The 53,686-nt window shown below is 34.9% G+C and overlaps 6 protein-coding genes and 1 pseudogene across 16 annotated transcripts; 3 read left to right on the forward strand and 4 right to left on the reverse strand.

Moving 5' to 3' along the window:
• The first annotated feature begins 2,151 nt into the window (after positions 1 to 2,151).
• Positions 2,152 to 3,614, forward strand: LOC145601979 (histone H1-like). The gene is made up of 2 exons (XM_081658077.1): positions 2,152 to 2,883; positions 2,977 to 3,614. The coding sequence occupies exons 1-2, from the start codon at positions 2,767 to 2,769 to the stop codon at positions 3,424 to 3,426; spliced, it is 567 nt and encodes a 188-aa protein (XP_081514203.1). The 5' UTR covers positions 2,152 to 2,766; the 3' UTR covers positions 3,427 to 3,614.
• Positions 3,615 to 7,529: 3,915 nt separating this feature from the next.
• Positions 7,530 to 11,699, reverse strand: LOC145601568 (NAC domain-containing protein 37-like). Of its 2 annotated transcripts, none has more exons than XM_081657608.1 (4): positions 11,406 to 11,699; positions 9,233 to 9,311; positions 8,679 to 8,950; positions 7,530 to 8,299 (listed from the first exon to the last, which is right to left on the reverse strand). In XM_081657608.1, exons 1-4 carry the CDS (start codon positions 11,436 to 11,438, stop codon positions 7,655 to 7,657), a joined length of 1,029 nt encoding a protein of 342 aa, XP_081513734.1. In that variant the 5' UTR covers positions 11,439 to 11,699; the 3' UTR covers positions 7,530 to 7,654. The 2 variants fall into 2 exon arrangements, with proteins under 2 accessions (XP_081513734.1, XP_081513733.1); XM_081657607.1 differs by having other exon boundaries at positions 9,233 to 9,472.
• Positions 11,700 to 21,347: 9,648 nt separating this feature from the next.
• On the reverse strand, positions 21,348 to 29,112 carry LOC145601770 (kinesin-like protein KIN-7E; annotated as a pseudogene). The gene is made up of 14 exons (XR_014104436.1): positions 28,838 to 29,112; positions 28,114 to 28,325; positions 27,765 to 27,854; positions 27,580 to 27,680; positions 27,391 to 27,504; positions 27,184 to 27,265; positions 27,036 to 27,103; positions 26,814 to 26,879; positions 26,582 to 26,706; positions 25,717 to 26,050; positions 24,583 to 24,678; positions 23,115 to 24,485; positions 22,623 to 22,942; positions 21,348 to 21,807 (listed from the first exon to the last, which is right to left on the reverse strand). The product of XR_014104436.1 is annotated as a kinesin-like protein KIN-7E (transcript).
• A 1,437-nt stretch (positions 29,113 to 30,549) lies between these two features.
• On the forward strand, positions 30,550 to 35,117 carry LOC145601769 (putative serine protease EDA2). Its single transcript, XM_081657837.1, has 12 exons — positions 30,550 to 30,851; positions 30,925 to 31,050; positions 31,146 to 31,301; positions 31,464 to 31,646; positions 31,776 to 31,892; positions 32,032 to 32,085; positions 32,169 to 32,240; positions 32,441 to 32,628; positions 33,051 to 33,145; positions 33,409 to 33,483; positions 33,834 to 33,917; positions 34,655 to 35,117. Exons 1-12 carry the CDS (start codon positions 30,669 to 30,671, stop codon positions 34,774 to 34,776), a joined length of 1,455 nt encoding a protein of 484 aa, XP_081513963.1. The 5' UTR covers positions 30,550 to 30,668; the 3' UTR covers positions 34,777 to 35,117.
• A 2,968-nt stretch (positions 35,118 to 38,085) lies between these two features.
• On the reverse strand, positions 38,086 to 42,674 carry LOC145602274 (protein CHAPERONE-LIKE PROTEIN OF POR1, chloroplastic-like). Of its 3 annotated transcripts, none has more exons than XM_081658457.1 (5): positions 42,538 to 42,674; positions 42,212 to 42,358; positions 42,003 to 42,106; positions 39,548 to 39,995; positions 38,086 to 38,650 (listed from the first exon to the last, which is right to left on the reverse strand). In XM_081658457.1, exons 2-5 carry the CDS (start codon positions 42,346 to 42,348, stop codon positions 38,500 to 38,502), a joined length of 840 nt encoding a protein of 279 aa, XP_081514583.1. In that variant the 5' UTR covers positions 42,349 to 42,358; positions 42,538 to 42,674; the 3' UTR covers positions 38,086 to 38,499. The 3 variants fall into 3 exon arrangements, with proteins under 3 accessions (XP_081514583.1, XP_081514584.1, XP_081514582.1); XM_081658458.1 differs by having other exon boundaries at positions 42,003 to 42,079; positions 42,212 to 42,372; positions 42,538 to 42,652; XM_081658456.1 differs by having other exon boundaries at positions 42,212 to 42,372; positions 42,538 to 42,651.
• A 694-nt stretch (positions 42,675 to 43,368) lies between these two features.
• LOC145600938 (putative pectinesterase 53) lies at positions 43,369 to 46,066 on the forward strand. 2 transcript variants are annotated; one of them, XM_081656817.1, is made up of 4 exons: positions 43,369 to 44,200; positions 44,404 to 44,593; positions 45,076 to 45,518; positions 45,743 to 46,066. In XM_081656817.1, exons 1-4 carry the CDS (start codon positions 43,833 to 43,835, stop codon positions 45,894 to 45,896), a joined length of 1,155 nt encoding a protein of 384 aa, XP_081512943.1. In that variant the 5' UTR covers positions 43,369 to 43,832; the 3' UTR covers positions 45,897 to 46,066. The 2 variants fall into 2 exon arrangements, with proteins under 2 accessions (XP_081512943.1, XP_081512944.1); XM_081656818.1 differs by having other exon boundaries at positions 45,748 to 45,876.
• A 69-nt stretch (positions 46,067 to 46,135) lies between these two features.
• On the reverse strand, positions 46,136 to 52,907 carry LOC145600937 (PHAF1 protein At3g51130-like). 6 transcript variants are annotated; one of them, XM_081656813.1, is made up of 16 exons: positions 52,564 to 52,907; positions 52,400 to 52,482; positions 52,038 to 52,112; positions 49,857 to 49,924; positions 49,670 to 49,775; positions 49,515 to 49,575; positions 49,265 to 49,431; positions 48,930 to 48,992; positions 48,495 to 48,542; positions 47,942 to 48,055; positions 47,756 to 47,855; positions 47,594 to 47,667; positions 47,176 to 47,280; positions 47,045 to 47,097; positions 46,878 to 46,924; positions 46,136 to 46,480 (listed from the first exon to the last, which is right to left on the reverse strand). In XM_081656813.1, the coding sequence occupies exons 1-14, from the start codon at positions 52,736 to 52,738 to the stop codon at positions 47,050 to 47,052; spliced, it is 1,287 nt and encodes a 428-aa protein (XP_081512939.1). In that variant the 5' UTR covers positions 52,739 to 52,907; the 3' UTR covers positions 46,136 to 46,480; positions 46,878 to 46,924; positions 47,045 to 47,049. The 6 variants fall into 6 exon arrangements, with proteins under 6 accessions (XP_081512939.1, XP_081512937.1, XP_081512940.1 ...); XM_081656811.1 differs by having other exon boundaries at positions 46,136 to 46,484; XM_081656814.1 differs by having other exon boundaries at positions 46,874 to 46,924.
• Positions 52,908 to 53,686: the final 779 nt, after the last annotated feature.

Raw genomic sequence — 53,686 nt, forward strand, 5'->3', positions numbered from 1 at the left:
AATGTAGTGTTTTGTTAGTGAAGGAATTGCTCTTTTAAGGTTTCATCTTGTTTGATGGTGTAGATTTGTAAAGATGTAGTTAAGCAATTTTCTTGGATTCAAGAGTTCATCTTTTGGCAGTGCAAGCTCTATGTGATTGCTGCTTTATTTTTGGCTGTTAAGGAGTTCAGCAATATCAGAATTTCTAAAATCTGTGAGAAATTTTCATAGCTATTAAGGTAGGTTATGTTTTCTAAGCCATGGATTGGTGTTCTCGAGGTTTTGACTTGATAAGCTGTTCTTCATATTTGGAGCTAGGATTTGGGAGTTCAGCTTTTGGTAGCCTTTATTGATGACTGCATTTCATTGGCATGCTTGCCTGGTATCAAGCAGTGTCTAAAAATATAGTTACTGTAGTTGGCCGTAGTTCTGATGATTAGATACAATAACACCAAGGTGGGCTGCTATTTTTTAAGTGGAAGTGATTAGCTTCTATTTGGTGCAATAGTTAATATAAATTAAACATGTTAAGTTTGACCAGTAATTATTTATGTATACTGGTGAGGTAACAGGCAATCAGTTCCATTTCTTATATTGTCAATCATGGAAGTGGCAGGTCTTAGATAAGTTGCATCTTTGATTTTAAAGGACTTTGTCTTGTGAGGTTTTGCTCGCTCATATTTGGCTGCTCTTGTTCATATGTTTAAAACACCTCTTGTTCTTCTCACACCCCTAATTGTGCTCTGAAATGGTGTCACATGCTGTGTATCTTGAAAGTTGGTAGTCCTTAAAAGTGCTGAACATGTGTTTTCATGTCTATTTCCTGTAACATATATTTTCTTCCATATCGTCTTCTTGGTGTTTTTCCTGTTATTGGGCATTACAAAAATGTAAACTTAGGGACGTTGACCATGAAAGGAAATTTTGGATCGGGGATCCACACCTTTTGTGGCCTGTTTTTTGTATACTTTGTTTGGGTCTTTGAGTGCCACTTATGAGATGTGGTAAATAGCCTTTAGCAATTCTTGGTGTCGTCTTTACCTTGTTCTTAGATATGAACTGTTCTGTGTTTTTGGAGAGGTAAGATAGAAAGCAATACAGAGTATTTTAGAAAGATTTTTTTTATAAGGCTAGTAATGTGGGTTCATGTTATGGGTTTTAAGGTTTACAAAAAGTTATACAAATAGCAATACAGAGAGTACAAAGGATTGTGTTTCCTGATATAGGGATCAAATTCAGTATTATTAATCAATTTTCAATTCTGGTTACTGGTCAAGTAGATGATTGTTGTTCCAACAATTTTCAATCTGTATTTGCTGCCTTCAGTTTAACTATGACAAAATGATAGAAACCATCGCTTTATTCAGCCTCCTACGTCACTTGACCATTGGATGTTTTGTTTTTGCTGAAACGAAGTATTTTACCTTTGGTATCAATGTGTATTTTTTTTGGGTCATCTTGAAGAAAAGTGGTGTAATTTAAAAAAAAAAAAAAAAAAAAAAAGAATATCTAGGTCTCTACCATAGAATTTTTCTAAAATTTTAATGTGTAGTGTTGTGATTATTAAAAAACTGAGGTATCCCAATAATTGATACTTATTTTGTTTCGTAATATTCAAAACACTTTTGACTTTTTTACTATTTACATGTTTACTTTGACTTTTTTTTTTATAATCAATTTTATAAAAAAAACATTTATCGTCATGTAATACGTTTTGGATTAGTCTTTATATATACTTTCATATATTCAAGCTTTTATACTTGGTAATATATTGCAAATGTTAATGGCAAAGTTGTGCATCAGTAGTTATGCTGGTTAAAGCGTTGCTGTTATATAACATGTACTTATTTAAAAAATAATGTATGTGTATATATATTGAAGTAATAAGAGGTTCACATTAAAATAACATGTATTATATAAATCTGGAGTACAGCGAAACATTTACTTATTTTAAAATAATATATATATATATATATATATATATATATATATATATATATATATATATATATATATATATATATATATATATATATATATATAATAGGTTCACATTAAAATAACATGAATTTTATAAATCCGGAATACAGCGAAAAGGATCAATGTTGAAAAAAATTAATAAATAGTAAATAACTTGCCAATATAAAATAATATTTACTTATTTTAAAATAACATAAATTTTTAAACTTGGAGTACCACTCCAGGAGTAGCATAGAATTTGCGTACTTTTCTACATGTTTTAGCACACCTTATAAGCACACAGTATTAGGAGGTGGTAAAGAGTGATTTTATCAACATAAATTAATATCAGGATTAGTAAATGGTTAAGTATCATGTGCAAAACTTAATTTGTCTGTTTATAGTATATAATGAAGAAGAAATATTTTTAAAAATGTTGCCTAATCTTTTGTTCTTATGTATCCCAAGATTCGTAACATTCAAAAGTAGAAGGTGATGAAGTGCAGTAATGTTGTGTATCCCAAGATTCGTAATATTCAAAAGTATAAGGTGATGAAGTGCAGTAAAGTTGTAGAAGATACAGAAAAACTTAAAATTCAATGCTCAAAAACCATCCAGAAAAATGGTTTTAACAGACAAAAACACACCGAAAAGCGTTGAGATCGTTATCCACGTGTCGGTAATTGATCCCTTATATGTACACGCTATCAATCCATTTGATTAAACACTAACCAATAACAGCCCATTTATTGTACCTATAAATATTAACGTAAATACAAAGCCTAAGACTAAGATGGAGAGGGAGCAGAATAATTAAGATATAAGAGGATGTCCAGTGAAGCTCAGCCACCGGAGATGGAAGCTCCGGCAACTGATTCAAAGCCTAAGCCTAAGATGGGGAGGAAGCAGAAGAATACACGTCCTTGTCATCCTCCTTACTTAGAGGTACACTTTTTTTTTTTTTTTTAATGTGATTAATTTTGTATGAATTACAATTGGTGTATTCCAAGTATTAATTGATAAAATGTAATGTTGCAGATGATAAAGGAAGCAATCGTTGGTCTGAATGAAAAGGGAGGATCGAGCACCTACGCCATCGCCAAATACATGGAGCAGAAACACAAGGCACTGCTCCCTTCAAACTTCAGGAAGATTGTGGGTCTTGAGCTCAAGAAATCTGTTTCCAAGGGCAATTTGATTAAAATCAAAGCCTCCTACAAGCTTTCTCAGGCCCTCAAAAAGACCAAGGCTGCAAGAGCTAACGCAGCCAAATCAAAGCTTCCTGCTTCTACTACTGCTACGACGACTACTACTACTAAGAGGTGGAGGAGGAAGCCCAAGTCTAGAGCCGTGAGCAAGATTGATAACCCCCCCAAGTCTACTCCTACTTCTAATTCTACTCCTAGTCTTACTGTTAGGAGGAGTAAGAGGTCCGCCAAACCCAAGCTGCTCAAATCGATCAAGTCTCTCAAGTCCAACAAGGCTTAGTCTCTTCGCTTTAATGTTATTATGCTGCAGTAGTTGTACATAGTTTTAGTCAGTGCTGATGATATGGAGACCTTATGTAATTATGCAAATAAATAACTTCATTTTCATTGTCTTTTTTGCTTCTTCTGTATGTCTCAACTTTAACAAAATGATTTTTTGAATGCTCAATATATTTGGATCCGTTAATTGCCCCATTTCAGTTAATATTAACAAGATTTGCCTCTCGCTAACTAGTTTGACTAATTGATTATATTATCAAGTTGTAAAAGTCTGACATGAGGTAAGCTCCATGTTTTAGAGAAAATGATTCGGTAAAAAATACTGCCTTTGTTTCACAATGATTTTCACTTAGAATGTACATATTTGCCAGTACATTGCTTTGACCATGAATATCTTTAATTGCATATAAATTAGTAATATATATAACGAATTTATGGGGTGAAAATAGAAGTAAGGGTCGAACGAAAAACAGAACTTCTTATGCGGTGGGAGTTCTCGAGAGAAGGTTGGGTGAGATTGAATACTGACGGAGCTTCGAAAGGAGGAGCTGGAGGCGTAATCAGAGGTGATCAGGGAGATTTATTTCAGCTGTTTGCGACTAATTGCGGAATTTGCTCGAGTACTAAAGCTGAATTCCTAGGTGTCTTGAGAGATTTGGCCATAGATTGGAATGGCGGCCATCGAAGAGTCCAAGTCACTGTTGATTCTAGCACAAAAGTGTGAATGTTGGTGGAACCTACTCCTTCCAACTCCCCTTTTTATCATCTGATCTGAAAATGCAATACGCTAATTTCTAGACTGGATTAAAAAGTCACAATTGAACAGTGTTATAGCGTGTGGCAGACTGGCTAACTAATTTTGGAGTAGCTTCATCCCAGAAATTAGTTCTCTTTGAGGCGGTCTCGGAGGACCTTCGTGCCGTTTTATTAGAGGACTTTGGTGACGTCACGAGGCCTAGGATGATCTCTAATCCAGCTTAGACCGAGTGTTAGTTTGAGATAGTACTGTAGCTTAGTTGTTTCTTATTTCTGTTGCTTTGTTTTTGTTTAATTTGTGCTTTGATTTGTTTTTCTTCTAGTTTCTAGTTTCTAGTTCGGTTCTATCTTTGGAGCTTGCCCCTCGTGATCACCAAAAAAAAAAAACGATTGAATATTGATAAAAATATTCATTGCGATGAATTAAAGACACAACATGACTGTTATATTTTATACTCCCTCCGTCCCAAAAAGAACGACCCATTTGGCTAAAACTTTGTCCCAAAAAGAATGACCCATTTGCATTAAAACACCCACCAATTTGCTACAATATGTGCAAAATTAGCTTCTCCATATAAAAATTTGATTTTCCATGTTATTTTATTACTTTCTCTCTCTATTTTTTTACAAACCCCATGTAAATTTATCTTTCCAATATACTTTTACTTCTTTTTACTTAACTTCCTTAATACCCGCGTAATCAATCCAAATGGGTCGTTCTTTTTGGGACGGAGGGAGTACTATTAAGAGTAATTGAGAATATTCACACATCGATCTAATAAATAGTGTCAATATTCCAAATGAAAAGATTATTGTAAAATGTGAGGAGTAATTATTTTAATCAACTTTGATGGAGTAGTCGTTTTTCCTCACACCACTTGCATATATCTCTAACTCTAAACTTCTTACAACCGACATATTCTAAATCCTCAACCAAACATTTCCTATTGTTAATTTCACCTATCAATCTTGTTTCGATCTTAGTATCTTACAGACCAATTTTTTTTTTACGAATCCGCCACTTATAGAGTTTTAAATCAATACATAGGATAAAGAAAGGTGGTACGAGTGTATTTTAATGATTATTATAAAAAGAAAGTGTAGGCCTAACTTGGTCAACTCTTCCATCATAATCTCTTTCTGGATCACTTAGTTACTTTAATTTCGTTCTTGACATCACATTCCAGGCCATAAAAGTTTAACGTGAGATACTTTTGTTTGTTTCTCACAATCACATTTTCAACCGAAACTGTGTTTAACTCCTTTTATTTGTCCTCCATCTGATAGTATTGAAGTTTGACAATATAATGGCCTGCTTAAACATTCAAAACTTACACCAGTCCACTTAATTGGTTACATGTTAAGTTCATGAATAAACTTAATTAAATGTGAGAAGAAGTGTTCTCCCACATTTAACGAATGTAAAAGTGAAGGAAAAGCGTTGGGATGTTTATCTCACTTGGATTTATAAAGCGAACTCTCATGACGGATGCAGCCAGTCCCATTATTTAACTTTACCCATATTGTTTCCACACGTTTCACTAAATCGGCCATTTGATTTATTGATTATGACTAATGTGTTTTTAATTATTTTCCAAGGTGCCAACCTTTCTATTCCAAATGGCTTATTTAGCTACAAGATTCACATGACATAAATACATTCATAATCCATTCATAAGGTTGAAGTGACAGTGTAAATTATGTGATTAGACAATGAGAAAATAGTGGAAAATAAGAAATGATGTTTGCCACATCGCTCTTTTGATAAGATTTCAAGATTAGTTGTATGGTTGGTCGTAGAATTGGAAGTTGTCAATTATTTTATGTATCCGTCCTATTTATTCACCTCATATTCACTTTTTTTTTCAAGAATTAAGTTTAAATAAAGGATAAAAGTTAAATTTTGTCAAAAAGGATATAAGTTAAGTGAGAAGTTTTTTGAAAAATAATTCCAACAAGTTATTGTTGGAATACTTGCTTCAAATTGTTAGTGGTCAGCAAATCCTAATATATATAGGAATATGATATCCTAATTTAAGTACATGAGTAATTAGTTTGTGTGAGAAGTTTAAATAAGTTCTAATAAGTTTAGATAAGTACAAATATATAAATATTAACTTAAATTTTATGGAGGTACAAGAAAACTAGTTGTATTTGATTTGCATGAATTAAGATTTTTTATTTAATTAAGTAGAAGAGAAAAACTTGCATTTTGTGGGACGGAAAGAACTTTCAACTTTCAATAGCTTGCACTTGAAATGTATTTCGCAACCAAGTAACTTCACTACTTATCATTAATGTCTACAAGACAAGCGCACAATATTTTTAATCCGATTCTACATAGGCAATAATATGAAAATATAGCTTTATTTCAGTGCACAAACGTAAAATAATCATGAAACCAACATAAATACGAAAATCGAGCAGCAGTCAGCACATTAGAGAAATAAATCTTCTAGTATTGATACAAGTAATTTATTTCATGATAAATATATATATATATATATATATATATATATATATATATATATACACACGGTCCATGCTTTATATATATATATACACGGTCCATGCTTCATGCTTGGCTTAGTCCTCCCACTGGGGGAAGAGGGTTGTTGTCTTATACGAAGTACTAGCTTCTTCGTATGAAAAAGACAAGCATGCCAAACATAAACCACATTTGTGCACAGCACGCTAGACAATCAATGGGGCCCATTTTTACGATCCAACAATTTTCCTTTTTTTTTTTTTTTTTTTTTTTTTTTTAGAGAGAAGTTTTGTGTTTCCAAATCCATGTTTGCTAGCTGCCTAGCCTTGAGCTTTCAATTCAATTTTACTAAGAAAAAAGAGAAAATTGTGAAAAAGGATCTTTTAAGTGGTCAACTTTTTGAAAAATGACCTTTTAAGTGAAAACTTGTGAAAAAAGGACCTTTTAAGTTGTATTTTGTTTGTATGGGGTACTTGGATGAGCTTACATGATGGTCAACGCCGGGGCTTTGGGGTTGACTATCACGTATTAGTCACGTGTCTTTTTTACAAAAGAAAAAACTTAAAAATTTCCCTCATTTCTCGACCTAACCCTTTCATATAGTATTCTTACGGAGGTCGGGAAAGGAGGGAAATTTAAAAGGTCCTTTTTCACAAGTTTTCACTTAAAAGGTCATTTTTCAAAAAGTCGACCATTTAAAAGGTCCTTTTTCGCAACTTAAAAGGTCCTTTTTCACAATTTAAAAGGTCCTTTTTCAAAAAGTCGGTCATTTTCTCCTATAACCTATATGCTATATCTATGTGGACTATGTCGATCCCTGTAGCAAGCTACATATTTACGTATCATGTATGCATAATTAGTGAATTTTACAATAAGAATTCGCATTACATCCGTATACATTTTTACATGCATTATCTGGCCACTACACTTATAGAATCGCATAAAATTAAAGATGTGGATGTAAAGTATTTCTATTTTGCGGCTATTAGATGATATCCTGATTCAATTTGTCGAATATGCATATGCCAATATTATCACTATCAGCAGAGCTTGAAGTACTTGTGAAACCACTTATTAACTTGCCTGCATCAATGACCTCCTCTTCCCTCTCATCACCTCCATGCAAGAGCAACAATGCCTCTAAATCAGAGGTATGGCTAAAGCTCGAAAGATGGCGATTAAGAGATTGATCGTGGTCGTCGGGTGTTTTAGGATCTTGACTTAGTTGTGAAGCCACGAATTGGTCTAATTCTCTCCAATCTGTCACCTTGGCCGCCTTATTCATATTATTAATCTCACCAATAGTACTATTATTGCTGTTGTTTTGAGAGACAAGAGAGATGGTTCGCTTAGTAGACAAGGGGCTTTCAAGTTGAGGGAGTTGTAGGAAAGTATCAGTAATAAATGAGTAGTTAGCCGCCAATAATGCTTCAGATTCAATTTCTTGCTTGCATAGCAATTTCTTTGGGAAGAAGCTGTTTCTGTTTGTATGATTATGGGTTATTATTGGATCCATCACACCACTTGCAGCTTCATTGTCATACACATAGCTCGACTCCCATCCCTCCATGTTCTTCGATTGCATGCTTGCTTTCTTCCTGAATGCTCGACATACTACCCAACCTTCTTCCTATATGAGTCAAACGGGAATAACTGTTAGTGGCATAAATATACTTTAGGAAACATGATTCACTTTTTGTCATTTTTTGTCTTTGGATGTCTCTTCATTTTGCTTTTATTTGCTTTCAACTGCTTGTATAAGCTTATTAAGTGTGCGCTTAAGTCATGAGAAAGATTAAATAGTCAAAACGCGGTTAAGAAAGTTATACATATAAGAAATAGTTCTCATGAGAGTCTTCCCATATATATATATACATATAAAATAGGAGAAGTAATTGTTAAAAAAAAAAGGTAAATGTAATGCACAAAAAACACAACTGCAAAAAGAAAGTTATATATAACATATAACATAAAGAAACGGGGGAAATCTATAAGCAAGTTATACTTGCCTGAGGAAGTCCACTCTCGTCAGATTCGAGTCGATATTCATGCATGATCCAATCTGTTTTTTGGCCATTGGGAGCCCTTCCTTTGTAAAATACTAGGGTTTTTCTCATACCTATGAGCTTGCTCTTATCGTACACCGCTTTGTCTCTTCCTGTGGCCTTCCAAAACCCTGCCATGGTGGCTCGATTCGTCCTTGTTCCTGTTGGATACTTTTTATCCTTGTGGCTGAAGAAGTACCACTCGTTCTGCTCCTCATATCCGATCCGACATCTATCTGCACTCCCATTACACATGAATGATATCATCAGTTTTTGTTTTTATTTTTTTAGATAGGCGATCGAATTGCACCAATTTATTATTCATGTAGTGATTATGAACCATCTGCTCTACTTGATCTGATCTTGATCGAAGAAATATCACTTAGGTTTGGAGTAAATCTATACTTGTCGTAAATATAATAAGAGTACAAAAAAGATATTGCTTGTATTCCAGTAAACAGTAAATCTTACAAAGGATGGAGAAATTAATTAGAAGGAAGATAATGAATGAAATTTACCTTGGAGATCCCAAGGCTCAATCCTGTATAAATCGATGTCTCGGATGACATCAAGATCGATCTTTTGAGAGGCAACCTTCTTCTTGAGATAATAACCCACAAGTTCTTCATCAGTCGGATGGAATCGAAATCCAGGCGGAACACATGATTCCAAGGTATCCATTATATTATGTTTAAACAGTAAGCTAGCTAGCTTAAATTAGCCAAGAGTATAAAAAAGTTGAGCTTAGAACTTCAACTCTGCATAAATTTTCAAAACCAAAACACATTTAACATACATACGTTTGAGAAGTTGAGAGTGTAAAGACGAAATTGACATAAATGAATGAAGTCTAGAAGGGGAGGAATGATATAATGAACAATACTAATGAAACGGGTGACAAGTGTACGTTTTCAGGGGTTAATCATCATCTCATTTGGTGGTAACCATATTTCCCTCACTGGCTTCACCTCATATGTAGTTAAAACTTTCCTTTATATACTACGTTCACCTCTTAATGCTTTTTACGTTTTTCACTTTCATGTATTTTTTTTTTCTTTTTATTATTTCATTTTTAATTAATTTGATTATGACCTTGTTACACTTTTATCTCCTTACCTTACTTTTTTTTTTGCCACCTACTTACTTTCACCCATTTGCAGGTTTCCCCTCACTTTGACATGTACTCTCTGTCTTTTTTTTTAATTTATGAGCAAATGGTTACCGTAATACGAAGTAGTTATTAATATATGAAGGTTTTTTTGCTGCAAAGTAAAAAACCTTAAATGAAGTAGTTGTTCTTGATAGAGTATAAAACATATCCCTGGCCCTCAACCATCAATTTAAGCTTTTGGTTGAATTGGTCCGCTAACATGGTATCAAGAGCCAACGTGACACAAAGGTCACGGGTTCGAATCTCATCCACCCCCCACTTTCAAGTGGAATATTAAGCGTTGGGTATGAGGGAGGCCCATGCTGCATCCACACTTCTAGCCCAAACGGGCTCTCGTGTGAGGGGGCGTGATAGAGTATAAAACATATTCCTAGGCCTCAACCATCAGTTTAAGCTTTTGGTTGAATTGGTCCACTAACAGTTCTCATTATCAATTCTAAGTGTAATATATATAGTTTGTTTATATATACATTATATATAATACAAGTAAATGAAGTAGTAGTAAGGGCTTGTTTTTTTCAGCTTATTTTCAGTTCAGTTCAGCTCCAATAAGGTTCAGTTCAATTATTATCTTAATTTCCTTGTCTCATAAAATATTCAGTTCAGTTTAGTTCAATTCAGTTTCAATAAGTTCAGTTCAGTCAGAACAGACCCTAAGGGCCTGTACTGTTCTCTTACGTTGAAGTTCAGCTCAGTTCAGTTCAGTTCAGTTCAGTTCAGTTCAGTTCAGTTCAGCTCCGCTCCTAATTTCCTTCCCTTATAAAATATTCAGTTCAGTTCAGCTGAATTCAGTCAATGAGAACAAGCCATAACTAGTAATACGGTGCCAAAAAATAAATAAAAAAATTGGTGTGTCGTGGACTCGTGGAGTGGTTTCCTACAATTTCTAGGTATCCGCCTATCCCTAGGGACCCTATCTGCAGTGTAAAGTACTGAGAAATAATAAGGTCGGAAAGAGAATTATTCACTACTAGGTGCTAGGTCTAATTTATTTGTTATTATTATCGGTGTTTAAAAGATAAGTTTTTTTAAAAAAGAAAAACGGAATGATGATCTATGAAGGAGGGGAGGGGAGGGTAATTAATTAAGTTGTACCTGCTATGAAGCAAGGGAGAGGAGGATAACGGGACAGGCGGCAAACAGGTTTTGTGCTAATCATGCTGTCTTGTGTACAAGGAATGCTTGAAATGATGCATCAAAACAAACGCCGTTTTCATTACACTTTACTGTACATTTATTTAATTCATATACATATATTGCTTAGCCTAATATTTTATATAGAGTATGTCATAATATAAGGCGCGCTAATTAGTCTAATAATTTATATATTAGTATTATAGATTTATAGTAATTGGTACACTAGCTACTTTAGTACTTTTTATAAAATTAATGTATGTCACGTAGTATTTAATTAATTTGAGAGAATTTGTAGCTAGGTGCCTAGACAATACGTTTAGATAAAAGAATGAAATTATGAATGAAATATGATTCCTATCATATCATGAAGTTATAATATATACCTGTTGGGTTATGGTTTCTCTCTGCTGGTTCATTCAGCAACACGGTACGTACATTGATGAAGCTTAGATTGAATAGTAATCCAAGTTTTGAGGCTGATCGAGTGAGAACTGATTGACTGAGAGTCTGAGAGACAGGGGGAGTAGAGAGAGTGTGTCGATCTATCAAAAAAAAAAAAAAATAGAGAAAGAAAGAAAGGAAAATTGAAGAAGGGAGACTGGATAGGACCGCTTCTTATGCGCATGGTTTCACGCTTGTCCCTAGCTTTTCGTTGCTGACGTCACCTTCCTTTTTCCTCCAATATCACTCCATAATCACCCAATTAAGAAGGGTGTCAATTTAGGTTAACGGTTTGGTTTCAGGTTGGGTTCATGGATTTCAAGTTAAAACATTTTCAAATGACTTGTGGGTTCGTCTCGGAGGTTTAAAATTTACCAAATCAGTTCGATTTGATTTTTATTATAGTATTTCGGATTCTATTGGGTTGGGTCTTCATCATTGGGTCGGGTTGTTATCGGTTCAATTCAAAATCAATTCGGGTTACATCGGATCGGTTTGAAAACAGATTTAGCCAGTTTAAAGCGGGTCTCGGTTCAAATTAAATTGGGTCGTGTTATTATCGGCTCAGGTCATAATTGATTTGGGTTGAACTAGATTGGTATGAGAACGTTTATACACAATTTGAAGCAGGTTTCAATTCGAATCAAACTGGGTTGGGTCATTATCAAGTCAAGTTAACAAATAATGGGTAGGAACGGGTTGAGGCATCAAAATCATGTCAAGTCTTAAACAATTGGGTTGATTAGGTAACAAATTAGAACAAGTCGAGGGGGTAATAAACACGCTGGGTTAATTGGATAACAACTTAGAATTAGTTGGGTCTTAAAATCATGATTAATAAGGGTCTTAAACAAGTGAGTTCATCAAATATTTATTTTTTGGTGCAAAGGAGGGCCAAGCCCATCATCAAATATTTATTAAGTTGAAACGAGTCGTTTTACTCGAGTCATAATCGGTCGTCATCATCAGTTTAATAATGGTCGTGAATTTCAAACGGCTGTTAAAATCGTTAGCAATTCTACATTTACCGATGGATTAACCCGATCGTTGGTAAAAAAAGTGTCATTTGGTTATCTTTTATAATTGGAAACTTTTTTTTCTAATTATTACCAAAAAAAAAACAAACAAAAAAAAAAAATCTCTCTTCTCATGTCCTCACCCAAACCCAATACACTTTTTTATTTTTATTTTTTTCTCTTACATTCATTACTTTACAATAAATTATTAACCCATTATTAATATTATTATATTTTTTTTTTACATTTTTCAATACTCCAACTACTCCCACTTATCTCATAATTTATTTAAGTCAATTAAATTGTCTAAAATTATGTATTGGTCAAAAGTTCACACTTAAAAAAACGGAGGAAAATTAATTTCTTTGACCCAATTAAGGCTTTGTTTGGTTGCAATGGGAAATAACTTCCCATGGTAATTTACAATTCATGGGAAGTTATTTCACTTATGCAATTTCTGGGAAATTAATCTAACTTCAAACTTCCTCCATTTTGCACTTTTTTAGTTAATCAAACAACTCACCAGGTTCTCAAAAAAAAAAAGAAAAAAAAAAAAAAAAAAAAACTCACCTCTTTTGCAATTCCTTAACCAAACAACACCTAATATTAATTGTTCCACTCTTTCTTCCTAGTTAAACTTTAAAAATATTAGCCACTTTTTAAAAAAAATTTATAATTATTACGGAGTATTACCTAGAGTTTCAAATACCAAAAAAAATGATTCATAGACAAGTTTAATGGAGAAGGAGCTGTGAATCTGTGATAGAAAGCGAAGTTACAAAAAAAAAAAAAAAAAAAAAAATTATACGTTTCGTAGTCAATGGAAATCAGACGTGGCAAATCATAATTGGTAGATGGGAACACAACTTTACTTAGAAGATAAAACTAGTCAATAGTGTGGGCCCTTCCGTTAGCTACTTTCCATAAAGATACGGAATACTCCTGGCCTCCGTACCTAAATACGAGTATTTCTTCCCCTCATTCTTAAAGTGTTTGATATGTATAAATACCGGACCATAAAAACTACATATAAGGGTTTGATTGTTTGAAGTATGATGATGGCGGTGCTTCTCTTTACCTTTAAAAAAAAACACATACTAACTTAGTAAAATATTACGAAATATAAGACCATCTTATATGGTGAGACTCAACTTTGAGTATTGAAATACAAAATGAGTTGCTTTTTTTACCTCATACCCAACCCACTTCTCAATTTAGCAACTTATGTGAAATTTAATTTCCTAATGATGAGACTTTCTAAAGTATACTAATGCTACTTTCAATTTATGACCCACCAAATATCCATATTGTAAGTTTTTCAAAAGAAAAAAAAAAATTATAAGATACACTTTTTTTATCAAATGAGACTCATAGTTGAGTATCTAAACTTAGCAACTTTCTTTTAGAGTTGTTAGTTTTAGATACCAACTTATTGGTAATTTGGTATCCTTTGCAAAAAAATACTCCCGCTCTCCTAAAAAACTCACACAAGTCTTACCATTGGAGATGGTCTAATTGTATGTTTTGTACATCTTCATAATATCTAATTTTATTAGGGAAAAATTCGCAACAATAAACCCACATTTTGCATTTCAAAATAGTCTCACCTTCTAAAAATTTGGGAATAATCCCACCTTTTAGGGGTATCTTCTCAAAACGATCCTTAACTTGTTTGTAGGTAATATATCAGGTAAACTTAACACGTTACATGTTATATTTGGTCCTTAACATTTAATTTTTATAAAATCAGATTATAAAATAATTAAACTTAATTAAGATATAATTAAAAATTAATTAAGAAATAATTTATAAAAAAACCAACCACTCCTCCCACCCCGCCACAACCGGCCCTCCACCCTAATGCCCGCGCCGGAGGCTGTTTTCCCACCATCGGCCGGCACGCAGGCAACTCCTCCTGCCAGCGAGCCCCCTCTCTTTCCCCCGGCCCTCGCCCTTGTTTCTCCTTTATCCCACCACGAAACTGCCACACAACCCACTATGCAACCTGGTCCTAAAAAACTGATCACACTCTTCGTCCCTTAAACCATCACGAACATGTCAGGGTCAGGGTTTATCGGCGGTAACAGGAAAGGGAGGGAGTGTTCGGTGGTAAGGATTGATCGCCGAGGGTGGTTGATTCCGAGAGGCAAGTTAGATGGGAGGGGGCTGTCAGTAGGAGTGAAGGAGGGGAGGGGGTGGCTAAGTGGTGTTGGGTTGGTTTTGTTTTTTTTTTTTTTTTTTTTAAAATAATTTTTTTTTTTTATAATTTAGTTTAATTGTTTATTTGGATAAGTTAGTGTTAAAAAAAATTTTAATTGGCTTAGATGATGAAATAGTTACTCTTGTTATAAGAGGTTGAGGGTTCGATACTTCGATCCTCCTTATCCTTACATTTTTATGTGGAGTAATGTTGGTTGTTTGGGTGATCTGGCACTGTTTGAATGATGATGTGGTGTCATGAGATGTTGGGAAGATGACGTAGCGCAACAAAAAAGGGACTACGTGACGCGCCGGCACATCAACATTCTTAAGAACGCCATTTAATTTTAGGGTTAGGATCCAATGAGAAGGATCTTAAAATAAGAAGGATGAGAAAGAATCTTAGCCATCCATATAAAGTAATCTAACGGCTGGGATTAAAATAAGAAAGTTCTTTTATTTTGTCTCCCTCACCAAACCTCTACTGCATATCAGTATATTTATACGAAGTAGAGTTATGAGGATGTTTTCCGTAGCGAGGTCCCATTGATTCGCACTATTGCCTATAATCAAGCCCACTGTCGTCCTCAATTTTTCACTCTCCTTCACTTTCAACTATCACTCTGCAGCTTTTCTCTCTTCTCCTTCCACAAGCTTTCTCTATCTAAGAATTATAAAGTCTTTGTTTTATTTATCAATTAATTGCAATATAATAATTGTAATTGATCATTAACATTTGGTTGCTTAATTATATAGCTGCAGCAATTTTGTTGAGGTTACATATTTTTAGATCTAATTTCAAGTTCTGCTCAAATCGTGATTAGTTTTTTTTTTTTTTTTTTTTTTCCAACCAATCAAAATATATGCACATTCTATATAAACATAATGCACAATTGATCTTAAAATTATGCATATTCAAAGTTTATAAAAAATATGCAAATTTTGCCATGAAAATATGCACATAGCTAGAATTATATGAACATATCATTGCTAGACTAGTAGTTCTGTCATACGCGTTCGATTGCATTGGATTAAGAATGATATGGTATATATATAATATTCTGGCAAACCAAATATTATGCACATTTAGTATAAAATATATGCCATAAAATCCTTCTCATTTAACCCTAATTCTATATATATATATATATATATAGGAAGGCTCATGTAAGAACCCTCCACTATATAAGAACTCAATCTTATATAAGAACCAATCTCAACCCTTTATTAGTTTTGATCTAACCATCTAAAATGATCCTTTAGTAATGGTATTTCTGTAATTTTGACAATTTCGTATTTAGAACATAGAAAAAAAAATTAGAACATAGAAAAAAAATTTAGAACATAAGCAGAAAATTTTAGAATATAAGAAAAATAATTTAAAAGATAGCAAAAATTTAGAACATAAACAACTAAAATGTTAGAACATAAGAAAAATAATTTAGAACATAAGTTGAAAAAATAATTAATAACATAATCTGAAAAAAAATAATTTAGAACATAAGCTGAAAAAATAATTTAGAACATAGGAACAAATTTAGAACATAATTTAAAAAACAAAGAACATTATTAAAAAAAATTTGGAACATAAGTAGAAAAAACTTAGAAAATAGGAAAAACTTTAGAATATAAGCTGAAAAAATAATTTAGAACATAGAAAAAAACTTAGAACATAAGCTGAAAAAAAAAATTTAGAACATAATCTAAAAAAAAAATTTAGAACATTATTGGAAAAAAAAGAACATAAGTAAGAAAATTTTTAGAATATAGGAAAAACTTTAGAATATAAATTGAAAAAAATTTAGAACATAGGAAAAAGTTTAGAACATAATTAATGTTCTTACATAAAAAAGGGTTCTTATATAAGGTGGAGTTCTTACCGGATCCCTCCCATATATATATATATATATATATATATATATATATCTCCAATTTTATACACATAAGAATTACAATGCTTCTTCTGTTCTATTAATATTGCAACAAGGAGGAAATTACGCATCCCAAAGCACAAATATCTATAATTGTGTAAATGTAAAAATTATAAAAAGTTGATATTGTGAAAGTATTTTATGAGACGTATTCAATAAGATCCCACATGACTATATTTTGCTTAGTGTATAAATTTATAATATATGGTCAAACAAGAGTAATAAATAGTGCAAAAAAGTCCATTATTACAATATTAATAGAATGGAGGAAGTATAAAATTTGATATTCCAAAGAGGAGGGTTTTGAACCTTTTGGTTCAGCGTAAGCAGCAAAAGGAGATCACATAGGGGTCCCACACAGGATCTCAACGCTTTTAGACAAGCTGATATTGACATCTCTCCAAACTCTTGACATTTTTAACTCTTAATTGCTATTAATGGAGCTACAATCTCAAATAACTACTTTAATGTTCTTTTTTAACTCTAGGTTTATGTGGTTGATATATTGGAGGTTGGTGAACGGAGAAATCAATTAATTTACTCTCTTATTGGCGTTTTCTAAATCAATGAGTTTTAACAAAAACTCTTCAATTACACTCCTTCTATCGTGAGTCACAATCCCTTCCCTCGCTAAAAATTTTTACACTCATTTTGGCTGCACATAGGTAGACTTGGCAAATGGGTAATTTGGATCGGGTTACTTTTGGGTTAGCTAACATTCGAGTTGGGTATGGGCCGGGTCGGGTCAGTTCAGGTTTCGGGTCACCTTCGAATCAGGTATCGGGTCTGGTCAATTTCGGGTCAGGTATGTTCAGATCGGGTCAAGACGTTAAGTATGTTCGGGTCATATTCGAGTCAGGTTAAAATCTGGTCGGGTCATATTCGGGTTGTTTCATTTGTATATCAAGCTTAAATCAATAATTTTATATGGAGTATATATATTTTGTTATTGTCATAATAAAAACTATCAATTCAATTTATGAGCTTAGTTACGGTTGAAGATGAACAATTTGAGTTATTTTTTGTACAAGACATTTTAAGTTCAATTATAAGGTAATTTTAGTTCGGGATATTTCAGTATCAGGTATATTCGGGTCAATTTTGGGTATCGGATCTGTTCGGGTCAAACACTTTGGGTCAATTTTGGGTGGGGTCAACTTCGTGTAGGGTCAGTTCGGGTGTCAGGTCAGGATCGGGTCAACTCAATTTCGGGTTTCGGGTCATTTTCGAGTCAATGTTTTTGGGTCAATTTCGGGTCATGGATCGGGTCATTTGGGTTGGGTTATCGGGTCAGGGTCAGGACTGTCAGGTCTACACATAGGGTTAGATACTACTGTAGTACCGTATGAACACTTTATGTACAAGTCCAAGAAATTCTATCTCAAATCATATGACAATAGGAGGGTAGTACTGTATGAACACTTTATGTACAAGTCCAAGAAATTCTATCTCAAATCATATGACAATAGGAGGATAGTTGCTTAACATTATTCTAAAGAGTTTAACTTTCTTATATTTTATTAATTTGAGAAACTTACATGTCCATCGACCGTTGTAACAGGTCCATTGCAATGGTTTTTTACCATATTGTAATGATTTTTAGTGGTTGCATTCAACTTGCTTGTTTATGTTGTAGTGTTTTATACTTATTTTATTTTAACCAATCACGTGCAGTGGTAACATGTGTCCAAATAACCTGTTATAACAAGTTGGGTGACCTCTTGAGACCAATAAAAGTCGAGTTTGGACTTATGATGAGACGAATAAATTTAATTGAAAATTTCATACAAGTTTTTGAAAATTTTGACGTTTGGAAGTTTGTTAGAAGTTTTGGGGCATTTCATTTAGATTATGCATAATACTTATTTTTTACTTACTATTATGTGCACCCAGGTGCAAAAAGACTCTCAATTTGTTGTTACTTCTTTTACTTTGTTTTTGTTTTAAATGTAATTTTTGACATAAGATCTTTACAATATATTAAAAAGAGTTGGTTTCAAAAAAAAAAATATATTAAAAAGAGTTAGAATCAGTAATGAAAGAAATTAAACGTAGTCCTTCTAGCAAGATCAATAAAAAATAAGAATAAAATTAGAAGGCTAGCTAGCTAATAATTTACTTCCTACTTCGTATATATTAGCTATACTTCAAAAGATAACTCTTTGATTGTTTCAACGGAATTTGTACCCGTGACCTTTGTGTCACGCTGGCTCTGATACCATGTTAGAGGACCAATTCAACCAAAAGCTTAAGCTGATGGTTGAGGCCCAGGAATATGTTTTATACTCTATCAAAATTCATTTATCTAGAAAATTATTTTCTCATTTTCTATTGTCTGGTTTGTAAAATTGTTAATGGTGAAAGATCATTTACCCAATGCTGAGAAATAGATTATTCCCACGAGTTGAAAAGATTTTTTTTTTTTTTTTTTTTTTTTTTTTTTTTTTCGGTTTAGTGTTGAGGTGAAGTGGTGACTGGTGACTGGTGAGTGCCTGAGTGGAGTTATGATTGGTAGGAGGTTAAGAAGAAGCTTCATCTTTACCAAAAGGATGTATGGATGATGGATCCATCTTCTATCATCTTATGCATCTTATTAATTATGTGCATTGGCCCCCTCCATCTCACCCCCGTGTTCTTAAGACTTAACAAATATTTACAATTATTTATAGCGCGTAGGAATTGCCTTTAATTATTCAAAATAATAATGATTAAAAAAAAAAAAAAAGCAATTGCATGGGACCATATAATTGACCCTATATATCTAGGTTTAAATTTTCTATGTAAAGCTCAAGTAAAGGGCGTTTTTGACTTTAGCTTTTAGTGGTTTGACTAAATTAAAATAGTATATTCAATAAAATTTTTTTAAGTATTTGACAATATAGTGGTAGGAGTGGTGTTTAATGTTAAAGATAATTTTTTTTTGAAAATATTACATAGCTATTAGTATTTCATTAGTTGTACGAGTAGTTTTTAAGGACAGTTTTGCAATGGTTACAAGCCTATGATAAAATTATAGCCATTATAAAAACGAAAACTACACCATCGATTAATATTATGTAAATAAGGGTCATTGATTTAAGTTGACCAAAAAAAAACACACCCAAAAAAATTCTTTAACTATTTTTCCTTTATCCTCTAAAAACTAAACTACTATCTTTTATATACTTTATATTTTGTAATATTATTGTCAAAAATATTTAACAAACGTGCATTGCACGGGATTTAACCTAGTATATATATATATTAGTAAATTAATCAAGTTAAAACCATTATGTGAAGAGTGAAAAGTCAAAGTAGAACACGTATTAAAACACAAAGAGAAAACATTTTAAAACTGTATATATAAATAGAAAAACATTATACTCGTATTATACTCGTATTATGGGACAAAGAGAGTATGTGGGTTAAAAATGACTAACTTATCAAATTATTACGGCAATTCAAAAATAAAAGACGACCTTGAGTAATGCGGGTAATTGCATCTTGCAATAGTGCCTTGTTTCATGATATTTGAGCAAACGTGACTACGTGAGGGTTTCAAATTCCAAAGTGTTTTCCTTTTAAAATGGTCATGATGTTAAAAAACCAAATGGTAGTGCAGGTAAGTAAATCATTTACATTTACATTTACATACTCCATTCATCACAACAATTAATTCGCATACTCCATATTGTTTGTTGGTAACTTTTCTGGAGCATTTATATGGAATTACAAATCGACATTTGTGAATCATATGATATAAAGTTCACTTTCTGAGTTTCTTCAAAAAAAAAAAAAAAAAAAAAAAAATCACTTTAGGATATCAACAATATTAGCTAATAACTTTTTTTTTTGGACAAAGAGAACTAAAAAGCGTTGCTTCGTTTCTTCTTTTAGCTAATAGCACTTGAACAACATAATTGCAATGTTTTAGATTTTAAGCATAAAACTTGGAAGCTTTTTCATCGTATGCCAATTTTATTATGACTAAAATTTATATATACATTCAGGTGTACCGTGCATCCAACTAACCTAAGATTAGTTTTTATTTTTTTATTGATGATTAAATGAAAAACAACCATTGAATTAAGGTAAGAATAAAATACTCATGGGTGAACCATTAATCCAATTGTATATAACCATCTCTCTTATTTTTATACCCAAACCAAAGACATAACTCAACAAATTTAATTTTATGAAGTTGTTATTTTTTGGAGAGCAAGGAACGATAGGCGATACTACATATTGATCTAATCTAGAGTACGTATTTGATGTGAATTTAATGATTAATTAAGTGTTAATAGAGTATAAATTAAGTGTTAAATTTGATCGATATCCAATTTGTGATAGGAGACTTTACATTAAACTATTCACTAAGTTTTGAAAAATGCTCATTTTTCATGCATGCATTCTGTTTATTTGTAATGTTGTTTAATACAAGTAACTTGTAACCTTGTAGAGAGGTAGGAGTTGTAGGCTTGTAGCTAAGGAAAAAAGGTGTACAAATGAGCAAAAGGTACTTGTACTTTTCAATGTATAACTTATTATTGTATTAATAAAATTACCGGTACAAATAGAAAAAAGTTAACATTATCTTACAAAGTTAGCTACTTCTTATAAGGAGTATAACTTGAACTTAATTACTCCCTCCGTGTTTTAATAATAATAATAATAATAATAATAATAATAATAATAATAGTAGGGTGAGCATTTCAAAAGATGTCCTAGCAGCAAATAGCAAATGGCAAATCATAAATCGCAAATCGCAAATGCCTTGGGAATAATTTTACCAAAGCTTGTGATTATTCAACACCAAAATGTACATGTCAGCGGTACAAAGTACATGTCTATATTTACAATTAGCTAGAGAAGTATATCAATGATTGCCATCCATAAAAGTTTTCTTACAAGGGACGGCTAAGATTTTGCTACTAAATGATTTCCTCCGCACCTGGGTTGTCGCTAAGTTAAGGCCAAAAACTTCCTTAGGCACCTGGGGTTCATTCAACCGAACCAGTTTAGCTACAATTTTGGCACTTTCCAAGATATGGTCCATATCTACGGTATTGGCCCAAAGGAGATGAGCAAGTTGTGAGCTCCGCCTTTTGCTATCCAAGTTGATGCCCCATCTCACATGCAGATCCATTCTCTCTTGGCTAGAGAACCTTCGCTTCATTAGCTTGGTCAACATTTTCCTCTCTTTATGGAGAGACCGTCTACTGCTTCAAAACAACAGTGTTAGCTTATCATTCCAAATTCTCCCTTTACCCCTTCCCCTAACACACACACAGAAAATGAGCCCACTTTTTCTATGGATAGGCTAGCAGTGAGACTTCAGAGTGGTTTTAAGATTTACAAGATCTCACAAATCATATCTGGCCAAACACCATACATTATTAATCAACAATCTCCTAACATAAGCAGGCCACACAAATGGAAAGAAAATTTGCAGTGAATCCTGCGCAAATATGGTGGTGAAGGCGTCTACATAATGCTCATTGTGTATGCAATAAACATCACACCTAAAACCAAAGAGCATGAAGACTAACTCCGATCCAATAAACATAATAGCTATAATTAAGATGATGTTATGTTCATTAAAGTTCATGTTCTTTTATCTATTATTTTTTTTTTGTTTTTTTTGAATAGTCATGTTCTTTTATTTTAGTCTTCACGTGCTTTGGTTTTACCCTTGATGTTCATCGGATGTATAGTGTGTACGTTTTGCATACGCCTTGACCATCCCTACTAATCCATATTGTTTTTAATATATCACATCCATTAACATCAATCAATCAAAGCCTTAACCCCATAAGTGGGGTCGGCACAGCCATTGACATAATTCACATAAATAAGGTAGAATGGCATCATATCCAAATTACCATTAAATGTCACCTACTTCCTCATTCTATAAGTAATGCTATAATAGTAAGTACTAGTTTTAATACAGAGTATAGAAAGTAATGCAAGTTAAGAATTGGAACCTCAGACATGGATTCCTGAGCTCAAAGCACCAAATTTTGGATAGTCATACCTTGAACCAGGCGTAAGTTGGCGACCATCTAAGACAATAGAATTGCCCCAAGAAAATGCATCGTTTATGCACGAGAGCCTTCGGCGTTCTACTTCCATGTAAATTGTGTCTGCTTGATCGCCCTTTATAAAAAGAAGGAAAACATATGTTCTGTGTACTAATAAAATGTTGTAGGAATCCCAGAGATCAATTATCTCCCTCTGTAGTCTCTTAACATCTGCAGACCAAGGAGAACTATCACACAAATCATCTTTAGGATTCAAACCAGAATCTTTCAAGTTTTTGATAGAGTTGTTTGCCTTCTGAAAAGCATCCTCCACCTGAAACAGATATAATCGGTTAAGAGAAAGATTGTGAACATCGAAGGTACAGCTAGAAAGTAAACTGCAGATCAATTTCCACGATAAACACCAGTACATCACCAAAATTCTAAACGATCACTAATGAAATACAAATTGAGCACAAGAGAGGAGGTAAAATCTGAAATATTACCTAAAATTTTCGAAATTGAACTTGATCCATAGACTTGGCCCTGACAACTTCTTTTTTGATTGAAACAGATGTATGGTTCTCAGTTTTAACTATGTGATTGGATACCTTAACATCTGCAACTTGAGTTTCATCAAGACCCATATCTCCAATAGAAATCTGAGGTAATTTATAGTCATTATTATTATTCAGTGCAGAAAGCTTCCCGTTACTATCCTCGAGTGTGAAAACCTCTCCATCTCCACTCTCATATTTTATCTTATACTTGACCTCGACTAGTGATGATGGAGATGAGATACTTACATCATTGGATTGAGAACTATTCTCTATACCATTCAAACTCTGAATTTTAGGCACACCATTCATGCTATCCAACTCACTGTCTTCTTTTAGCTCCTTGTCTTTGCAACTATCATTCACACGACCCAATAGAAATAATGATTTTCTTACCTCTTCCCGAGCCCATAAATTACCAAGTACATTTTTCAGATTCTATGCAATGAACTTCCTTGCAGTGTTTTTCCAAATTATTATGAATTTGTTCCCCAACTGCCTCCGGAGCTTGTTGTGGATTAATGTCATCATAGTAGGAGGTTGTCTCTGCAATTCGCTCAGAGACGTGGTGTTGATAAGTTTTATAGGAGTTGGGGGTTTTCTCTGTAGTTCCCTCAGAGACGTGGTACTGATCAAATTCATGGGAGTTGGGGGTTTTCTCTGCAGTCCCCACAGAGACGTGGTACTGCTCAAAGTCATAGGAGTCGGGGGTTTTCTCTACAATTCCTTCAGCAACGTGGTACTGATCAAATTCATAGGAGTTGGGAGTTTTCTCTCCATTTTTTCAGAAACTTGGTACGGATCAAATTTGACAAAGTCGGGGGATTGGGATTCATGTCCAACAGAAACATGCTGGAGACATATTTCAAAAGTATTAGAGGTTTCCTCTCCAATTTCCTCAGCCATGTGGTGCAGATCAATTTCAAAGGAGTTTGATGCTTGCCCCCCTATTTCCTTGGATACTCTATTTTGATCAGCTTCTGGAAAGTCATTTGTTTGTTCTTCAAATCCTTTGGGAACTTGAGGATGGTCATTTCCAATGACAACAGTAGTCTGGATATGCATGGCCAGGGAGGCATCAATAGGTTTCTCAATAAAAACCCCTTCAAACGAGCTGCTTGGGGAGTTATTTTCATCAATATCAGAAACTGAATAGTTTTCATCATAACTAAGTCTACTCTGTCTATCTGGAGACTCAAGGGGGTCGAAAGTCAGAGAATGGGCACTTAAGGAGTTAGGATCCACCATTGCAGTCGTAAAGGAAGAGGAATGTTCTGAAGCTTGTAGAACATGCAGCTTAGGGTACGAAGAATCTTCCTCCTGCATGAAAATAACAAGACTAAGCAAACAAAGAACTTAAAAGTTTTTATCCTGTTTGATGATATCTTTGGAGTTAAAAAACTTCAAATTCTCTTACAAATGGTCTTTGTTCTCTAACCCCATGCTGCAAGTTTTGAATCTGTGATAGAGCGAGGTCCAGCTGCACAGTTAGCTCTTTTACTCTTCTCTCTAACTAAATTACAGAAAGAAAACAAAATCAGTTAATGAACATTGGACAATAGATCAGATGAGTTAATTCTAGGAGAATAATATAGGTCCCAAGTCACTACTTTAGTGATATACATCTATACATGCATGTTGCGCACACGGATGTAACTTAGCACAAGCACCATGTATAATTTGAAATGAAATTTACAGATACCTATGGCCAGTTCATTAAAAACTTTTTCCCTAGAAATGCAAGTAAGATGCTCAAATATTTACCATATATTAGGTTAAAATAAATAAGAAAGCCTAAAATTCACATCAGAGAGCTTAAAAGTTAAAACTAACTTGATCTAAACAGCAAACCATTATTCTGACTTGTGTGATACTGGGATAAAGACAGGCACGTGGATTTGCATGGCGGGGCTCATGGAGACTGGATAGAGGCGGTGATTAGGGAAAGTGGAGAGATGGAAGCTCCAGATGTGGGTGGTTGTGAGGGGAATAAGTAGTCAATAGGGTGGTTGTAATGTTTATGTGCTTTTTTTTTTTAATCTCTTATAAACGGAATAATTTATCACAATTAATTGGCCATAAATGTCAGCAAGTCAAGGCCTAAGTGGTTAAAACATGTAATATCAGATGGGAGTTTTCATGTTCAAGACTCACAAACTCCAACTAGCTCATATGAAGAGTTAGAAAAGATTTATCAACCAATTGTTTTGACACATAGAAAACCATAGGGAAAATGACGTAGATGAGAATATGAGATTTAATTCCCATGTCTTGCATAACACCCTCCAAGACTTTAACTAACTAAGCTAGATGGCAAATATAGATGATAGCAATTGTTGTATCTAATGTTGTGGTGCTATGTCATAGTCAAGTGCATGGTACCACATGGTGAATAATTGTGGAGTAACACTGGTACTCAAACATGCTTATAATGTGAGTGCATTGTTCACAGATTTCAGTTTGGCTCGTACTGCTAACACAGTTCATATCCAATGTCTTAAAAACAATAATTTTTTCTCTCTTGCGTGGCTGGATCATTAAAAAAAAATACCTCATCTATTTTATAGTCTTTTTCACTCAACTGGTCAGTAGCATCAGATTTGGTAGAGGGGCTTGCATTCCTTAACTCACTCTCAAGTCTCGCTAATTCTCTTTGCAAGTGCTTCATCAAGGCTTTGTCAAACATGACAACATTGACACGTGCATCAGTAGTAACTTCTTTTGCACAACTTGCAAAAAGGAGTGTGTTTCTTGATTGTTCAACATAACTACGTGCAGGACTCATGGTACATATGAGGGCAGTTTTAGCATTGCTTCCCAGAGAGGATTGCAGAATGCAGGTGAGCTTAGAGTCTCGGTAAGGAATATGACCAGTTTGTCCCTTGCTGTACATGAAGTATATGATGTATATCAGTAACAGACTTGTAATCATATATTGAGTGACTCTTGCCTTGTTCAAGCAAAGAAAAAAAATCATAAAGGACAGTATAGTGGAAGTATTATGAGACCTGCCATGCACCATAATAGCAACAAAGAGCAGACCAAAAAAAAACTAGGAAAAACAAAAGGGTAGTAATTAAGCTAGTAACAGAAGAAATGCAACAGGATAGAGAGAGCAAAAAGTGAAAATGCTCTACGCCAAGAAATATCTGCAATCCGACATGTAACAGTTAAGGCGAAGTGGAAAACAATAGATTCTACTCTTTTAATGTTGTCTGAAGGATCATCAGTGAAAAAACTAGTAAAATTGGAGTTTACAATTGCCACTTGAAAGAAAAATATGAGATAGGAGGTTAAGAACTGTACACAAGAGCAAAGGGTGAACATCACTAGTAAATAAACAGAAGGGGGAAAAAACAATAAGAAATAATCTGCCAAGTAAACCAGAATAGCTCTAAGAAGTAGATTAAAACCACCTCAGTTTGCGAATAACTGTTCCCAACGTTAACAAACTACGATTTATGTGTGATCCTTCCTTTAACCTTGATCCAGCAGATAACGCTTGTGATGCACGCTCACTTCCCGCAAGATCAACAAAATTCTGCAGACAGGTAAAAGAGCATCAAAAGAGAGGCATGATCTATTATCACTGCATAGAAGCTACCGCCCCAACCATGTGTTTAATTGGTTCAACATAACAAATCTTACCAAAGTAGCTGCAAGGGTGCTACAATTGGTTAGGCCTAAATACTCACGATTTGAGCTTTCAATTGTCTGCAAAAACCAAGAATGATTGATCAAATGAGATTAGCTTGAAAATTGGTTCCTCTTTCATTCACCCTAATCCATTCTTTGAGTAAGTTTAGGAGCCAATAACATTTTGTCAGTCACTAAATCATTTTCTAGCCCGTATTTTGATGAGAAACATACCAATCTAAGAATTTGGTGAGATTGCGAGCTTACTTCATTCAGAAAAGTTTATCCTATCTGTCTTTGTGCTGCAAATATAAAAGGAGGTGCTTATATAGTCTCCAATATTTAATGAAAACACGTCATTTAGGACATCAGCTTTCCGTACCTTCACACATGGCAAGAAGTTCTTTGAAGTGGCTCCAGTCACGCAGAACCTCTTCCGTAAGTTTTTCAACCACCGTACCTCTCTGTAAGGGAAAATGTGACAAATTGCAAACCCGAATAATGAAGAGGGAGGTCTCATCCACTCAATATACTACTTTATTTGAAGTAATAAATATATGTATTCTAGTCAGATAATAAGAAATATCACCTCTGGGTCATCCAAAAGGCGAAGGGGACTGTTATCTGCTGTGAGGAGGTCCCTAACTGATTCATTGTAAATCTCCATAGCAGAGAACCTCAAGTGGAAGTCTCTTTCTTTGTGCTACAAGGATACATGCATCTATAAGTGGAGAGTTGAAATTGGGTCAGGTAGCTTAAAAAGTAGTGGTGTTTTCACCTTGTATATGTAGTTAAAAATGTCCTCCATAGTATATTCTGTAATCCCAGACATGGTAAATGTTTTACCACTGCTTGTTTGACCATATGCAAAAACACTTGCTGCAAAATCAGGATTTTTGAACATGGTAAATAACAAGGTTTACAAGTAAAGTTGCTGACAAATGAGTAAGATGATGAGCTCACAGTTGATGCCACTGAGACCTGAAAGAACAACCGCTTTAGCTCCTTCCTCATACACCTGCCTTGTGGAGGAATCAGACCTGACCACCCTGTCTAAATCAAAAGTAATAGCCAGTATAAGGATGATCAGCAGAGCATCTGTAGAACGTATATCCACATAAAACCATTGATTTTATATAGAAAACACTTATCAACTTGAATAGGCTGGGTTCAAATCCGAAACTCATTACAATGTTGTTTTTCTATGCATTGAGATATCAAATGCATGGAAATTCCCTAGTAATATTCACAAAATACAAATAAATATAAAAAAGAAGGCGGGCAGAAAGCAGGATTGATGAAATATGAATACCAAATGTAAAGGAATTTGGATAGAGTGATCGCTCAGGAGATAAATTGTTGTTGTTGTAAACAATAGTGGTATGATCGATGCATTCCCAATCTAGTGGCTCGTTCCTAAAAGTTTTCTTGTGATTCAAAGGTCGCAAACGAACGGACACCAAGATCCTCTCCTGGGCCGGGTCGGGGCAGGTGGAGGCTTGTTCAGCATCAGCACTAGCCATCCTATCAATATCAATGTGTTGGGTGTAAACAAATAATCAAGACTCAAAATTAACAATGTAGTACACTAGTAGTCCAAACTCAATTATCACCTCCTACAGTCCACAGATCAATGGAGCACAACTACTTCCTTGATTCCTTCCCACCTTTTTACTTTGTAATTCCCAAAGATAATTCCCACTTTTGTCTGTCTATCAAACATTAGAACAATAAAAATGGCATATGGTCTGCTGTGTACTAGCGCAACACATGGGCTCCATCATCTTGTCGTTTCACAAAGATAATTAATCTATACATTTAACAAAGTCTGCGAGTATAATATAGCAATTGAAACAAGTAACGGCGCAACTTTGGAGTTTAGCTGATATCATATACTCTACTCTCTAATACAGTACGAGTAATTATTGATGAGAAACGGCATGTATTGTATAATTAATTACTAATTAGGTACTGTAATTAGAAGACAAAAACAATACTACTATCCGTATTACTATTCGGGCAGAATAAGTACGTACCTAACTCCACAATATTCTCTCTCCTCCTTGTCGGCATTAAATCATCATCGACTTCAATTTAATTCTGGGATCCAAGATCCAATGCTTGCACCGACACTTTTCAAGATGGGTCAATACCAGATGCTACAACCAAAACCAAATGCAGATAAAATTTACAAGGTTGTAGACTTGTAGCAAAGTGAAACTGAGAGATTTTCTCCTATTTGAGTTGGTTGGGCGGGTAGAGTGTCCCTCCATTCTCTCTCTCTGTCTCACTGTTGCTACTTCGCTCCTGTGATTTTCATTCATCTTCTCTGTAATTTACTTTACCGCGCGCTTCTAAATTACAATACTACCCCCTCTTATAAAATACGAAGTAGAGTACTACTCCATACTCCATTAGGAATTGGGACCACATTAATTTATTTTTCCCCTTTATTATGTTTGACCAGCAAATACTGCCAATTCTGATACAATCACCCCATGTGCATTTAGAGCAAGTTTAGCTCCAAGTCTTAAGACTTGGATGTGACATCATTTTTTGTGGTCCCCATCGAAAATGATGTCATCAAATTCTTATTAAGACTCACTAAAACTTGTACAAATTTAACACTTTAGCCCTAAGACTTAAATATTTGACATATTATATGTAGAAAAGTGTAAAAAAAAAAAGGATAATAAAAATAAAAGTGAAGTGGGTGAAGTGGGTCCCAATCTCAAGTCTTAAGTTGAGTCTTGAAATTTCAAGACTCTACTTAAGACATGCTTGAGATTTTTGAAGAAAAATGGAAAAAGTCTTAAGTATAAATCTTAAGACTCAAAATGATGATGTCACCCCAACTTGCTCTTACCATGGCATGCATGACTATTGAGTCTTTAACTCATTTTTTTTTTTATGCTACATATGGGTTGGGATAGTATATTTGTTGAGACACAATTTTGATCATTTCCCTTTAAATATTACGAGTAGTAAAGTAAATACTCCCTTCGTTTTTAAATATTTCTCCATTTCTCTATAGGCGGAGTTTTAGGAAAAATCGGAGAAAAATAATAAAAACATTAAAGTGGTGGGATTAGTGAAACGTAAATTGGACGTGAGATAATCCAAAGGTAATATATTGGGTCTCACTAGTTGAGAGAAATGAATTGAATATTTTAAAGTTTTTCAAATAAGAAAATTAAACAAATATTTAAAAACGGTCGGAAAAAAAAAAGTAAAACAAGTATTTAAAAATGAAAGGAGTACTCCCTCCGTGTTTTAATAAATGTTACACTTACCAAATTCGGTCGTGTTTTAATAAGTGTTACACATCCATTTTTGACAAAAAGCTACATTAAAAATACTAAACCCGCTACTACTTTTTTTTTATTATTATTATTATATCTTTTATCTCACATTCATTACTTTTCAATAAACTATTAACCTCACTATCTTTTTTTTATAATTTTTTAATACTCCAACTATTTCACTTACCTCTTATTTTTATTTAAGTCAATTAAATCGGTCAAACTATAACACTTAAAAAAAACACGGAGAGAGTAATAAAATATAAATGATTTGTCAAAAATAAATACAGAGTATTGAGTAAATAATATACGAAGGGAGTAAATAATTTACCCTTAAAATAATCTATTGGGTCTCGACCAGGTGCTCGTTTTTTGGGGTTCGGCTTGTATGTTTGAGCCAAGGTGATTGTGGAAAGGTGAGGTTGTTAGACTTGGTCTGTATTCTGAAACCTAACTAAAGGCTAAAGCTTTAATCGTACTGCTACAGTGCTACTATTAGTTTCTGGGAAAAAAAAAAAAACCCTAAAGGAGAAAGATAGGACGGCGAAATCGTGGGTTGTTGGAGATGGAATCGGGTGGAAGAAGATGGATGGCGGTGTTGTTGGTGTTGGTGTTGGTGTTGGGTGAGTTATCTCTGTCATCTTGTTACCTAAACCCCCGTCTGCTGCACAGATCTTCTGGCGGAAACAATTACTTGACCACACAAGAACACTGGTTCAATCAGACCCTTGATCACTTCTCCCCTTATGTATGTATCACTTTCTAATTTTAATTTAGACATGAATAATCGAATGTTTTATATAATTTACAAGTAATTGCAGGAGCATCGTGAATTCGAGCAGAGGTACTTTGAGTTTCTGGACTACTTCCGTGCCCCAGATGGACCCATTTTCTTGAAAATTTGTGGTGAATCTTCTTGTAACGGAATTGCCAATGACTATCTAAGCGTGGGTTACTTTACTTGTTTGTTTGTTTAGTTTACTGCTACACATCACATCACAATCTTGGTGTATTCATAATCATGGGATGTTCTTGACTCCAGGTCCTAGCTAGGAAGTTCGGCGCTGCTATCGTTTCCCCTGAGCATCGCTACTATGGAAAAAGCTCTCCCTTCAAATTACATACTACTCAAAATCTTAAATTTCTTTCTTCTAAGCAGGCACTTTTTGATTTGGCTGCTTTCCGCCAATTTTATCAGGTGAGAATTACCATGTATGTGTTATCCATGTGCACTCTTTCTTCCTAGCTCTCATCATACTCCCTTGTCAATGTATGTGTTTGTTAAGGATCTTCTTTTGTCTAGTATAACTTCACCAATGTATCTATATTCATTAATTTTAATTTTATTGTCTTTCTTAAGGAATCCCTCAACCAAAAGTTTAATAGATCAAATGTTGAAAATCCCTGGTTTGTGTTCGGTATCTCCTACTCTGGAGCTCTTAGTGCTTGGTTCCGCCTAAAGTTTCCTCATTTGACTTGTGGAAGTCTTGCAAGTTCTGCTGTGGTTCTTGCTGTATACAACTTCACTGAGTTTGATAAGCAGGTGGGTGATCTTGGTTTGTGTTTCATCAATCTCTGTGGGTCCTTAGTTCACCACTCTCGTTTAGTGGTGCTTGTTTTTCGTGAGCCTGCATAAAGTTATAATTCACTTCCATCTGTGTCTATACTGCAGATAGGTGCCTCAGCTGGCCCAGAATGTAAAGCTGCTTTGCAACAAGTTACACAGCTTGTTGAACAAGGGTTGACCTCAAACCAGAAGGCACTAAAGTCAGCCTTTGGGGCTTCTGAGGTTTGATCTTATACTGTTCTTCACAACGGATTTAATTATGCATTTAGGAATTATGTTTCACTATGTCATTTATTTATCACCTGTATCTGGGCTTGTTATTATTGGTTTTATTTAAAGCTTCTCCTATATCTTCGTGTAGCTAACAATTGATGGGGACTTCCTGTATTTTCTGGCTGATGCTGCAGTTACTGCTGTAAGTTCACACTAACCTATTAAATACTGGTATTTTTCCCAGTCATTCTTTGTCACTGGCTCACTACTTTTATAATCCCACAGTTTCAGTATGGAAATCCTGACAAGTTGTGCTCTCCTCTTGTTGAAGCAAAGAAAGCAGGTCAAGATTTAGTGGTATGCCCACCTCCTCATATTTTTCATTGATGCATATCTGGTGCTCCATTCCTAATATCATCTAAGCTGCTATATTATGTATATCTTTGAGTATCAGGGATGGACTCTGGTCATTTTTAGATGCTTCTTTTTGTTGCATTTCAGTATTATTTGATTTATTTCTGAGATTCTGCTATATTAAGCTGGAGTCCTTTATGCAGGATGCTTATGCCTCATATGTGAAAGACAACTTTGGCTCTAGTGTTGAAACTTATAATCAAGAGCACTTGAAGAACGTTGCATCTGGTGGTTCTGATAGATTGTGGTGGTTCCAAGTGTGCAGTGAAGTTGCATATTTCCAGGTAGCACCTGCAAACGATAGCATTCGATCATCTAAAGTCGACACGAGGTTTGCTTTCTTTTTTACCTCCCTCTCTTGCTCTTTCATGTAACTGCATGCTCCATTTCAAAACTCTTCTTATTCATCTGCTATGACGCACCAAAATAGAGAAAATATGGACAAAAATGATGTATTAAGGGAACAAGAAGATGATTAGTGAAGAACAAGATAGATATGACTGAAATAATGCCAACTACAGCCTTGCTAATTTGCGAGAGAAATGGCACTCTCCCAAAGCTACAACTGATAACTTATCTCATATTTAACATAAATCCCCTCCTCCTAATCTTCTATTTTATAGAAGTTCTTCCCTAACTACCTAGCTTATTTCCCAAGATACCCATAACTAAATAATAAAGATGCTACCTAAAGTGCTCCTCCCCCTTACATCAGTTCATTGTATCATCATTTTTGCATGGTTATATTTACAGATACCATTTAGACCTATGCAAGAATGTCTTTGGAGATGGTGTTTACCCTGAAGTTGATGAGACTAATTTGTACTATGGAGGCACAAAGATAGCTGGTTTGTACACTTTCCTTTTGTCTTTCTCAATGATATAACTATTACATAGGGCCTCCTCTCTGGATCTGACTTTTCACAGAAATGCTTCTGTTTTGTAACTTGTAAAGGTTTGTGTTTTGTGCCTCTCATGTGCAAAGAGTTGCTTAGATTCCATGTTGAAAGCTTTGGCCTACTTGAAAGAACTCTGGCCTGGATATTGGGAATCTGATTTATAGTAATAGGATAATAGAGAAAATTACTGTTTTTTGCTCTTTCATTGACAGGTACCAAGATAGTATTTACAAATGGCTCACAAGACCCCTGGCGACATGCATCCAAACAGACTTCATCTCCTAATAGTGAGTAACCTTTATGATACTGCCTTTTTAGATAACTGTTTTTGTATTAAAAAAACAGAAGGAAAAAAAAAAAGAAAAAAACATTTTTGGTAAGTCATTCTTCTGAAACGATGCACCAGACATGAGTGTTGTAAAAGCAAGTCTTACTTGTATTATAAGTTTTACTGTAATCAAACATCTGTAGTGAAATTTGTTTATTGAAAATTGGGCGGTTAATTGGAATATCCTGATAAAGGGACCAGGGAATCACATTCAAAAGTGATGGATATTGGGATAGAGCTTGTTCACCACCATGTTTTTTTTCTTTTCCCCTGCTGATGTATGTGTTGTCAACTTGTCACTTCTTACAGTGCCTTCTTATGTTGTCACTTGTCACAATTGCGGTCATGGGACTGACTTGCGGGGCTGCCCTCAATCACCATTGAGTATTGAAGGTGCGTACATGTTGCACAAATATGCTATATTTTTCTACTCTTTTTGGAGGCATGGATTTCATCATCTAAGAATGATATTTCATATGTAGCTTCATGTTTTAAGATCTAAAAAAGTACATTAGGGGCTTTATATATGAGTTGGGATTCATTTTAGTATATATTCAAAAGCCTGTACAGAAAATGAGGCTGTGTTTAGGAAATTAATCTCACTGAAGTACCTGTTTTTAGAGACCTACAGGAAAATTGAAATTAGGTTTCAATCTTCCCTTTCTGAATTGAAAATTCTAAACATCAGGAGGAATGATAAGATGTTTCTGTTGGATGTGTTCTACTTGAAGTTCTCACTCTTAATTTTATTACTAGATGAATCCTGTGCAATGCACGGTTTGTTTGAATTTTTTTTAAATATATATTTTTTTAATTTATGTGCTAAAATTGGTTATACATTTAGATAAAATTCTTAATATCAAAAGATAATATTTTATTTTTAACTAATTTAAATTTATAAATCTCATTCGCCAATTTTGCTTATATGACATTTGAATTATTTAATTATAAAAGATTTTAATAATCACTTATTTAATTGGCTACTACTAAACTTTATAATCCTACATGGCGCATTAAGAAAATTAGATCTCATGTGGCTCTCTAAAAACTCGGGAAAAACTCCCCTTCATATATATATATATTAGATTGGTATGCTCTTACTCAACACACTCTCAAATGTTTTGACTCAGGTGATGACAAGAAATGTAGCTCTCCTGATGCTGTCAACAAAGTGAGACAACAGGTAACAGAGCACATAGATCTTTGGTTGTCTGAGTGCCAAAATACTGCTAGGGGTTGGAGTTCTGTGTAATGGGGATGCTTATAAATCTGGAAACACTTGTATTTAACCTGTCAAATATATGTGCTATATATCCGTCCTTAGCTATTGTTGGGCATAGTTGTTGCTCTTATACATGACTACTTGTACAGTAGTGTGGAGTAATATATATAATATTTTTACTAAATGATGAAGGCACACCATATAGGGGTTGGGGTGTGGGTAGAGGAAATCCCCTCAAAGTGTGTTTAGTAGGAATTGACCCGGGTCTCATTAAATGTACTCTTTGACGAGGTCACTGTTTATGTACTTCTATATCTCATGGATGTACTCCATAATTTACTTCATAATGTAATTTAATGTTAATAATTTAAGGCCTTGTTTGTTTTAAATTGAAGTGAAACTTTAATTTTGATCTCTCAGTTGTTTGATTATACGAATGAAGCTTTGTTCTCTTGTTTCTTAACTGATGATTGGGAGCTGAACTTTTAATATTTCAACTAAGAGTATTAGTAACTTCATTCCAAAAGCACATGGTAAAAAAATGTAGAAAATAGAAATGGTATTGCACTCCTGTTTTCACTTGGGATTGGCAGCTTTTGGTATCGCCCATTCAGCACAAGTAAATATTGCTTTTGGACCAGTTTAGTAAGTGTATTTCTTGACGAACATTCCCTGCTTGGCCTCTTCGGACTCTTTCCTGAGCTGAGCGAGGGAGTTGGACTTGCCCGGAGAAGCAAGGCCTCTTGAGCGGCCTGCACATTCTCAGGCCTTCCTCCCCATGTTTTGAGGCAGGTATATTGGAGGGCTTATGCATAGGAAAGCGGCACATGCCATGGGTTTGGAGCTTGGTTCATTGCGTTCAAGTTAAGGGGTGCTTAAACTTCAGATTGCCCCCCAGATAAAAACTGAATCACAAATACAAGCATTAAGTAATGTTAATTTGAAACCTTAATTTGTTAGGTTTAATGTGAGCTAAGTTTTGGAGTTCTCTTTAGAAAATTTAAACATCAAGTTTTAGCAACCACCTTTAATTGTGTAACAATTTTATATACGGATTAATTTATATGCACACTTCCTAACTTTGATTCTAAATAACCAAATCCCAGAAGCTTTGTTTAAAATATATAGTTAGCTGGGTGGGTGAAGGTTGATTGAAACAAGGGAAACTTACCATGATTCCAGGGACAACAGGGGGACTTTGTTGGCGGAGGAGGCGGAGAGTGTAGTCAGCAACCTTCCGAGGAGTGGCCTGCTCCTTGCAGTCAGCACTAGGAGTAACCATGCTGGGCTTAAAAAGGATACGAGTACCTTCGAACATTTTGTTCTCCTTTGAGGCTACTATAACTCACCTAATTGGTGTTTGACAACTTGGATCATCTTTGCTTAAATTACTTAGATATGACATGGCATTCACTTAACTTGGATAAACCTCTTTTAATTTTTCGAAAAGGGTTTTTTCAGTGTATTTTGTATAATTACAAGACCAAGCACAGACATCACAAGGTATCTTAATTAAGACATGATGATGAATGGTGGACTAGGGCAGAAAAGAGCTGGCTTCAAGCACCAAATAGGCCTCCTGAATTCTTTTGGACCTCTGGAAGCACCTTGATTCATAATTTTGCTAGGTTAAAAAATGCTCTCCGAAAGCCAAATATCAAGACTATATACACGAATTTAGACCAATTTTGAAGATTTCGGGATTCAGTGTCGAAAAATCACGGGATTAAAAGGGATGCATCTCAGGGTATATAATATTGTTAGGAACCATATACGTTTTGTTAGTCGATTACATAAAAGCCCGTGGCAGCTCGAGTCAATGAAAGGAAACGTATACGTAAACGGTTAAATCTATAGTTAAAGGCAAAGTGGCAGTTCCAACCACCCAAATTGCCTCTCTCTAATCCATGGGATAAGAAAAAAAAAATCTAAAATTGTACAAAACTAAAGTTTATAATCCACGCTTTTAGACTAATTTTGAAAATTCTGGGATCCGGTGTCGAAAACTCTTTGGATGGTAGGGAATGCACCCCGAGGTCATTCATATAATGTTGTTTGAAACCATATATATGATTACTACTCATACACTTAAAAGCATATTATGGCCTTGAGATAATTAAGGGATGTGTGAACGTTAACAACTAAATTGACAATTTAAAGGCTAATCGGACGACTCCAATCACCCAAATGCCCCCAAGGTATTTTGGGGTCAATGGGAAGAACCGATACCTCTTCTCTTTTTGGGTCCTAAAAGAGTAAAATATGGTCCAAAATTGAAGGCTATACACAAAATGAGACAAATTTAGGATGTTTCATGTTCTAGTGTCAAAAATTCTCGAGATTGTAGGGGACGCTTCTCGGGGTCATATAATATTGTTTGAAATTGTATATGAAGTCGATCAAATAAAATCTCACGGTGGCGTTGAATGATAATGAAGGGATGTGTAGCTTAATGGCAAAGCGGGCGAATCTAACCACCTAAACCTAAATGGACTCCCAGAGTGTTGTGGGATCCATTGGTCCATGAAAGCACCTCAACTTGTTTCCTTTCCAAATTCAAAAAAGGTAAAAAAAATTATCCAAAGCCGAATGCTATAGTCCACATTTTCAAGCCAATTTTGGAAGTGATAATTGGAACTTTAACTAGTCTAACAATACGTAGATAAAGTTTTGAGAATGAGTTTAACTAGTCTAATACCCATACCCCTTATTTCACCAACCTTTCCCATCTTTAGGGGCTTTTCCCCAACTTTCCCTGTTTCCCTTATTACCGTTTTTCTTATGGGTAATGCTATATGTGGCCCTAAAGGCTATATATAAGCATTAATACATTCTTGAAAATTGTATAAAATTAAAAATTCGTGACAAAAACACGTGTAAATCAGTATAAGTAGTGTTTATATTTTTATGATTTCTTAACTTTGTACGATTTTCTACCGTGTATTTAATGCTTATATGTAACGCCAAGGACTATGTATAACATTTTTCCTTTTTATTATTATCTTTTTTATACCGTATGTATAGTGCACATAAAACACTGGAGTGCTTGACGGGAAATACGATGAAATCACTTGGACATTTGCTTGAAATATAATCTTCTTAGATCATACGATACGATATGAAAATTATTGTTAAATTCAGATTACTTGTACCACCTTTTACTGCGGAAAACTTCCAACTCTGGTTTACCTCACATGACAGCAGAAAATTAGGGAAAATAATATGTAGAGCTGAAGATCTTCAAACTAACTCTGAATACAATTATTACAGAATCTTAGCAACTTGTAATGTTTTGTTGCTGTTAAGAAAACAAAGAAATCTGTCACACAAATTAGAGAATGGAAAAACACCCCATTTACATACAAGTTGTAGAGGCCAAAATTGACATCTATGCATTCGCTTAATACGAGTCACAAATAATAATTGGTTCACATCAATCAGTTCATATGAACTATGAGGATGCTGTGGGTTACATGTAGATAATTCCAACGGAAAAGAACAGCACAAGCCACAAAACACATCTTTGATAAACCTATAATAACATTTAAGCTTGGGGAAAAGGCTTGACCTAATTAACAGTAAATCATTTCAATAGAATAATAAACACTCTTCTATAGATACTCTCTCTAAATTCCTTACATCTACTGAAATTTAGTGTTCGCGTATAACAAATCTAATGGAAAAATCAGGATAGTGAAATCACTAAAGGCAGACAAATAGTGTGCAGCTGGCAAAAACTCAGAGCTGAGAATATTATTTCAGATATGTAGAAGCAACCCAGAGAAGCACATAACTTAGCAAAGAAGTGGTCACTTCCAAACTCGTCGGTCCTTTTAGTATAGGCGGAACAACAGATACCATCAGAAAGGTACCCAAGAGCCATGAGAAAATAAATGCTCCCCCCCTGCACAAGGGAAAGCAACTGTCAGGACTCAATTTAGAGTAACAATTGACTGATCTTATAAAGCAAAGAGATTGCAATCTACTTAGGTTCCATAAACCTAAAGAGGCTATTGCTCAGGCTTGCTACATGGAGGTGGTGGAGCTGGACTGAAGAAGTTGAGCACGAGAAATGGACTGAATATGAGTAGCATATGGCTGGGTATATGTGGTGTGTAGATTAAATAATTATTAATGTATTATTGTGCTTAGAAGGCAAGTCATATTTTGTTAAAACTTCAGGTAGGTGATGGTTTATTTTCTTCTTTTTTTTTTTTTTTTTTTTTTTTTTTGGCATTTCAAACATCCTAAATTTATACAAGTGCATCAATTCTGGACAGAGGGAGCATAAGAGCAACATTGTACAATGTTCAAATTAAAATAAGCCCACAACTCAATCAGTCATATGCTTTCTTGTGGAAGAATCAATCAATGCAAGGTTGACTCAGCTTACTATAATCTCCCAAAAATCTATGTAGTGTCATATTCTTGCTTATGGAGGTCAGGTAAACAAAACAAGTGAAATATAGCTATTGAATGTGCCAATAGAAAACAATCAATTGATGTCCAGATTGATACTTAGATAAGCTTCTGCTAAAAAATCCTCTTCCTAGTGTATATTTAATTTCATTGTTCGGCTAGATTTCAAGCCTAGGCAGTCAAAGTGGGAAGAAGACAAGAAAAATATACTAAATCAAGCATTTTAACACGTCAAGCTAATCAATTTATAATTATATCAAACAAAAGGACCAAGTTCACTTTAAGATTAAAGAAGGAAAGGGAAAAGGCTGAAAGCATGACGGTGACACTAGAGACGTAAATGAAAGGTTAGAAGCATTAGAGAAAACTAAACAGCACTTACCCATAAAGTGCAGCTCGGATTTTGCTTTTCAGCCTGCTATATATGAAGTATATGGTTGCCACTAGAGAAAGGGCAACCTGAAGTGTAGGCCCTTCTTCAGTAGGAAAGAGGACGGTTAGAACTCCAAGCAACAAGAACACAACAGACGTTATCACAATGAATTTGCTATCTGAAGGAGTGCGGAACCTGCTCATCACCGCCTGCACATAACGGGACTGAGTCACATCCTTTACCTTTTTTTTAATATTCAACTTTGGTTTCTTTCGGTCATAAAATTTCTGCATGATTATTTTATCATGGGCCGCTTCAATTGCATCTACACTTGGTTTGTGCCCAGCGTATCTTTGTATTAGAAAGTTCCTTGCTGCCTGAATTTCTTCCTCAGATGCATCAGCGCTTATACCAAGTCGTTTGTATGGGTCTTTAATGTTGATTCTTGGAAAGACATCTGCATGAAGTGATGATGTCAAAACAACATTTCTAAGGAGTTTAAAGTATAGTCTTAACACCACCTCCAATAACTTAATGCAATTAATAATACCTAGGGTCAGACAATCTTTAAAGATTGAATCAACAACCAAAACTACATTTAGAATCGGAATTGATACAGAGGAACTTCTGAGTTCTGACACATGGCATAAAATCATTCAGAGTTTCAGACCAGAGCTTAAGATCATTGCCATGCTCAAGCATCATCTTTGTTTTATCACATTTATACTATTATAAGAATGAAAGGATGTAATCATTTGTATCCCTCTGTAGGAAAGTCTCCATTGTCTCTCCCAAATCTACTTAGAAAATCATTCAAGGTATACACATAATTGGCCAAATAGGCAACTCATTCCTTTGCAATGTATGTTTCTAAAGTATCTAAGTGACGCTTTTATTTATTAATGAATGTCTAATCTGTAATCCGTATAATTAGTCAATACATGTAAATTATTTAATACGGAGTTATAAAGTTGTTAAATGTAAATTCCTGATTGAAATGACTTGCATCGTCCTCTTTTCTGATGAGGTAAATTGTTTATTACTAAGAGTGTGTCAACTTTTATAGTACTAAACGGTATCTGATTTATATGATTATGTGTCATATTCTTCTCTTGATTATAACTTAAACAGCTAGCTTGGTTCTAAAAATGGTTTGAAAGGAAAGGAGGAGTGAGAGTGAAGCAGGAAGAAACTAGCATTTCTTTTGTTTGGCTTAATTAGTGGGTACTAAAAAAATACGAAAAGTGGGTAGAACCACAAAACAAACAAACAAAAACAAAAAAAAATAAACCAAAGAGAAATGAAGAATGTGATAGACTGCCCAAGTCACCCCAAAATTTGTTCATGGCGGATTTTGAGAAGCGTGAAATCTTTAAATTAATACCCTTTAGCATAAATCTATGGTTGAGGAAGCAAGAGGCCCACAAAATGGCCTCCTTTGCAAGAAGTAGAGATAGATGACAGTAGGCTTCCCCCTTTTTTTTCTATACAATAAATATGTGTTACTTGTCTCAATTGGTGCATATAAACTATAAAAGAATGAACATATAAAGTTAGTCATTTCTTTCCTTTTGTTTCTTTTTCATCACGTTGCGATGGATCGTGATATTTATGGACCGAATCACTCCATAAAGGTTGGAGTTATAACTCAGCTGTTGCATAAAATGAAATAAAATGAACAGCTTTCAGGCAGATACTAAAGAGACACAATACTATCAATAGTCTATCATTATAAGAAAAGGATATAGAATCATGTATATACAAGAATGGAAGTATTGAGTCCAAATGAGTGTTGAGAATTATGACGATATATAATAAATAAATAAACTACAACCAATTATGAATTATAATAACTAATTTACTGGTTGCTATACATGTATGAAGTGGTTTTGTGCAAGGGCACAGTGCATCTATGTTGGCAAATTAAGTGCCCATGCTGGCCGCTAGAATAAGAGAATTGTACTACAAAGAGCCATATCTCCCTTGATACTTAGCCAAATCACGTAAAACTACTCCTTAGAAAGCTTTCAGCTAAGTTTTCAACTCCAAGTGATGAGTAAGGAGTGGAATAAAAGGATATAGCCCTGAATAGTTGAAACCTAGCATTGATTTCTCTGTTTGCAATACTATGCTTGTAACATCCAAAGAACAATGTCATGCAACCTAAGTGGCCTTGTTATAGCCTAAAAATCTCTAAAACATAAAGCTAGAACCTCCCTAAAGAAGTAACATAGCATAGGTTTCTACAATCCAATTATTGTTCCAAGTCATGCAGGTTGTTTCTTACTCTTAATGCGGATTTCACATTCATAAATTGAATTCCATGCAAAGGCACTAGCATTGATTACCAAAACTAATTCAAAATACAAGAATGAATGTGAAATGCTAAACCTCAGCTAATACTGCAACCCGGAGAATGTCATGTTTCCAAGAAAAAGAATTAGCTTAAAAGTAGAAGAAATACCAGATTGGCTGTTAAAAGCATCACCAAAAGAAGCATCCATAGCACATTTGATCAGCTGAGTCTGAGGCCGATGATATCTGCTCTTGAGTTGAGCAAACAGATTACTGCAAACTCAGGCAGGGTGTATATATTATTTATTATTATTATTAGAACAGTCCATGTTTTTTTAATTAAAAAAAAAAAGCAAAGGATAATTAATCAGACAATACCCTTGAAATGGTTTGAAAGTATTAGACATCCTAATCTGAGTAAAGGCACAAAGTCGGGCATCCAAGGGTCTCGAGGAGCGAGCAGGAAAGCGAATACAACAACCCGAAGGAGTACCAGCTATACCCGAAACTGACATCTCTACGAATCTGCAAATTCACAACTACAGTAATTTATAAATGCATTGTAATCAAACTTAGGTATATCTCTTTCCCAATTTCAGATTAATCAAATTGGGGCAAAATCATGAAATACTACTTACAGGAGAGAGAGAGAGAGAGAGAGAGAGAAGAGAGAGAGAGAGAGAGAGGAAACCCTTGCTTCTTACTTGTTTCTGCCAAATTCCGAGCGCAATTGCACAACGGATAGCCCCAGACTCACAACCGCCTTGGCCGTACTACACACAAATAGGGAAAATGCTTTTTTTCTTTTTTTTTTTTTAAAAAAATAATTTGACTAATACTTGAACCCGAAACATCATTCCGAGAGACCCAGGTTCGAATCCCGGCAACGGAATATTTGTTTTTGCATTATTATTTCTTTACCTTTGTAGGCAATAATTCTTTTTCTTTTCTTTTTTTTATTCAGAAGATTTTTAGGCAATAATTCTTATAAATCTACAATTCCATAAAGGTTGATGAGTATAGTTGTATTTGTTATGCCATCATTATTCATTTTGTATACGAGCAAGGTAAAGAAATGGAGTAGATACAAACGTACATACACGCATGCTCTCATCAATTTTCATGATTAAAACCAACGCAATTCGCATGCCAAATTGTCGATTGAAGACGTTACCAATTAATCTTCCTGCGTGCATGCCCTCTTTTTACCATTTAATGCAATTTCTATCTTCCACTGAAAATGCAAGTTCAAGAGGTGTCATACTTGTTCGTTGCTTAGCTGTACGTAGTGTGAAGTGTGAAGGCAATTGGTAATTGGTATGATACAAATTCCAAATTAGTGGGCACAACAGTACCCACATATATACCAAGTATATCATATTATTACCCAGAAACTATCACATGCGTGAGTTTTCTATACTAGATGACATTTTTTGCATTGGGGACTCTGACCTTACCCTGTCCTACTTACTCTGCTATAATACAACCAATTTCATACACTGCCTCTATAATATCCTTGTGTCTTATCTCTACCTCTCATTTATGCTTCATTCAGCCCTTTAACCTGTCTTTACAATTTAATCTCAAGCTAAGGATACTGATTAATCCTCGGTCTGTTCATTGATGCCTTGTATTACTATTAGACAATATTATTGTAACCATAATGCAGGAGTGAGGTTATACATATTCATCACTTCAGCGTTTCATCGCTCGAATCACTAAGCACTGCAAAAACCAAAAACACTTTATTAAACAAAAAACAAATTTCTCAAAGTCAATACTGCATGTAGCCGAAGTAGGGCCTGTAGGATGGCAAGGTCCATATAGTTGTGTTGGAAAATGGTCTAAATCGGAGCTGACTTATTCACCATTTTCAAACCCCTCTATTATGGACATTGTTAAATAGGGCTACTTACACTTTCATAACATGCCCTCAATATAACCAGTCATTCAGTCCCCCTTTTTTCACAAAATCCTATTTTCTTGTATCAACAACTCGATGAGTATGATAGTACTCAAACTACTGCTGCTAGCTTCATTTCTCCAATGTGTTCGTACTGATTATTCCTTGGCCAATGCTAACCAAAATGTATCCACTCTCAAGTTGAGATTTGTTGAGAAAGACTTCTTTCAATGGGTTAACCACATTGGCTCCAAGACCAATTTCAAGTCTAACAAGCACAATACCAAATTCCAACAGCATAAACAAAAAACAAAGACTAAATCAAAGCCTTGCAAAACTATCAAAGTCAGAAAACACCCAACACCATCATCAAAGCATTTTCCTAGTGTGCAGAAGGCTATCAAGTCACTCCCAATCCTTAACTCGTGTCGAGTGGTCATATCTATTGGTCCAGGAACATACAGGTTAGTGCTTCATTACAAGCCTTATCTCTACCTCTATAAAACCTTACTGTAGTATAGTATTCTATTAAGATACTGTTACACAGTTGTCAAGGAGATTATGATACCAAAACCTTGATTTATATTTTGCTTCTGATGTAATTATTATTGAGTACATTACAATGCGATAAGCTAATACTAATTGTAGACCTTGTGATTCCTCATAGGGAAAAGGTGGAGGTTCCTGTAACAATGGCTTATATAACAATTAAGGGAGCAGGTGCAGACAAGACCATAATTGAGTGGGATGACACAGCTGATAGGTTAGGGCAGAGTAGGCAGCCATTAGGAACTTATGGCTCTGCTACTTTTGCGGTCAATTCCCCCTACTTCATCGCCAAGAATATCACTTTCAAGGTCAGTATTATGATGCTACGATTTCAAATTACTACGAGTAATAATTAAAGCTTAAATTAATATATTTTGCTTGTATGCTACAATGTTTGCTTTTCTTGTGTCTAGAGAGCTGGTAGCTGATATGATTTGATACATAAATGATATAAGTTGTTTGAGGAAAGAATCACTCAACTTTTACAATTAATGATACTTAAACAATTTGATTAAATCATCATCCGTCATTATGTTGTGGCAGACACCATAAAATTGAAACATCAAGTGAATAATTTCTGCTCTAAAATTTAAATGCTCACAATCCATTATTAGTGTTGAGTATTGTAACTCAGGTACCACAACTGAATGAAGAGTATACATTAAATTGGAGTATGGTGACCTTTTATGGATGGTTGTCCATTGTCAAAACAGATACGTGTATCCAAGTGAGATACTAGCTTTGTTTCAACAGGTCCTAAAGGTGAATTTGTTTATTTCTTTATAAACAGAACGTTGCACCATTGCCGCCAACAGGAGCACTAGGGAAGCAAGCAGTGGCACTGAGGATTTCAGCAGACAAAGCAGCATTTATAGGGTGCAAATTTATAGGGACACAGGATACTCTGTATGATCACATCGGAAGGCATTACTTCAGGGAATGCTACATCCAAGGGTCTGTGGATTTTGTGTTTGGTAATGGACGCTCACTCTATGATGCCTGCCATTTGCATGCCGTGTCCAATAATTATGGAGCTCTTACTGCCCAAAAGAGAGAGAGCTTCTTGGAGGAAACAGGGTTTTCTTTTCTGAATTGCAAGGTCACCGGATCAGGTGCACTTTACCTTGGCAGGGCTTGGGGTACCTTCTCCAGGGTTGTCTTCGCGTACACTTACATGGACAAGATTATTGCCCCTGGGGGCTGGTATGATTGGGGTGACAAAAACAGGGATATGTATGCCTCTTCCTATGAACTCCATTGCCATTAAATATATTAATAATAGAAAGTGCTAATTAAAATTAAACACTGTCATGCCACATGACATTCACGACAGTCCTGAATCCATCATGACTGTTGTCTCTTAGGACCTTCCAAAATGTAATGCAGTATATATAACAAGAAGTTAATGAGTAGCTCATGTATTCAACTAACTAATTAATCGTTGGTGGTGGTTGCAGGACAGTATTTTATGGTCAATACAAGTGCTCAGGACCAGGAGCTAACTACGGAGGAAGGGTAGCGTGGTCAAGGGAGCTGACTTCACAAGAAGCTCAACCATTTATTTCCTATGATTTCATTGATGGCTATGAATGGCTTAGGAACCTAATTTGATATGGATTTGAGAACCACTGGTTATCCTCTTCATCAGTCTGTCGGCTCCTGCTACATTGTAATTTGATGTTTATCCTTTCTCATTCATTATAAAGTTGCGTGCACTTGATATCACAATTAGTCTCCTTGTGGCTAAAAACAGTAGAGCTGTGGGCTACTGGGCTGAACAGTGAACACAATACAGAAACCAGAGAAAAATGTCCAGGATACCCAAAATTAACAATTATTTAGGAAAAATAAAAGGCAACGACGTATCAAATACAATTATCGGGATAGTTGTATACAGATCACGATTTGGATTTCTGAAACAGAAACTAGGTATACAACATGAACTGTAAACAGCCATAACATTGGTTACAGAAGGAGCTGGGCAATATATGCCCCTCTGATAAGAATTAGGTATGTACACTGAGTTGATGGATTACATATTTGCTTCTAAGAAATTTCATTCAGTAAAAGTAGAACTGTACATGATACAGTGTGACTGTACATTTAACTTTGTGTTCACTAGCTTCCTGACATTTCAACTAGGAAAAAGCAGGCAGGCATGAGCAAGTTTAGATATGGCTTTAAACTTCCACTCCCTTCCTGCAGACAATGCAAGTGCCCAAGAATAAATTAACTTGAAACAATTGGAAAACAATATTAACTAATAGTCTAGTATTAATATGTTGTTAACTAACAAGTCAAAAGCAACTGTAGCAATATGGGGTAAGACCATAAGATGATAGATTGAAAGGTTGAAGTATGAAAACTTTTATCTACATGCACTACCGTAATTTCAACAACTTGGGCTTCACAAATATAGTTAACGGTAAGTATACAATAGTTGATCAATAGTCAACGTTCTGAAGCTAGAAGTAGACAGTACGATGTTGACGAATGTGACAAGGAAATGCACAATTAAACTCCAATAAGTGGGGTCCAATATTGCAGTAGCAAAGATAATTAAATAATTTGAGATCAAAGAACCATACACACTTTAGCAACGGCTGCATCACACCATCAATATGACCACTTTCCAAACCCTGCACACAATCATTATTATCATTACGGCTTGAAAGATTCAACAAATGATATTTTAAAAAAACCAGAAGACAGGAAGCAGATAGACACTGACTGATAATGAGTAATATTAATCATCATACATTTATCATGACTGAAACAGAGTCACCGTGGCAATATAACCATTCTTCATGACCTACACCACAAGTCCAAACTCACATAAGAAGCTCTAGGATAAGCAAAAATCAGCAAAGTTCCAAACCACGAAACTCACCTCAAATGCAACATTTTGATAACCATATACAAAGGTAGATCCAAACGGATTGTTTGTAGAACCTTGAGTTTGAATCGCAGCACGACCACAATCGCCAAGAATTTCCTAGAGGCCAGAAGAAGCTGCATACAGTTAAATAGTAACAACAGATGCTCCAAGCAGTCCTAAGTAAACAAGTAGCGACAGAATAAAAAGAAGCCACAGAAAAAGCAAAGCAATCATCGAGATACCCCCCCCCCCAGTTCACACTTTTTACAATTTCACTTTCCAATTGGAGATTGTCTTCTCACTCTGATACTACATTCATCCATATATGTCAACAAGAAAACAAGCATTTAAATGCACACATCTACTTGAGATGGAATCAGAGGATCATACACAGGCAACAGACCATTTCCAATTCAACTAAAAATATTACCTTCACTTGTTCCCACTTAGTGCTTGCAGTAATGCAGTGCTTTGAGCTACTTTCATCTGGAAAAGATCCCACAACTACACACAACATAAGATACACCGGATAAGAAATTAAGAACTATTGCATATGCATTAAAACAAATTCCCACAAAAAAGTAATACTTACAGTCGGATGAATAAATAACAAAATTACACTTTATGTACGAGTTAAAATCGGGATGCCCAGGGTAATTTGTGTGCAGAACAAACTTTTTGATTTTATGAGTCTGAAATTTTGACAACAAATCAAAGAAGTGTCAATGTAAAATATGCATTCACAATAGGCCAAACAGGAGGTTGACAAGAAGCACACCTGCCCATCAAATAATATGTCCAAGCCACGCGTGAAATAATTATAGAAGTAATCTCCACAAAGGGTTGTTCGTGGACGTGGATCTGAGGCCGAATGAATCACCATCTGATCAACCTGAGCAGGCACGTAACATGTGCAATCATTCAGCAATTGAAAAGAAAGTAAAATCTGTATGCTTTTATGAGGGGGAAAATGACAAAAGTACAGAAATATTGATAACTAATCATAACCACTCAATACAAGACAAAATAAATAAACAGTTTAAGGAATCTAAAACCACTTTCCCTATTCCATGGAACTCTAAGTCTTCAGTTCTTCACCTTACCTGTATCTTTTTTATATACAGCTATACACTTCCAATAAAAAATCACATCTGTCCCACTAATCACAATTATTTCATTTAGTTCATTCTTATGACGTTTTCAGCTCATGTTTAATTTCTCAGTATAGCAACATTACACGTTTATAAACTTTGTAAATAATTCTACAAAAGTAACAATATGTGCTGGGAGTAATTTCCAAAAAAAAAAAAGAAGCATAGAATAATTAGTACCTGCTTCTGATGTATTCCACAAGGGCGCCCTAATTCAGTCCAAACATCCTGCAAACTCAATAATTAATTACAGATCCCCAGTAGCAGCATCAGAGGGTTAAAAGCAATGCCATTTACTCATTTAAAAATAGAGAAGACAAGCAGTACAAAGTTTCAAATAAGATTCCAATGCCATTTTTTAGAAATGACTGAAATTAACCCTTCTATACCTTGAATTGTAATAGCCATATCTTCCAAGCATATATTTTTTAGTATGCTTATTAACAATGTGATATGAATTTCTTTTATTATTACCAGTAAGTTGCCAGTATATCATGAGATCAGCCAGACCAAATAAATATAACATTCTCGCATAAGGCTCAATGAAAAGATAAACATAAAAGCTGAATGCACATGAATTACTGTAATTATAAAAGGGGAAAATCAAATAAATACCTGTGGGGATGCACCAAAAGGTACATGCTGACCACCAATTGAAAACCATAATTCCTCTCCTAACTGAAAACACATGCAAAACAGAATCAAAATTCTGTGACTATACCTCTATTGCAAGAAATTATAAACTTTTAAAGAAAAAATCAAATTGATTGCAGAATTCTGCTTCTCTAACTGCCATTTAGACACCTTTGAGGGGAAGTGCACAAACACCCATCAGAATAAAAATAAAATTATAAAAAATAATTATTGAAAAAAAAACAAAACAAAACAAAACAACATATAAGCTAGTAACAAGATGTACAATCACACACTTCATAAGTCAGAATCCGAACCTTCACATGCACTTCTTCCATGTAGAGGCTACCAACAGGCAGAGGAGGAACAGTAGCCTTGTCCATTAGTGATCCAACTCCTACCTTCTTGCCCAATGAACTATCATATATGCAGACACGGCAAGTAACTGGAGTAGTACCATCAGGAAATTCAAGTGGCAATTCCGCTGATGTATAACAATATGGGGATGAGAACAAATGATATGGTAAACTAAAAGATTCATTTAAGGACACACATAGAGTATGCTACCTTGCCCATCATTGCAACAATCTGTGTACTGTGCAGGAATAGGAAAAGCAAACGACAAACCCTGCAAAATTCCAAAGCGAACAGCTAAGCAATCTAGCACAAGTAGCTCCATGTGGAAGGATCCAAGAACAATGATATATCTCCAGAAAACTTACTGGATATAAAAGATTATAAATGCCTCTTTCTTTATCATAAATCCCTGGATATGTAGGACCAAAAAGCTGATATACAGCTACAAAGGTGGCAAGAGTGGTCTGTCCTCTGAAAGTAGATAATTTTGACAATAAGTATTTAACACAGTTACATGAAAGAAGGGGGAGTGACAGCATCACTGAGACTCACCCAATCAGAGAGGTGGCATACCGCATCTGAAGCCTTTTGACATCATAAATTTCAATAAGGCGCAACCTCTACAAAACAAAATTGAGGGTAATACAACAAAAATCATGTGGGATATTATGTTTAGCATTCAAAAGAAACACAGAGCACGTCCAACAAAACAAAGCAATGGCATACTTAACTAAAGAGACCAACCCCATTATTCCCAAAAAGTAAAATCTGAGATAAAATCTTGTTAAAGGAAGCATGGTCATCTATGATAATAGGAAGCAAGTCCAAGCACAAAAATCAGCATATACAAGTTCATGCATTCAGCCAACCCAATATTGCCTTGTGCAGTCTTCTTTCTTTTTGTTTGTATTCCTGCCAGCTGTTGGCAGTTGCTTAGCAAGAATTATTTATAGTTTGTTGTTTTACCTAGGTGATATTCCAGGGAATGTCCGATAAAATGGTTAGTGAAATATTGTGATGATAGCCACACTATATAAGGTACTAGAGTATAGGTTGAAAATCAGATTGATGAAATGAATAAAACTGTAGCAAACTTTCTCTAATCTCTGAACCCTTGAATATCATACTTAAATTTTGCAAATAATAGTTACCATAGATTCGATAAGGCTACTAGTCCCATAATACCAACCATAGACACATCACTTTCCCTTCTCATTTCTATTCTCTTTCAGAATCTATATTATCATTAGCATTTATTATCTAATGATATTAAATCTTTGTCATAAATTACGGCAAAACAAGACTAGGCATGCAGTAGACATCAATAGCACTCTGTATTTTCTTTTTTAGGGAAGCTCACGGGGGTATCTGATTACAAAACAAGAAAGAATCCATGAAGATAACTCTTTCATCCAACAGAAAACGAGGATTTGTGACATGAGCAGTAAGTAAGGATCATAAGGATGCTGAAAAACCAGATGTGGACACTTGTAATGATATGGTAATCTCTTGGAAATTTTCATCCGGATCTGAAATTATTAAGAGATCCATCATTTTTAATTTACTATGGCAAGAGTTATGTTAATGGATCTATAGAGACTAGAGACTGGTATGAATGCTTGGAAAATGGAAGGCCTATAAACGAATACCACGTATTTCAATATTACGAGTGTGGTATGGAGGGAACTACAGTGATAAGTAATATCTATTGAGTGTCGCAGGTGATGTACTGGGTTTTAATTATTAGTAATATCTTGTGTAATAATGAAAATTTGACACCATAGAGTGATAAGTAATTGGTTGATATTTGAAGCAAAAAAACTATAAGAAGTTTTGGAATAAAAAAATTTGATACAGAAGTTCGGGCATAGCATTCTATACACTAATAGACAGAACTAAGACTATACTCCCTCTGTCCCACAAAAAACTTCTCATTCCTTAAAGGTGCATAGTTTTAAGAGAATATTGATGGTAGGGTTAATATTGCTTTTCAATTGAGATAAGAGAAAGTAGAGACCATAATGCTTTAATGGAAGAGAGAGGAGATGAATAAAGAAGAAGAAAAAATTGTATAAAAGAAAGTGGACCCAGTCCAAGGGAAATAAGGGACGTTTTGTGAGACAAGCATTTCAATAGAAATAAAAAAATTTGTAGGATAGGAATTATTATTCGAAACCAAGCTTGTCTATAAAAACATGAGAGCATTTGGATGTCATGCCTATAAGCAAGAAAATCACATAGATAAACATGATGGAAGGGGAGTGGCATGCATATTTTTGGGTTATCCACTCAAACACGCTGCTTCATCTCATGTTCATCATAAGGCATGTGAATTCTATGCGTAAGTGTAGTAGTGTACCCAAATGCACTCGGCTCATGGACCCTAAAACTGGTGAGTGATGCACAATGCAATATAGAACACAGGATGCACTTGGTGAATATCATATTTCTTTTTGTTGGCATTCCTGCTAATCTGCTGCTGAGAATACGAATTCTATTTTGTCCTTCTGTGTTGCGGTCCTAGGTGAGGTCTCCCAGGGAATGTAAGCTTAATGAATAATTGTGATGATAGTCACACGATACAAATTGGTATAGTATAGGTTGTTAATCAGATTGATGAAAATAAATGGACAATTCTGCTTCTATAACCAACTGGAAACACATATGTAAATAGCATGATCAAACAAAATACATGTAATGAAAATTGGAGAATATGGAAAAATGAAGTGAAACCTGAGACCAAGGGTCAAAACGGAGATGGAAGCCGTGATCTGGAAAGCTAATGACCGTATCCAACTTTAAGGGTTCCTGCAGTGAGAGTTACCCAACTGTAGTGAGTTGAAGAATACAAAATTAAAAGCAGGCATGAGATAGCATAGAAAAATATAGAGATAATTAGATAATATATACTAATACTAACAGTGAGCGCATCTAAAAAGATAATCCCCTCTTTGTGAAAACAATAATGACATACGATACAGAGATGTCGCATACTCATCAAATTTCAATCAGGCATGAGTTGACCAAGACTTAGATTTACATATTGAAAAACATCAAACCTCCATCAATACATTTTGGATTGAAAATAAACAAACCTCGTCAAAATACTTGACGTGCACGACATCATAGATATTAGGCTGTTGTTCAATTTGCGCAAAGGCTTCACAAATGGGCATTCCTGGGAATGAAAAAAATTGGAAAAAACCTAAGGCGAAAATCCCTGAATTGATGAGCAAATAAAGACGATTAAAGATAGAACCTAAAGTAAAAGGGCCGATGCCGAGGCCGGGACGAAGATCGAGGGCGATGGCGCCCATGGCAGTGCCTTCACAGCGGCGTCGAGCTCTCTCCCTCTGCTGCGGATGTTGATGTTGATGTTGATGTTGATGTGGATGTTGCTGTGGCGGTTGCTGTTGCTGTTGCTGTTGCAACATTTCTTCTTCCGGATAAATTGAAATTCTTTCCTTTTTCTATTTCTCAATTCTCTCTCCGAGACGTCCGGTGATGGGGAGTTTTGTAGAGGGGAGATCCAACTTTTATTTAACTTGTGCAGGATATCTTTAGGCTTTTTTTTTAAGAGAGAGAGAAAGTCGAGAACATAAGAATTAATTTCTCTTTTTTTTTTATATGTTTCTTTGGCTCAATTGGGTTGACATTGTTTCACCGCATTTCCTACCTGCCACCGGAAGGTCCAATTTCGGAGTAGTGATAGACCACTACCAGGTATGGGTTCGTTGGGCCCATACCAGGGGCAAAAATGTAATCTCACGTATTACTTACTCATGCTGTAAAATGTAGTCTCTTGCCTCTCAATAACAATATTTTAATTAATAATAACATTATAAAAACCAAGAATAACAGTACACAAACCAATAATAACAGTATAGAAATTAATAATAACCGAGCACCGACAAAAAATTAGCGGCGTTAATTTCGACCGAACTCAGCGATTTCCGACATTGAACTCACCGTTTTAAATGGCTAGCCATAAGTTTGTGTCTCTCGTTTTTGGGTTATGTTTTTTTGGGTGGTTTCCGGTGATATTTAATGAAGGTAGTTACGTGTTTTTGTATTTCAACCAAGGTAGTAGCTGGTGGGGTGGGCTTCTTGCTGTCGGTGGTGAAGTGTGGTGGGCGGAGGCTTGGGCGGCAATGGGAGCTATCCATGGAGGTGGGGGAAAGGGTTTAAAGAAGGAAGAAGATGAAGGAGAAAGGGAAAAGAAAAAAAAAAAATTGTGGTATTGGATAGTATTACCCATACCATGGTAGTGGGTAATACGTACTCCCAATTTCGTGGTTACTCCTCCAAATAAAAAAAAATTAAACCGACGTAAGTAAGGATTTTATTTACATTAATCACACTGATCTGCGCGTGGTTGTCAT

Source organism: Chenopodium album, chromosome 21 (assembly GCF_948465745.1).
Source record: "Chenopodium album chromosome 21, dcCheAlbu1.1, whole genome shotgun sequence".
Lineage (NCBI taxonomy): Eukaryota > Viridiplantae > Streptophyta > Magnoliopsida > Caryophyllales > Amaranthaceae > Chenopodium > Chenopodium album.

Coding starts and splice junctions, on each gene's coding strand:
- LOC145602274 (XM_081658457.1), bottom strand. CDS start 42,348: ATGTCAGTTTCGGGTATAGCTGGTACTCCTTCGGGTTGTTGTATTCGC. Junction 42,107..42,211: donor ACTTTCAAACCATTTCAAGG/GTATTGTCTGAT, acceptor CTGAGTTTGCAG/TAATCTGTTTGCTCAACTCA. Junction 38,651..39,547: donor ATCCGAGCTGCACTTTATGG/GTAAGTGCTGTT, acceptor TCCCTTGTGCAG/GGGGGGAGCATTTATTTTCT.
- LOC145600937 (XM_081656813.1), bottom strand. CDS start 52,738: ATGTTGCAACAGCAACAGCAACAGCAACCGCCACAGCAACATCCACAT. Junction 49,776..49,856: donor TATGCCACCTCTCTGATTGG/GTGAGTCTCAGT, acceptor ATCTACTTTCAG/AGGACAGACCACTCTTGCCA. Junction 48,056..48,494: donor GTGGAATACATCAGAAGCAG/GTACTAATTATT, acceptor GTGCCTGCTCAG/GTTGATCAGATGGTGATTCA.
- LOC145601568 (XM_081657607.1), bottom strand. CDS start 9,395: ATGGATACCTTGGAATCATGTGTTCCGCCTGGATTTCGATTCCATCCG. Junction 8,951..9,232: donor TGAGCCTTGGGATCTCCAAG/GTAAATTTCATT, acceptor ATGGGAGTGCAG/ATAGATGTCGGATCGGATAT. Junction 8,300..8,678: donor ACGAGAGTGGACTTCCTCAG/GCAAGTATAACT, acceptor TGACTCATATAG/GAAGAAGGTTGGGTAGTATG.
- LOC145601979 (XM_081658077.1), top strand. CDS start 2,767: ATGTCCAGTGAAGCTCAGCCACCGGAGATGGAAGCTCCGGCAACTGAT. Junction 2,884..2,976: donor GTCATCCTCCTTACTTAGAG/GTACACTTTTTT, acceptor GTAATGTTGCAG/ATGATAAAGGAAGCAATCGT.
- LOC145600938 (XM_081656817.1), top strand. CDS start 43,833: ATGAGTATGATAGTACTCAAACTACTGCTGCTAGCTTCATTTCTCCAA. Junction 44,201..44,403: donor ATTGGTCCAGGAACATACAG/GTTAGTGCTTCA, acceptor GATTCCTCATAG/GGAAAAGGTGGAGGTTCCTG. Junction 44,594..45,075: donor CCAAGAATATCACTTTCAAG/GTCAGTATTATG, acceptor CTTTATAAACAG/AACGTTGCACCATTGCCGCC.
- LOC145601769 (XM_081657837.1), top strand. CDS start 30,669: ATGGAATCGGGTGGAAGAAGATGGATGGCGGTGTTGTTGGTGTTGGTG. Junction 31,302..31,463: donor CTTTCCGCCAATTTTATCAG/GTGAGAATTACC, acceptor GTCTTTCTTAAG/GAATCCCTCAACCAAAAGTT. Junction 31,647..31,775: donor TCACTGAGTTTGATAAGCAG/GTGGGTGATCTT, acceptor TCTATACTGCAG/ATAGGTGCCTCAGCTGGCCC.